The sequence below is a fragment of the Aplidium turbinatum genome, chromosome 17 (assembly GCF_918807975.1).
Source record: "Aplidium turbinatum chromosome 17, kaAplTurb1.1, whole genome shotgun sequence".
NCBI classification, from domain to species: Eukaryota; Metazoa; Chordata; class Ascidiacea; order Aplousobranchia; family Polyclinidae; genus Aplidium; species Aplidium turbinatum.
Genome location: NC_137488.1, coordinates 7,548,257 through 7,620,345, shown reverse-complemented (window position 1 = coordinate 7,620,345; position 72,089 = coordinate 7,548,257). Strand labels below are relative to the sequence as shown.

Below are 72,089 nucleotides of genomic sequence, written 5' to 3'. Positions count from 1 at the left end.
TGCGCCGTAAAGTTTTTGCGGTTTTTTAGCGCATAGCTTCAACGCATACTTTTTAACGTCTTTGCTGTTGTTTGCATTTTTTTTTTATCAAACTTTCCAAATTTTGAATAAGTTGAAAGAATGTTTTCAATGGGCAAAGACATATTGAACCAAAACGCAGCAAAATGTCAGATGAACACTTTCAGATGCTTGTGTTTCTTCGTGGAAATTCAAAATAAAACTTGTTTGTTTCGAGTGGTTTATACCTTGTGAATGTTTGGCACCTAGCAAACAACATGAGTTTACGTTAGTGTATGCGCTGACGCTGACGCTGCCAACTTTTTTTACAAGTTACGTTAACGCATACGGCGTATGGTTTTTCGAACGTTTGCGTTTACGCTGACGACGTCAATATTTTTTGTATGCGCGTACATCACTGGACAGGTAGATCTCATGCGTTGTGTCACTTGACTTGTGTTGTGTCACTATAGACGCCGGTTCTCGTGGTCTGTCAGTTTAATCAACTCAGCCAGCAAATCAGTTGTTTTTACATTGATTTAACGTCTGCAGATTTGCTGGCTGGAAATTGGTTGTTTAGAAGCAAACGTTGTTATCGGGAAGGTGACGATTGTTTAAAGCTATTACAAAATATCACCTTGATAATTTTCACGACGTTTGCAATTGGTCTGTTTTGCATGGGAAAGCTAGGCTACCTGCTGCCGGTTGCAGTCAGTAAAGAAGTCAAAAAACAAAAATGTCAAGCTTCCACATTCAAAACTTCTTCGGTAAATCTCCAAAAAAAGTAGAAAGGTTTCAAAATCACAGATTTTTCTTTATTTTTAGCGTCGCTTTTCAGTTTGCAATTTATTTTAAGCAATAAATCAAAAATATCATTAAAACGCTAACGACGTATAGCATTGAGTGTCAAATTTATCTTGTCAATGAAAATAGATGACTATCAAGATGATCAAAACGTAAATACATTCGACAAGGAAATATCTGGCAAATTTTCATTTAAACTGACGCAAGAAGATTGGCTGTTCGAAAACACAACCTTGCACAGATGCGTAAATCAAACGTGTAAAATTGAGTCTTGCCCAAAAATTTAATTTAGCAATTTGTTTCATCAATATAACTTCAGACATCAAAACAAGAAAACCATGTCCGGAAATTGAATTTTTATTTGATGTGGAGCCCAGAAAGATGTTACCCAAATATCACGTGACTTGTTTGCGTTTGTTCGTCAGTTGAGGAATCTTAATTAAGATGGATGTGAAGTCAAGATAACTGACTGATGATGGAATGAATAAGTGCACGTACATTTACCGAATCAAGCACTTTTTGCTGTAATTAGGCCAGTTTAACGATGTAGGACGCAAAAAGCAAGCAATGGATCCAAGCTTTGGATTAGGTTTTGTTTGATGTTTTATTTTCACCAAAAACTGTTCCAAAACATTTCATCTTCAGTTTAAGCGTAAAAAAACTGTACGTAAAAACGTTGCAAAAACTATACAGTACGGTACATACCTGTAGGGCTGTGCAAACTGTCCCATTACCTCTAGGCAGTGGAAGGGCTCACGACTGTTTCGGGGACCAAAAAAATATTGTTTTCCCTGGTTGTTGATCAATGATTTTAGATAATAACAGAGTTGATTTAAATACAACAGCTCAAGGTGATTGATGTTTTTTGAAATCGATACTTGCAACGACTCGCTGAACCACTGACGCAGTTTCCAGCCACCGAGATTAGCAATGTAAACTGTTGACTGGTTAAAATGTTGTTTGCCGTAAATTATTGCATCCACTAGATGTTGCTATTTGGAGAGGTGTTTGTCATACATGGATCAAATGCACACCCCAAGAGTTAAACCATCAATATATGTTCTTGACGTTTTTTCGTTGGCAAAACTGATTGTTTTTCCATTGGGCTATCTAGGCGAAGGAAGTTTCGTCAACATCTTGACTGGGTTTGTTTTGTGTGGCACCATTGCTCACAGGATTATTATAAACTGGTAAGTTTCGATCTCAATCTTCAATTCAAAAGAGCTCATGTTTTTAGTACATTAAACATTCAGGCCGTATGTAGCCTACTGAAGAGTCACAGTAATTGAAAGTTAACTTTTGAAAAAACCTGACAGCATGTAAAACTTATGACATCACATGCAGTGAACCTACGCTGCATAGGTTATTGTTGGCCTTAATCGAACAGTTTTTCCTCAACAGAGTCACGAATAATGTTGCCCAATACATCTCTTGCCTATGACGCCATTACAAAGCTAAACACGTTTGGAAACCATCTGTTTCAAATGGAATGAAGTTTGTAATGACATCTTGCCACAGTGTCATCGAAGAAATAAATCATTTAAAATGACGACACGCTTTATCCACTTACTATGCTAATCAGGTTGAGTGAATGACTTTTGTTAAGAAGGTTATACATGACCCATGTTCGTGAAAAGTACTGTTGTTTCTTTCAATATTTTATCTATTTCTGCATATTTTTGCAATTACTACACTTTCAATGCGGTGCAATAATTGAAATCTACCTAATCGCTGACATTGCACGATTCTCCTTTTGTTCTTTATTATCGTAATTTATGGATTTTTAATTACTGTTTGTATTTTAATGAGGTTGTAAGTTATGTTTTCATTTTTTGTAAAATGGTTGTTAAGTGCTTCAAATGACATAAAACAAAACAATAAAAGTCACATGTTTGTTCAAATACCAATGAGCATTAATCCAGATTAGGCTAGCACTGTCGTCTGCAAGTCGAGTGGTGAGAGCAAAAGGCAAGCCTCTCGAAAGGACATCGGTTCAACACCGCTCAAGAGCATGCGTAAACGTCTTTACCAGGACACTTGAAGGCTTGCTTAGTGCTTACTCTCAGTCTTTTTTTTGCTTTCTCGAACATTTAATCTAAACCTTCGACAATCGGGCAAAAGCTTGGCTAAGACAAAACATGAGATATTATGAGATTCTTTTTAGAGAATATGAGTTTAAACATTTTAAGTTTGAATACTTTGTTGAAAAAGATCCTTTTTTTTCTCAAACTGTTATTTTCATTCGCGCAAAATAAAATTTTGTTGGTTTAAATAACACTTTAGAATTACATCTTTGTATTTGTCTTGTTTTTTCTATGCTTTTCAAAAAAGAATTTGGGCTGACGAATTGGCCAATTCAGTAAAAAGTGACCACTTCATAAATACTTTAAAGTAATTTTCTATTTCGGCAAATGTTGTAGAGTTGTGGACAAAAATAAATATTAAATTCAACTGTTCTTCGAAACTCAATGCAAACGATACAATCTATATTTATATCAAAACTCGGAACATGCAATATTTTTTCAAATTATTTTAAGTTTTGGTACATAAACCATCATTGTTTTAGGTTTCGAAACTGGACAAACAGCAGTAAATTAAATTTAACTTTTTTCATCATTTCATCATCATAACGTAACATACAACAGGCCTACAATCCTGCTTGAAAAATGCAACGACTGCGTGAGCCTAATAGACGAAGGGCTGTTTCGATACTATGTAAACAATGCTTTTGGAAAGTGGATAACCTGAACTATGATATTGCGTTGTATAGACTATAAGGTTTGCGTTGTATAGACTATAAGGTTGACAACAACCGTCACGTTTAGTGTTACCAATAAGAAAAGAAGAAAAACAAAATAAACAAAATAAATTCATGTGACATTTGAATCGCCAGAAACTAGTAAAAGTCGTCAGTTCTACAGAAAGCTCTTTCCTGTGTCGTATTTTCATCCAGCCACTTAATCTTCAATTACAGGCAAAAGACGAAAACAAGTAGCAATGCAATTGCTATAGATTTTTATACATACAGGTAGGCTATACAGCAACCTACTAAAAAACCAGCCCATCGAACAACCATAAACATATTAAAGCTACAAGACTAGTTTCTGTTAGGGCCATGCGAGGTTGTAACTTTTTATAGGATGTGTTTTCTGAAAGGGTTCTGTCAAATTCACTGTTTATATTTTTAAAGAGAAAGCTAATGTGCCGAATGTAGCCTACAATTAAAGTAATTTTTAGTTCAGTGATCGGTTTGGTAAGGCTACTATTCTTTTTTGCTTGTTTTGAAATCAGCTAACATTCAAAGTTTCTTCTCTCAATGCATGTGGACACACTTCACCCACAATTCCAGAAAACGAGCTGTGCATCGTGAAGACATTTAGAAAGTTGGTGTCAACTCAAATGGCATTCTCCCAAAATATCGTTTTGACATTAGTAGTCCAGATAGTTTTTATTTGATGAGACTCCTTCATTGACTTCGATTAGCAGCTTTGCATCACTTTTCATTATAATATGTTCTATGAACTAATGTGTTTTTGCAGATTTTCTCTTTTTTTTAAAGTTTAAAATGTAACACGATGTTTTTTGGTTCAATAATTTTGCAATGTGTTTTATGCTTGATAAGTATTTCACGCTACACAATTTGCATGCTTATTAGCCTGGTTCGTTAGATGAAATGTAGGTTAGACAAAAATCGTGAATCACACCACACATCAATATTTTAATCACTTAGTCGTAACAGAGTAATCTTCTTCGTACAAGCTTTGGTCTAGTTAAAATTTTAAAGTCCCCATACAGTTCGTGTGAATTATTATCGTATTAGGTTAATGCGTTTTAGCAAAAACATTTTTGTCTAAGTAAGTTAATTTAGCACGTTCAAAGTAGGCTTATTTAAATAGAGGTATACACTACAGTATATCCCACCGAAATAAAACTCATCTTGCTATATTTCTTCCGGAAGAAAATCCACCCTAGTAAATATCGTTCCGAAAAAAAAACCTTAGGTAAGCCAAAATAATCTTTATGGTAAAAACTTGAAGCAATTTAGTGAAAGGGTAGTTTCCAAGGGATACCGATTGCCGGCTTATACTGCTTACTGTTTCAACAATAAAATTTAAAAGTACATTTTGTTAACGTAGAACAACTAGTTTTGATGAATGTTCATCATTTCTTTGACTGGTGAAAAATAAAATCAAACGCTTTAGAAAAGAAGAAAATTAGGAAATAACTTACTTTAACAGTTCAGTTAAAACTATGGTTACACAGCAATATAAAGCCAAAAATTAATCATGAACTGCCACACACAATTCTCTTTTAATTTACAGCTTGTGAAAAAAAATTCAAATAATTGTAGGCTACAAGTAACGTAGGATTGGAAATGCACAATACAGATAAAAATCTTTAACATACCTTAAAAAAAAAAAACATAATTTCACTAATTGTTAAAATCGTCAATGTGTATTGAGTTTGGGCTCTTTCTGCTAAGGGGGGTTTATTTATCCGCTCTGATAGCTCAGTTGGTTAGCACGTGATTTCCTGAACGAAGAAACTTCGAGAACAAGCGGTGCTGGTTCGACTCTAGGGTGTGCGCTTGAGCAACGCGTTCTAAAGACTGCTCTCCATTTAGCTTCACATAATAAATGACCAACAACACTTCAACAATCGGAAAACTTCACTACCGTATGTCAAGCTCAGTAACCGACCCTGCGTCAGAAGCACCTACAAGCATGCGAAACTATCAGGAATAACCTATCAAGGCTTTGTCAAGTCCGAGGATAAAGATTCAAAACCAAACAAACCTTGTAATTCTCTCAGACATTTTTGTGCAATAGATTGGTGTTATTCCAAACAACAATTGCTCTGTGCTTTCGCAACACGGCCAAAAATTGATCTTGCAGATTCCGCTAGCTGGAGCGCTAAAGTAGGGTTATCATCTGGTTTATTAAATTGCCCACTCTTATTACATATACAAAATTGTGTGGCCGGTTAATTTTTTACTAAAAGTAACCACTACATAGCCGATTTAAAATCATATTATAAGTCCACTTTATACTATTCCAGCATGAGTAGCCTACCTTGTTGCTGAACATTATTGACTAATGCAGTGCTTTTCAACCGGGCATATTGCATAGGCTACTCAAGTGTTGGCTATACCAGTCCATAAATGGGTTATACAACCCTTACGGAGGGTTTACAACTCAAGTTTCCAACATCAGTTTTCATACGTGAAAAACAAATAAAGTAGCCTATATATTTACACTACGGAACATCTGGAATCCACTCTTCAAAAGATATGCACCCATGTTAGATTTTCTTATTTTCCTATTGAGATACAAACGTTTTTGAGTTCAATAAAATCACACATTCAAAGGTATTGATCAAACATCCAATTAGATTACACATGTCTGCTCTGATAGCTCAGTTGGTTAAACGTCTAACTTTATGGGTGAAGAAACTTCTAAGTCAAGCGGAGCTGATTCTGTGCTCGGGGAGCAACCCATTTCAAGAACTGCTCTCCATTCAGCACCACCTAGTAGATAGAATAGTTCACATACAACAACACTTCAACAATAGGAAAATTCACTCTGTCAATCTCGGTGACGCGAATGCATCAGTGCTTGAAAGCCTCTACAAGTAGGGAATGGGATGGGGTGGAATGGAATGGAAGACAGATTTTGAGATGGAAGATGGAAAATGTCAAAGATGGAAAGGAATGGAAGATCTTGATGATGGGATGGAAGACAATCTTCCATCATTCCATCCCAATTCCATCATTAACTTTCTAACGCTTTATCAAGACATGCAAAATATTACGTTGCTTGCTGAAATAATTCGATTTTCGGTTCGTATTAAACCAACGGGACTGCTGCCTGACGTGTATTTGTCAAACCTACTGTCAGTGTCGTTAGGTAGAATTGACCAATCAGAAAGCAATAGACGATTCACACTTCTCCCAAGAAGAGGAAACTTCTTGACGTTTAACAGCATTCCATCATACCACACTTGTGTTCTATGTTAGGAGATTCTCATGGGTTTTGTTTCGAGAAGGCAGTTAAACGAAATAGATTTTTGTACATTTCGAAACGAAAAACTACAATAGCAAAGTTGATAGAAAACAGAAGGAAACGAAACAATACGTAATCCTTAGGAAAATTCTGTGTTAAATTTTTAGTTTAAATTTAGCCTATGGCTTTTAAGTTTATTTGTGGCATATTTAACGCGGAGATCACAAAATGTGAAAATGGAATGGAAGATGGAAGAGATTTCTGAGGTGGAATGGAAGATTTCTAAGATGGAATGGAAGAAAATCTCAGGATGGAAGATGGAAAAAACGTCTTCCATTCCATCCCATACCCTGTCTACAAGCATGCGAAACAATCAGGATTAAACTATCAAAGAAGCTTTCCCAGTCTAAGGATAAAGATTTTTCACAATCAATGTGCTCACTGGCACTGCTCACTGCATATAAGTACAAAGCGATTTTTGCCTTAGTGTGTTATCGAATGTATTCACATAAACAAATACAAAAATTGAATTTTTAAACTCCACTCTAAACAAATAATGATTTGTCAAGGAACTTCAGTGATATAAGAGTCTGCATGAGAATTTAAACTTTTTTTTCTGAAATTTATATATCGACCCTCATGGTTGGAATAATATTACTACAAATTTTTGTGAATATTAAAATACCGTCTGAGAGAAAACTCGTGAATTTGTGAAGGCCTAATGATGAGCAGTTGAGGATGTGGAATTCCAGACAGATGTGGAGCAAGTGAAGCAATTTTACTCCGTTAAATGGATGTCTAAGAGTTTTGGGTTCCTTTTCTTAGATGACCTGATTGACTTTTTTCAAAAAAGGCGATCAGGCTAAGCTTACTATTCTAGTTTCCTGTGGATGCCTACGTATAGGGACGTAAGGAAGAGTTTGCAGCTTATTTAATATGACCTCATGAAGTCAAAAAAGCTAAACTCTATTGAGCTATTTGACATTGATTCTTTAATACTGGAAGGGAACAATTAAGAAACCGCTCACTAGCAGGGCAGTTGGGAGAATAATTCGATGAGAGAATAATTCAATGAGATTCTCAGGCACTAAATCGAGAAACTATAAAAGAAGAACGCAATATAGTATATCCAAAGTATATGTGGTGGTTTCTACAAATTTCCGGGTCACTTGGCAAAGTTACGAGCCTCTAAAATTGTTCCTAGCCCAGGTCTAAAAGTACATCCTGGATACCCCTGTCAACGTTGTTGCTCGCTAGCTATTTAAGTTTTGGCTGGTGGTAAAGAGATACACCCTTAATATTATGGTTTCCTCTTTGAATTAGTTGTTTTTGGTTTTTCTTCTTAAATGACCCGATTAGAAATTTTTTCGAATTAGGTTTCTGTTCTAGGCTACTTGCTTAAACTGATGAAAACGTTTGATGACGCTTTTCTGAAAATGATGCAAATGGATCAAATGTATGCAAATAGATTGGGTTTCTCAGTCAAAAGTCTCAATTGTTCTCAGCTTGGCTTGGCAGTGAGTGCATCACTTCAAGAACGTGGTTTGGCTTGAACTCGTAACTGTATCGATCATTAAAGCAACGATGTTGCCTAGAAGTTTGATACGAAGATCGCTTTTCCGTCTATCCAATTTATATTTTTATCCACAACGCATGAACCCGTACGGCATAAAAAATTAAAAAATGCTTTAACTATCTTGTAACTTTTCTACACAAAACAAGGTGGTGAACATGACAGTCGCAATATCCAAATGAAGATAAAGGTGAGTGCAATACTTGATCCAAGCATCGAGGGATGAGAAGATAAGGTTGTCATTATACTAAGCCTTCGGCACTAACGAGAGTAGGATGGCCAGTTCCTTTCTCTCGGCTGCATTTCTTTCAGCAACTACGCCCACCCAATTTATTACACTCTGGGTAGAGGTGAGCGGTGTTTTTCAACAACCAGCTTAAGCCGGGAGTCAAACCAGGATTGCATGATTGGAAAGCGAGCGTCTTATCAGCTGTGCCATCCCACCGCTTCCCATATATATATCCAATATATCCTTTATATATAATCCTATAATCCTTCAAATATATCCTTTATATATAATATCCAAATACAAACTAAAAAGGGTAACGGTGGTCACATACTTGATTCAAGTGTCGGGTATGAAAAGATACGGTTCTCGTTAAACTGTCTTCGGTACTAAGGAGTGTAGGGTGGCTAATTCCTTTCTCTCGGGCGCTTTTCCTGCAGCACGAATGCCCACCCAATTTATTACACTCTAGGTAGAGGTGAGCGATGTTTTCAACAACCAGCTGAAGCCGGGAGTCGAACCAGGTTTGCATAATCGGTAAGCTCACGCCTTAACCGTTGCGCCATCCCACCGTCATATCACAAACTAGTAGGCTATAGCCTAATTATTTGAATCTGAGCCAATGTCAACTTAAAAATAAATTTTATACTTCATAGTTATAACGAATAACTTAAGTATAAAGTGAAAGTTTTCCCTAAATTTCTGAAATTCATCCCTGGGGAAAAATTTCTTCTTGGTTGAGAACCACTGCCACAAACCATGAACAACTACTTATTGCTGTTAGCTGAAAAATCCATGCAAAATTTACTGAATGCAGAGGGCTTTCAAGAAATTTGGCAGTAACAATGCCTGTTAGCCTATTCATCTCTAGTACCTAAAGAAAGTTTGTCTAGCTTTTTTGGCACGACCTCATGATAAGCCAAAACGAGAAACTTCATACTTTGCATTGATTTTTTGATACAGGAAGAAGGCAATCAAGATAGCGCTAACACCAGCACATAATGCACATTATATTCAAATTGCTTCTGGGGGTAAAAATATAGCTCACCCTGAGTGCCCCCAAAGGTTTAACAAACAGTGACAATCCAAATTATGCAAGTAAAATAAATCACCATTGTTAACTACAGTATGTTTTTAAACTTTAAGCTTTCTTTGTTTTCACGCTCTTGCATTGTAGGCTACTGTTGAGCCCAGCAAAGACAACTATTTTTACTTTTGAGTCTAACTACAATAAACATCACCAATTGTAAGATATACAAATTGTTTTAAAAGTTATACAAGGAGTACCAAAATGAAAAAAAAATTTGAAGAGCGCTGCCTAATGTATTAATTGCACTTTCAGAAAGTATACGAGATTAGGAAGCATAGCTTAGTATTTTCAACATTTAAAACGGTTTCGAGCCTTGTCTGGTACATACTGCAAAGATGTATTAGCTACTACTAAACACCCTTATTGCCCCATTTATTCCTCTCCCAATAAAATAGCTGGTCTCCGCCTGCCTGTTTGCAAGAAAAGTTTTCTCGATGACAAAGTTTTTCGACGCTGTAAAGAAAACACTTTCAATCATTGTGTACTGTGACACACCTATAAGGACCTATATCCTTGCCCAAAACTCGCAAATTCATGATGTGTCAAACTTATGTCGATACAAATATATCTGCTGCCAAAGTGAATGAGATCGTTCTGTAAGTCATCACGAACTTATTCTACTGGTGATCAAAATAGCTTTGTCATCGGCTCCAATTTTTGTTTCCAGTTTTCAAGAGTTTGTAAAAATGCATTTAAATCGTCGATGAAGTCAAGTAGAGTGTTTTTTCTTTGCAGATTGAAGCAGTTCAGTGGGTCAAAAATAATTTTCTAAGTGAAAGGCCACATATGTTTGACAAAAAGGGGTGACGTGGAGCTGGAAGAACTGGCCATCTTGTTATAGTTGGCCTCGTTAACTTATCTGCAGAGGCTTCTCAAAATCTGAATTGGGCTATGATTTAATCTTAAGCTAACACAAACACGCCTTGTAACCTAATAGAAAAGTCGTTTGTTTTGATTTATGAACATTTGCTACAGCAAAAGTATGCTTTTGCACTTTTGCAAGAAAATATTTTATTATCAGATGCCTGGTAAACAGTGTCATTCTGCATTTGACTGGTTTTTAGTTAGATGATTCTACAATCTACATGTTTCCAGAGAAAACAACTCAAACAACATTTAGCAAAGAAAACAAGACAAAGAAAAGTATTTCTGGTAAGTTCTAAGACGATTTAGTCTGATCCAAGCCGATAGGGAAATTGCTACCCAGAATGGGTTGTAAACTGCTTAGGGGAGAGACTTTGACTTACCTCCACTCAATATTCCAAAATGTTGTTATGTGGAACCGTGGATTTTAGAAAAAAATGGCACAGGAAAAAGTGGTACAGAAATAATGGCACAAGAAGAAATAGCGTCCAGCAATGTACAGTTAGTCTTCACTGAGGTTTTTCAGGCGTGGTTGTTGTTCAACCTAGACCCTCTTCCGCTTTTCTTAGGAGGTTGGCCTACAGCATCTTGTGCCAGCATGACTGAAACCGTAGCTTCTTCCTGCCTAAGTTCTTAATACACTTCCAGATAGAAAGGTGGTTGCGGCCAACGATATGGAAGAAACGGCAACTCTATCCATAACCGTAGGAAAGTAAAACATTTTGGGGGGCGAACAAATTCGCCCAAATTGTTTTTTTTAATTATATTTTTCAAAACGCAACATTATTCACAATCTCTAAGGTGGTGTATACTGTACAAGCGGGGTTGGGAACCTTTTTAGGTAAAAGAGCCATGGAAGCTACATTTTTGAAAATGTGTTTCCGTCTCTCTCTGTAGGTATCATATGGCTGATACAACCCTCGATGTACAATGATGTTCCAGTTTGATCGATCTCGTGCGTCTTGCCAAATTTGAGTAGGGTTTTTGATATGTGGTTGAAAACTGTGAATCTTTGAGCTTCTCTTGACCGTTTTCCTAGTATTTTGCGATAAATCTTCAAGTTTGCTTTTTCTTGTGATGTGACCCAAGAACTTCAGCTGCCGCATTTCTATAGAATTCATTATCTGCTGCTCCTGGCCCTGTGTTTCCGTAAAAACCATGTAATGCTTCAACACTTAATACAACTAACATGCAGTGGCAGGTGATGACTTGTAAAAGTGAAGCCATGTGTTTACTGAAGATGAGAAAAACAGCAGAGAGTTTGAGGGATTCCGCAGAAAATTTTGAAAAAATGCATTTAATTTGGTGCATTCTGAGCGTATTTTCAGCTTTAAATTGCCGTCACCAAGAGCCATATGGTTCGCGACCCATAGGTTCCCGACCCCTGATCTAATAACTCCAAAGTCACCAACTAGGCAGTATACGATTCGAAAACACAGGAAACAAAACGTTCAACTTAGATTGACCATTCCATGCGATCGATTTTAGGGCACCCGGTTGAAATGGGTTTTGAACGACTGACGCTGGCCCGGTTGCTCAGATTAACAGAGTAAAGTTTCCGTTTGCTCTTGAAGCTTGGTTTCCTATGATACTTTGAAGACAACATTTGGGTGCTGCTTTTACCATATTTTATATAAGCTACATTGCACGCGTGAATTGTGTGATGTGGGCGGTTGAAGAAGTTTAAATTTGAAAAATAATTGTTTTTATATTAAACGTGAATCCCCCCGCTAAACTTTTCACTCCACACTCCAATTATTTTGAGTGACTATGCACAAAATCTTAATATTACTCTGTTTACTGATGGCTTCCATAGAAGGCTATGTATTTATAGTACGTAATTTTACGCTTTGACGCAAACTGACAAGACGGAATTGCGTGAGCGCGAGATGTTGCTAACTTTGACACAAAGCCTGTGCACTGCATTGTCTCTTGCAGTGATTGGCGTGACAAACTTAGCTAAATTTAAGTCAGAGGAAATGGCTGGGAAATGCCATGGAGCATCACAAATACATTTAATACAATTATCGACAATAAAATCATTATAGCCTATGTTTGGTGAGAAAATGTGCTGTTTAAACATTTACTAAATATTTTCATCAAGTAACTCTTGTCCTGGGCATGACCGGTGGGAAAGGCTATGGTGCGAGAACTTTGTTCTGAAGTTATGGACAATACAGAGTTACCCCTTAGTTTTCTATGGGCCTACTCCCAGGTCTGCTCTAGCCCGTAGCAGTAGCACTTGGCCCCAGCTATGAGTCAAATAGCACTATTAGGTTTGTCACCTTATATAAGACCTGGGTGTGTGGCAGACTGTACGGAAGAAACTCATCATTGCATGTAGTACAACGGATAGGAAGGCATCCACCCAGTATCATAGTTGCAAGACGTGCCTAAGAGCATAACGTGACACACATGAAAGGTGTTATGTTCATCCTACTGCACCTCATGCTTCACCCAATCGTCCTCACCATGTCTTGCTATTGGATTCTAAAGCTTGAAGCGAGAGAGTGAGGCTGGAGTTTGCAGTCCAGCCCTCTGTCACATAAAACATAACTTAGTCACACCCAAGTCATGTTTCATCAACATCAAATAATGCATACAAATACAACTGATATAATTACAGTAGCCTACTAATGCATGCAAATCTATAATTTAAAACTTTTTTTGTAAGACGGATTACATTGCTATCCCAGGAAGGTAAAAGGATAGCCTACATCTTTCGTTCTCATAGGTTCAAGCGAAGGTTTCAAGTTTAACTACGACATCATATCGTAAATATGTTTGCATTTGCGCAAGACCACATAAATTATCAGAGTATCCTTCAGATGCACCTTAGTTGTAGTTGAGATTGTAAGAAACAAGAATAAGCGTACCAACTAGGAGCCCACTCATATTTAGTTCGTGCAGCGTTTTTCGGCTTGTAATTTTACAAATTTTGTTTCATTTTTTTTTCAAAAGAAAGAATAGTTAGGGATTAAGGGAGTGAAAAGTTTTTGTGTCTAAAAAAAAATAACAAAATGATGCAATATTTCGAAGTAAACACTGCTCACTCAAATAACCTAGTTAATGAATAATAATCAAATTGATACATATCAGTGTGAATCAAGATAGGTTATAAAGTGAAAATGTTATTTGTGAGGGTGGGGACACTTCATGTAAAATTTTCGAAGTTCTAGCCTGCTGAAAGGCTACAACACACCAGGCTATACAAATTTTCAGGAAATAAATTATTGAAATTTTTCTGTGGTTGTGAATAAAAAAAAATTTCAAATGGTAGGCTAGCTTAAATTTTAAACAAAACTTTATCCCAATCCAATTTTAATTTGATGAATTTGGTTACATACAAACTGTGCATCTTGATAAAAAAAATGCTCCTAAAAATTGATTGATTGATTGAATCTTTATCCTCGCACTGGGAACCCAGCAAACATTGTACCTCGGCCCAAGGTGTGACAGTTGGTAAAATAGTGCTCCTCTGTTGACCCAACGTATCTTGCACCATTCGTCGCAGTTGGGCCAACTTATTTTAAAATCTTTGGGCCAACTTATTTTAAAATCTTTGGGCCAACGTAAAAAAATTAAAGGGTTGCCATAGTTCGCCCGCAAATAATGATGTTGGCCCAACGTTCTGTACAACTGCACATCTTCTTCGTCGTATGAGCTGTTCTTCTGGACTATATGTTTGGGCATGATGTCATCAGCCACTCGACAGTCTCGTCATCCAGGGCCTTCAGTCCAGGCGCTCCATGTGGTGGTTGATGGATTGGGCAGTCATGGACGACATGATCTACTGTCTGGTCTGTGGCGCCACACTCGCATCCCGGTGAGGAAGCCAGGCCCCATTTGCACATGTCTGAACGAAAGCGACCGACGCCGGTTCGTAGGCGGTTAAGCCGGACCCACGCAAGTCTTGCGAGGGACATTCCCGGAGGGTGGGGATCGACGTCGGGTAGGAAATCACGGAGTCGGGAGGTGTTGTTTTGCCACTCCATGTTCCATGTGTAGTTCGTCCAGTGTGCCGCACTTATTCCAAGATCTTCAACGTTGTTCAGAAGCTGTCGTGCGGCGGGCACAAATGGGCGTCTTGATTTCAGTCGCTGCTGTCCTCCAGGTAGGCGCTGAAATGTACTGTGGAGGAGGTGGTCGGGGTCCAGTGCGCGACGAGCAAGGGACATCAACATTGGCAAGAACAACTTCCTAATTCTAAGTTTTTTTGCATTTCCATTGACCCATTACAATTGTTAAAGGAATACCATGAAGCAAACTTAAACAATTCTTCGAAGGTATCTTCAATTAAAATATTTCAAAAGTTAGCAAAACTACACTACGCTCAGCCAACCCGAACAACCGTCAGCCAACGTTGGGCTAAGGAAAAATGCTTACTGGGAAAGCTTCTTGCGGAGCTTAATCTTGGCAGTTTCGCATACTTGTAGAGGCTTTGAATCACTGATGCAAGCCCGGTCACCGAGATTGACAGAGTGAAAGTTTCCGATTGTTGAAGTCTTGTTGCCGGGGATTTACTGCAGGCCTATTAGTTAAAATTTTCTGGGGGGCAAGCTTCCTACATCCCCTTTCCGTTTCATTTATTTGGACATTAAGTTTTGCATTGCATTGTTCATTTGTGTTATAAATTTGAATTTGTTAAAACTCTGGTCCTTTCCCAAGTTTTTCTAGATCCCCTTCTGCATTGTCGGCATAGCCTGTATTAAGTTCTTTTTTTCTATAAAATCTTAAAAGTTGTTTACTTTTTTCAAAAATGATAAATGTTAATTTTTTCTCCACATTGAAAGAGTTTGTCGCCCTAACCGCTTTCTGGTCCTGTTTTTTGAGAGCAGTCACTAAACAAAGGGACCACTAGTGGATTTCGGGAGAAGGGGCGAGATGGTGCTCACACATCCCCAGGCCTACTTCAAAAATACTTCGTTTCATTTCGATGCAAAATTATTTGTCAAGGTATTGTCATGAGTTTGGAACAAAAGGAATTGTCAACAGAGTAGGGTTTTTGTTTTATTTTTTGTTTGATTCTGATTTACACCAAATCAAATATGAAAAAATAGAGTTTCAGATTTTTGACTGTCTAGGAAAGGGGCCAAAGTGGCTCAATTTTATTCTGCCGGCCAATTATATTTTTTGTCTGATGAATGTATTTTTTTGCTCATATTAGATGTTATTTTTACGGTATGGTAAGCTAATTTTTCAAATTTAAAATAATAAAGAATTTCTTACAAAAGATGAAGCTTTGGTATAGAGTTCAATTTGTTGTAGCTACCACAGACATATAAAACTGAGTAACGACAACGTTTAACATATTTTATACTTTTGTTTACACGAAAAAAATTGTGGACATAACATAATAAATTAAACTTTTAAACGTTTTCAACACAAAATTAAGTCCTCATCTGGAATAGCCTAATCTGTATTATGTATGTGAAAAAAAAAGTGACAATTAGAGATTCAACTTTCAATTTGATTACGCACTCACCAATAACAAACGACAGTTCTGAACCGATCAGCAGAAACTCAATAACTAGCACAAGAATAATAACAAGTAAACAACACAGCGAGAAACAAATCACACGAGGTGTGGTGAGATACAAGCACGTTACGCAAATTAGAAAATGCACCAAACGAAAGTTTAAAATAAAAACATTTCAACTTATTTCAAGATTTAGACGTAGCGTAGTTACCATTATTTATACTGACTCCTGTTCTATATTGTCATAAAATTCCACCACTTATTTTTTTCCATCGTTAGTCAAATTAATGAATTTTAAAGGATGTTCACATTTCAACGTTGCAGCATTACCGGAACTTGATCTAAAATTAACCTGCTAAAAAAATCTGACCTTTCTTTCAATAAATCAACGTTTTTTGACGTTTGAAGATGCTGAAACAAAGTAAAAAAGTTAAGTTTTGCTCGCTGGAAAACAATTTGTAAAAATGGCATGCAAGGAATTCATGACGTAATACAGAACAACTTTTTGCAAAGCGTGTGCACGACCATTGCATTGCATGGTCTGGCGATATATAGGAGAGCGACTGAAGCTATTTTTTTTTCATTTGCAAATAATACTTTGCCAACGAAGGACATAAATATCACTGCAAATAGGAATTTAAAAAGTGATAAAAAACTTGAACGAGTTAGAAAGTAGAACCATGTTATTTGATAATTCCACTTTCAGTGTACATGACGAGTTTGAAGCAGCATCTGAAGAAAAAGCCAAAAGAAGTCCGGTTTCTGAAGAACCTACTTTATTAGACAAGGCGGCTTTTTACCGAGTCAAAAACTCGAAAAAATGGAAAGTTCGTGAAAAAGACAGAGAAGCTGCTTATAGGGAATCGTTTGGGATTTATGAAGAAGACTCATTTTTGGATTCTTATTACCAAAAATTGGACGAAATAACCATTGAGAAAAAAAAACTTGAAGCGGAGCAAAAATTCAAGGTAAACAAAGATTGCAGTAAACACTTACCACTATAGGTGGTTAGCTCACAGCTACATGTACTAGCTATCACGTGTATTCACTTCAGATAATGCACAGTAAAGTTGTTTTGACATAAGCTAATACAGAAACAATTCCGTGTGCATAAATAGGCCTACTGTAGAAATTAAAGATGAAAAATTTTAAGTACTTACAGTAAAAAAAACAAATTAAAGTTAAATTCATCTTTCCTTAAACAGAGGGCAGGGATAACAGTGGCATACTTGAAGGACAACACTTTACACTCAGTAATTTAGTGCCTATATTTTTTACAGCCTCCTCAATTGACTGTGGAAATACAATACAATATCTCCGGAAAGCACACGATTTTAGGAGAGACTTCCGCTGATTCATATCCCGTAAGCACAAGAAGGTAAGCTTCGATCAAATGGCTTGTTTGCCTTACCAAAAAAATGGGTGTATCAAAAGCAGCTATTCTATTTTGTTAGTTTATAGAAATTATTTTTCCGCATTGCTTTCGAATGCCACACGTAGGTAAGCTTTTCTTATTTTTTAACGTCTTGTCTATCTTTCAAAAATAATTAATTTAACATTTTCATCAAAATTTATGCCTTTTGTCAACTATTTTATGTCAACTAACTGTTTAACAGTTTTCTCTTCTTTTGAAGCACCTTTTGCAAAAGTTGTCTCTAAAAGTTTTACTGCAAGCAATTTATTGTTTTATTGAATTTAAAAAAGTGATGAAAATGTAGGTGTTTTGTGAATTGTCAACACCGTGTCAATGTTTTACAGTTACTTAGGATAAGTCTAAAAGTTAGATTTAATGTCATGTCAAAAAGATACGATAAAAATGGGATATCGCGTCTTGATTGATTGATTCGAGAAGGGTTGCTAATTAATCAGATTGCTTCATAAAGCATTGAAAAATATATAAGTTGACGACAAACTCCATTTAGCTATGCCAATTCGTGACACAGCAGTATAGGCAAAAAACTGACAAAAAGTAAGACGTCTCCACGCAGTATGTATTTGAAGTCATGCAGAATCTTTTTACGTCACAAGAAGTAGCTACACAAATTGGCAGGTTCTTTGGTTCAGTGTTTTGTTATTTAGAAAAAGTTCCTTGTTAAGTTAAGAACCTAAAATTGCTAGTTTGCGAAAGTCAACAGCGATTTTTAATGTTCAAATGCAATCTGCGAGTTGTTCAAAAGTCATTGTTAGTAGCCTACTCGGTAGCTCCGGAAGCATCACCAGAAGGAAGGATGATGAGAATCATGACTCTCTCCTGTTTTCCCCATGCGTGATGTCTCAACAACTACCCAGACAGCAACTGCAGACGTTGAATCAATGCAAAAATGACCGATTGTGTTGTCTGGGAAGGTGTAGTAGGCTAACCCCACAAAACGCCAAGAAGGGCAAAAAGAATAGGCTGTTATTGCATACAAACTTTAAAATCCAAGATACTTGTATTCTAGTGACCAACCTGCAAATATTTTTGAGTATTTTTTGTTTGGTTCGATATTTGCAATGCCAATATCGGATATCGCAGGCCTTGTGTCAGCCATATGAACAATAATGGTCAATCTCTGTCTTTGAAACAAAATCTGATTAACTTTCAACCGGTGTCGATTGAAAGAGCGACATTTTCGAAGTAACTAAAAAAAATTGGGTGTATCAGAAAAATGAACATGTGTAACTGCTTTTTGTTGAGTATTTTTTTTTTCGGCAATTATACGCCAAAGTTATTGAAATTTTATACATAGGCCTAGTAAGCTTAGGATATTATCAGCACTTTTACAAAGTATTTGAAACATAAGTTCAAACATTGTTTTTCGTTTTGATGGTGAAAAATGAAACAAACTGAACTGCATCTTCAGTCAATAGGCAATTCCTGTCAGAGCACACACTATTAGTGTCATGCAAAGGTTGTGAAAAATTGCTCTGGGGAAAGCATTGTGAACTCAACCCCCTTAAATGTTCAATTCTTAAAGTGCTGATGGTGATTGTAAAAAACGTTTTGATCCTATTGGGTGCACATCAATGATTAGCAAAACTGGGCAACCACTAAATTGCAAACATGTTTTTTTTTTATCAAATGTTTTCTCAATTTTTTTTCTAGGGTTTTCAATGAATCGGCAACGACCAGTGAAAGTGACGCCAGCAGTGAAAATGAAATTGTTACAACGAGTCCAACTCACAGCAAGAACCAAAGTCGTGGAGAAGAGACAGAAATGTTGATTTCTGTAATCAATGGAAAATATTTAGTCAACTGGCTTGGAACTAAGAAAAAGAAATACAACACTTGCACAGTCACATGTTATATTCACGTTAAAAATAAACAAGCGAAAAAAAAGTTAAAAACAAGAGCTACTTATGTCAATATGGAAGGAACAGCTAGGTGCGTTGCATAACAAAATTTTAATTATTCAATCAAATTTAATGAAAAAATCAGAAGTCCAAAATGTAAACAGGCTACTAAACTTATTTGTATCTTTATTTTGGGCTCTTTTTTTAAAAATTAATCAGGCGTTTCAAACATTTTGCTCCTCAGTCACATTGAATATGCGCAGTACCGTTGACAAGGGGGTCCAGGGGGTACTTTTAGACCCGGGCCCGGGATAATATTAGTGGTTTGTAACCTTTTCAAGAGGCCAGGGAACTAAAATAAACCACCATCTTTTCTTTGGACATTGTGAGTTGTCGTGATTTGAGGCTTGACGATCTCATTGATACCTTGCCCACACTATCCCCTCAACCGTACCGAATATACCACAGGGCCTACAAAAACGTATAAAATGGGAACTCATGTCAATTCAACTATAACCTGCAATAGCCTACATTGAGTTTCGCTTTTAGCAGCATGATCGCTGCTTACTTCACTCTGTAGATATTAACCACTTGTTTTAGCCTGATGCTGCGAGTCCGCTGTATTAACAGCGAATTGCACTAACTTTGGCAACACAGTTCCCTAGTCAATGTAGTCAAGTGCCATGACTATGACGAATGGTGTTGAAGTCAGTGAGTCGTTGTTTTATGCATAAAACAACGACTCACTGACTTCATCAGAATTCTTCATAACTCATAACTAGGAACTGTGTTCCTAAAGGAACCTTCTGTAAATGCTGTTAACTAATTTGATTACAATTTGAAAAAAATCAATAGAAATCTTTTCATGCTAGGCTACATTAACTTTAGGCTAAACTTAAAATGACCGATTTGCATCAACAGATACCACCACGTTTTCAGAATGCCTGGGCTATCGACTGAAGAACTCTGTAAATCTTACGTGGTTTTAGAAGTATCTGGTAGAAACAGCGAAGAAAAGAATAAAATTGGAAAAGTCTTATTATCCGGACAAAAAGGTATTTTTGAATCATTTTTAGCCTGTTTCTTGTCGATAAAGGTAAATGGGTATTTTGTGACTAGTCGGAGAGTCTCAAATTTTTTTCGTGAAATAAGTGGCCGGGCGAATCATAAAAACTAGTATAGCCTACGTGCTTCTATGTGAAGTAGTGACTTTGTTTTGTACAACTTTTTGTTAGAAGTTGGTCAATTTTCATACTTATTTTCAGCTCAAATATTTGACGCTGACTCGGAACGAAGAGGACCTACTCTTTGTGAGTATACAGCTTGGGAAAAAGCTTTAAGTAATCCAGGGACTACTTTTAGCTCTGAGCTCATCATTCGTCGTATGAATGAAGGTGAAAAAGCAGTTTCAAATATTTATCAAAATTATATGCGCAGGTCTATATTTCTGTGTTTAGGTTCAGTGACCTAGCTGAAAAGAAAATTTTAGGGAGACAAAAGCAATTGTTGGGAGGGCAAATATTTTAATGCTTAAAATAAAGAGTTTGTTTGATGCAATAAATACTGAATACACCCAAACATTTATGAAAGGTCATTCAGCATGTAAAACAATATCATCAAAACGTTGTAAGTCTAATAATATTAAAATGGGGGCGAGATATAATCTAGGGGGTAGCGATTGCTCTCCCAAGTTCCCCCGTAGCTACGTCCCAGGATAGTTCAAGGCTATTGACCGTTATCACTTGGTGACTTTTCTTTATTTTGAAATTCAAATCCTGTTAGAAATAATTTCAGATTGTTGCTACAGAAGCCGAAAAATCTTTGTCGAATTTAGCAAAACTTTTTTTCGGAAAACTTTTTTTAGGCTTAACACTTTTTTCGGAAAACAGTCTTTCGTGTGTGATTTTTTTGCTTTTGTATAAGCAACTAGCATAGGGACAATCTTTTCCTGCACTACGGCAGTTAAAATATTTTAACAAAAGTAGCCTACGCTCAAAAAATTAAAAAGGGGTCTAGTTGAATGAAGTAATGAACAATTACTGTATAGGTCTAACCACTGCATTTTACGCAGATAAGTGTTTGGAGAACACGATTACTCCATTGTCAAGAAGCGATCTGGTAGCAAACAGTTACGAGAAGCAAACATGGAATCGTCGAAAAGCTGTCAAAAAACATAAATAGGCTAAATGTCATTGAGCAATTTGAATATTAGCCACTTTGCATTGCTGGAATGTGAGATCAAGATATTAACATTTTTTTCCTCATTGAAATGTTGATGTTTGTTTCTAATCTTGGCTTAAATTAAGCTAGTCTATTTTTGTGCACGATTGCTATTATTCACTGTATTGTAGCTAATTTGCATAATCATTGCAATAGTTATGGTTTTGTAGTTTTTACTTCATTATCTTGTTTTACTGTTGTGGAAAAGTCAATATCGGACTAATGTTTTTTGATGTAATCGCATTGTCACTGCACTACTTCTGTTCGACTGCAATTGTCATTGAAAACAATTAAATGCGCCATGAAAGGCTGTGGTATCGAAATTGACTACTGTAGCCTACTACTGTAGTCAGTGGCGCGGGAACTATTTTTCTCTAGGGGGGGCTGAAGCTGCCGTAGTGTTGTGAGCTTCTGGAGGGCTTCACCCCCCAGACCCCCCTTATGTGAGTGAACGTTGAAAACTGGTAGTACTTTTATAGGTCCCTTCTGTGTGTAAAACGACGCCAAAACACACACATTGTAAATAGTAAGAAACGAAGAGCGGCAACAACAAAGCAGCTGTTCAGGGAATTAAAAAAAAAACGAACATATTAGAAAGTGATATGAAAACGACAGTTTGTGGAAATGAGTTCTCACACGCTTCCGAAGATTGCTTTTCGCTCAGGTTTTTCTCTGTATGAACTCTGTCATGAGTTTTTTGACATTGACAGCGTTCAAAATGTTTTGGTGGACATACATCAACGCAAGATGAGTAAGTCTTTATTGTGTCATTGAGCTTCTCAACCACCTTTTCAGGCGTCTTAGAGCAGAAAAAGAACGTTCTGATGATGAAGCTGAAACCGGGAGGCAAAGGAAGAGCTCTACGAATTTTCACGTTTCTTTGAAAAGCTCTAGTGTTCGAGGGTTTTGTTGCGATAGTAGGCTATCTGAGCAACTTTTTGAACGGAGTTTGCGGTTTTTCCACTTACAACATCGCTGAGCAAGGTAGGCCTAAGTTTCGTTTTTAGGCGATCTTTTCTGATGGCATCGGGTAAGCTGATCTCAGTATCAGATCTTTCTTCACCGCTTGCATAGCTCAGAAGGGCCTTTTCTCTGTTGGCTGCTGTAAGCAGATCCGCCTGGTCGAATCTTCGATCAAGCTCAGCTTGAACCAAATCAAGGGCTTCGAAGTATTGCCGTTTCCACGCTCCTTCTCCCGCAGACGACAAAGCATCCGATTCCTCTGTGTTTCAAAATTTTACTGGAGTTTTGCTCACTCGGGGATCCTTTGGCGTCTTTAGGTTATTGGCAGACGCAAAGACGTTTGCTGCTTCCACAAGCTTGGAAACGGATTCATCTTTTCTGAGATGTTTGATCCGTTCGCGGTAAATGGTGATGGATCCAAAGCTGAAGAAGAGGAGATCTTCTTGTTTTGGAGCTGTTTAGCGACAGCTTCTGCAGGCTGAAAAGCTTCACCTCTGCAGGTAATCGCAAAATAAAGCCGCATCGTGCGTGCTTATTTTACCAAGCTGAATATGTTTGCACGTGCGTCTTCTTCCATTGCACTATCTTCTGTCATGTCGGTCAGGCATTGCAACAGGGTAGGGTAGCACTTAACAACACGAGCGAGGGCAAAAGCACGAACGCTCCAACGAGTAGGGCACAAACCCAGCAAATTGCAAGAAACTTCATCGGAACCAAAAAGCGACATGAATAAAGATTTACGTTTTGACGGTTCACGAATTACAACTGCAAAACTTTGAACGAAGTTTAAGGCATCGGCAATAAGCCTCACTTCCTTTACAACGCCTTGCAAAATCAAATCGAGAGCATGATTACTGCTGTGAATGTATAACGATCCAGGGCATAATGCTTTAAGTTTGGCCCGCACTCCGTTATAACAACCAGATCTCTTGCTGTTCTATGCTGTAAGTGTAAAGTGAATATTACAGAATGATGTCCAATAAACGATGGAACGCCGTGTCAGTAAGGAGGGTGGCTGGAACCGCGACTGCGAGGTATAGCTCCCTGTGATTGACGACTCTGTATTGCGAATGATGAGCGCGATCACAAGTAATAGGAACTCGATTCATCGTAGCAATTATTGCTCGAATAATTTTCTGAAAATATGTTAGGCTTATGTATACTTTAAATTATCAGAATTTCCTAGGGGGGCTGAAGCAATTATCGAAAATTCCAGGGGGGGCTGAATTAGCTCTAGGGGGGGCTGAAGCCCCTTGAGCACCCCTACTTCCCGCGCCCTTGACTGTAGTGTTGCGCGCAGTGAAAGAGACTGGTTCCAACGACAATTGTTGTGATGCGCTGTTAACGGGTTAAAAGTCACCGACAATATTGCTACAAGCAGACATTTCAAAATGCTGACTGCTGAGTCGTGCCCGCTTTGGCTTCAGCGAGGGATATGTAAAGAAGGGGATACGAAGGCTTTTATTACGTCTGACAATAGAAGGGCTTTTGTTTATCTTAAATAATCTGTGTTTATCGTAAAATGACAATTGCCACCGATAGTAAGCTAGTTTAATAAATCTTGTTATGATAACTTGCATTGCGCTATTAGCATCAGGCCTGGATGCTCACTGCATGGTCATGGTTACTTGTTAATTCAACTACCCATATAGTTGCTTTACATTCAATCAATCATTTTATTTTTCGTCATTAACGCGTCCGGGACGAAAAAGAGACTAACTACAAAAATCGATACAAACCTACCAGCACGTTAACGAACGGGAAAAGGTGGCAAAAGCTTCAAAGGTTTAAAACGTGCCTGAATGAAAAATTATGTAGTAGGCTATATATCAGTAGTTAGCACGGCCACAAAACCCCAAAAAACAAATAGCAAAAAATAAAACAAAAACAAAGAGAAGCACACATGTAGTAATGAATGACAGCCTAATGAAAAGTGTTGTGGATTGAATTTGTCAGTTCCAATATTGATGTGGATGAGCAGTCATAATAATAATAACAATAATAGGATGAAGAAAGAAAACCGGACATAACAGAAACCCATCCTCAGGCAAAATCCGGTTTCAATGTGGCTCAGAAGAGCAGGTGTTGAGCTCTTTCTATGGTTAGACTGCACATACATCACACAGTAGCCTACGACGATTGAGGTTTGATATCCAGTTTAAGTTATTGTTTCTTGTCCTGGTGGGTGATGGAATGGATGAGCTGGTAGATGATGATGTCCTGATGGTGTTGATGAAGCTCTCATCCCCTTTTGCGACGTGTCGTGTTGATTATGGAGTATTGCCTTTGCTGTTAATATCTACAAACATAAAAGTACAGCACATGCAATCGATATTATTGTTAGGTAAGCCTAATATCTTTTGTAAATATTTTCGGATTTCTACTAAAATCTTCACAAGAATGCAAGAAAGTCTTTCTACGTTGTCTTTCTATTGCGTGTTCATTTTGCTTAAATGTTGTTTTAGTTTGTGAATAAAAAGTGACTTTGTATCAGTCTTTCTAATTGAAGAAGGAAATTCGTTCCATGCTTTTGCACCTGTGAATTCTATTGAATGTTGAGTAAGCGTTTTTGAGAAGTATGGAATGTTTAGAGAATCATTATCATGGTTTCTTGTAGACAGGCTGTGAACCTCTTTGACATATTTAAAAAGGTTGGAGAAGCAATCTGGTAGTAAATTGTTGTGAAATTTAAACATGAAAACACCAATTTCCAGTTTGAACAATTGCTCAATTGATATCGGGATCTTGCTTCCATGAAAGATTTTCATTCAGAGTTAAGCCAAGGAAACTGATATTTTGTACTCTCTCAATTGGTTGATCATTTATACTTAAAATTTGCTTACACTTATTCGCACGTAAACTGTTAGTATCAAATACCATGTATTTTGTTTTGTTTACATTGAGTGATAATTTATTTGCTACAAGCCATTTGACAACTTCTTGCATTTCTGTATTGGCCGCTTCATGCAATTTATCCACACTCTTACCTGACATCAGAAGATTTGTGTCATCCGCAAAAATGATAGAATCAGTGCAATTTAAACAATTTGGGAAGTCGTTAATGTAAATTATGAATAATAGAGGGCCTAAGATAGAACCTTGGGGCACACCACACTTTGTCTCTAATGGAGTTGAAACGCTACCAGAAATTTCTACTGTCTGAAAGCGATTATTTAAGTAGCTTCGAAACCACTGGAGGGGTGTTCCTCTGATACCATAATGATCATAATGATAAAGTTTTGTCAGAAGTATTTCATGATTTACTGTGTCAAAAACCTTTGATAAATCTAGAAAGATGCTAAGGATTGCTTCTTTATTTTCCATTGCTTTGTAGATCTTGTTGGTTATTTTGGCCAGTGTAGTAGCCTGGTTCATTGAGTGGTTATGTCTACAACCAAACTGCTGGTTGAAAAAGAAATTTAGCCCACTGCAAAGGCTTTGTTAAAAAAACGGCTTACTGGCAACTTTTCAATTGTCTTTGTAAACAAGTATTCTTTAAATATGCTCTATGTAACATTTTCTAACCGTCTTCTGTAGCTCATTGTACCAGCTGCACTACAAAACTTTCTACGATTTAAAAAAAAAACACATGTTTAAAGCACTACAAACTACCGCCCTGGTAAGGTCATGAGAATAAGACAATCGCTGCGAGCCTTCATTATTATCCTGGCTTCAGCACGTCTTTACCGACGGAGAAAAGGCGGCACTGGGAAAGCTCAAGGACTTAATTTATTGTGTCTGAAAAAAGCCTCGTTGACCTTTCTTTCCGTGCCGACGTTTCATGCGATAGTAACAATATAACATATCAAAAAGTTCATTCTCTGAGTCGTGACTGCAGGTGTTAGTAGGCTTTCACTCTTGTCGATATCATTATCAATGTGGTATGTTTTTCGCAAATGTCGAACTATTCCTGCTTTGATTTTTTCAAGCATTGTTTCCATAAAGTATCTCCAAAAACGAGTCATTTTTTTCTTTTTAAATTAAAAAGTAGCGGGGAGCTGGAGTGCAACTGAAAAAATTTAGCAAACCACCGGAAAAAAATAGCGCCGCTACTTTAACAAAAATTTAGCGACGCTATTAAAAAATAGTCCGCTACTGCCCACCTCTGTTCATAAAGTAGTCAGCTCAAGGCAAAAGTTGAGCGTAGAAGTAGCTAGAGCTCACATTACTTTTGATTACTTTTTTAGTACCGGTACTGTAACTGTAACTTACATTACATTTTATGCACGGTCAGTTACGGAGATTAGCAGAGTGAAGTTTCCGATTGTTGAAGTGTTATTCCATCTTGCAGGGGAAGTTATTCCATCTACAAGTTGCCGCTGAATGGAGAGCAGTCCTGAAATGCGTTTCTCAAGCTCACACCCAGAGAAAATCAGCGCCAACCTTATTAACACGGCTTATGAATCAAATGATTTCAATGGACTTTAAGCACTTTAAAAAATTATTTCTTTTAGCTTATTTTTTTGGTCGAAAGTTTCAGACACAATGAAAAAAAATCCGCAATAATTATATTGCTCATAACCGTTTTTACTCTTGACTTTGAGGAATCGATATGTTGGAAGGAATCCATTGATTGATAGAGCAGCTAGCCGACAGCAAATACGGTAAGCTGGGCTGCTAGGCTATAAGTTTATAGCTATCATTAGCTAAATAAGCAGGCTTAGTGAAGTGTTTAGTTTAGTTGTTTTTATTTAACACTATCAAAGCAAAAACAATACACGTCAGTCGTCAACATAGAAAACGTCGAGAGAAAGTAGAAGCGGCAAAACGCAAACGTTTAAACGTGCTTGTGACCGAACTAAGTTGTTAAGTTGAAAGAAATGTGTAGATGCATAAAAGAAAAGTGTAGCCTAATCTGAAAGAGTTGTATGTGTTAATGAATAGTTTTCTTATCTAAACAGAATATATGGCGATAAGGCAAACCGGGGCGTGTTGTCACAGATTTGGGGTTTTTTGATTTGTGCTTTTGCGATATACAATGCGAGTGATTTGGTTATATCATTCGTACACTGTCCACTTACACTTCCTTTTGCCACTAGTTAAACTTTTTAACCGCAAAAGGATTTCAAGAAAATCAAATTTTTGTAAAAAAAAAAAAGGTAACAACACGCCCCAACACCAAACCTAACAGTTTAAAGTAGATGAATTAGTTGAAAGAATCAGTTGGCTCCACATAGGCTATACCTAAAGCAACTGGAGGGGTGACAGTTGATGAAGCCATGCGGGGACAGTGACGATCGGTGAGGGAAAGCAAGGAAAGCAGTGCTTACCTGAGCGAAAACTATGCAAAGTAGGTTATAATGACTGAATTCTAGGTTTAACTTCTTATTATTTTTATCATGTCTATTTTAACTTGAAAATTACTGTATTCGTGACTAGAATTACTCGTAACGCTTGTGAGTAGTCTAAATTCTCACCAAACCGCATGTCTTGCCTATAAATGCCAATTAACGCAAACGCTTCTGTCAGAAACAATCACTGAGGCTCTAGGTAAGCAACTATCAAAGTTGCTTAACCAGATTCAAAAATGTCAAAAAACGCCTTCGTTTTATCCAATCATCACTCGTTTTGCAAAACGTCACCAGCTGCTTAGCCAATCAGATGTGTTATGGTGAGACCAGGTGAGTCTTGCTTTCCCAGTGACGTCAATGCATACATTCGCTAGAGCGGCTATAAGACTAACTCGTCAGAATGGTGCTCGTCACGGTACACAGCACAAGCATCATAATGCCGAAATAATTGTTGCTGTTTTTTGATGTCTCCTCGCCATGTACTGTACTTTAGCCTACTAACTTTCATAGTCATGCCTTTGCCCTTTTTACAGCGTTGATATAACGTTACTTCGCCAATGAACGTTCAGGTGCGGCTGCAATATTTAGTTTGTTAAGCTTCTATACTCAGGAGGCAAACTTATCCAGCTTTTTGTACAAATTGCTTGCGGTTGTAATGTTTAGACCTAAGTGTTAGTTTTTGTAGTGTAGGCCTAACTGAATATCTGAGAATGAATGAACATTCATGACGAATTAAATATTTAGACAACTATTATTCCATGTTTAACACTGGATTTTGGTCCTGCAACGTTAAAATTAAGATTGTTCATGACTTTTAAACATTAAATGGATGTATGATCACGACATAGGCGAAGCACAATTTGACAGATTTTTATGTTTGATTTGTTTTGAAAATGCTCTCAGAGCGCACCAAATTGGAAGTGTTTTTCAAAAATTTCTGGGGGAGGCCCCCCAGACCCCCCGCTGGAAGTATTGCCTTCGGCAACACGCCTTCGGGCTTCGCCCGACGGTTACGCCCTTCGTGCCTAGGCCTACTACCTTGCTGCAGCATATTTACAAGTTGCTTTCCCAACGGTTTAAGCCACCGAACGTCACTGTGCGGGGACCACTGAACCTCACAACCAATACAAAAAAAGAAAAATCAAAAACACGAGCATTCAATAAACGTACGGTGAGCTTATTATACAATAAACTATTACAGTTTTTCGTTTGTAAATAAAATGAACAGTTCGCAGCAACGACAGTGGTGTAGTTTTAAAACAAGAATTGATAAATGATAGGCTAACTGATGGGTTTAGGAATATACACTATACCGTACGGTAATGTAATTATTATTTGAACATTATATTATAGTGATGATCAATGAAAATAGTCTTGATGACATGCGAGTGACTTCGGTATCGGAGAGGGATGGAGTTTCTTGGCGTTTTTCAAATGAATTTCCAACCAAACTGCTGGAGAGTGTTGCTTCATTATTGCAGTACCGTATTCTTTACAAACAAATCTATACAACAAAGTAACGAGAGTTAAAAGGTTCTTTGAACAAGTACAATATAGGCCTACGTAGTTCAGCTAATTAAAAGGCAAAAGGCGTATTGCGTTGGTAACATATTAGGCTACTGTTAGCATCTAATAGCAGTCTATTGAAATTGAATAATTTTAGGTGGTGGTGGCAGACGCACGACAGTGACTTTTGTAATAAGCTAAGCAGATAGGCTACATGGTGTCAAACAGTAGTAGCCTACTTGAAAGATTTAATATACAAAAGTTGACGCATGCTAATCAGCTTGAATTTCAGTCTCACAGTCAGTATGGGAACTTGTGCCACTTTTGCATTGTATAGGCTCTACAACTTGCATAATTCGACCATGTGCTGTTTGTTTCTGTCTCTGGAATATAAACCATTGATTGATTTTTGTTTGTCGTATCCAGGTTTACACCTGGGGGTTGACGATTTAGATTAAGTGGACGGGAAGGCAAGGAAGCCAATCTTCATGTCCATCTTCAGGCATGCCTTTAAGTGTCTTGCCAAAAACACAGTTGCATGCTCATGAGCGGTGTCGCACCGGCGGCCTTTCGATTGCCGTTCCAGCGCTCTCACCACTCGGCTATGCAGCCGGCATTGATTGATTGATAGATACTGTATTTGTTTGGCCATGGCAACTCTAAAATGAAACTTGCGCATTTTTTTTGTAACTTTGCAACTTACGCAGTGTTGCCAACCTTGCGGTTTTCCAACAAATTTAGGCTTTTTTGTGAGTTCGCATATTTTTTTTAGTTTGCCAAGTTTCTTGTTTTTTTGCTAATTTAACGTTTTGTTGAATTTGTTTTTGACACCAAAATTAAGATTTTTTTTAATGTATTCAACATTACATCCTTTCTTTTCAAACTAATATTGGCTAGAAACTAAAAACCGTAGTAGAATAGCTTAAATAAGTGTCATTCTTTAAATAAACGTGATGTATGAACTGCAAAAATTGTATTTAAATTTTTAAACTGTCCAACTCCCTGTTTGATTGGTATTGGATATAAATTATTTGTACCAATATTATTTACTGGTATCAGTTGCAATATATTGTTTTTGTGTTGATTTGCCTGTTTTAGGCTTGCTTGTTAGATTCCCTTGTTTGTTTTTAAAATTACCTGGCATCACTGCAACTGCGTGTCTTGCAGGTCTTGATGAATGGTGGGTGGACCGTGGGATGCTGGTTAGCTTTGTTTTGTTTTGTTTGTCATTCATCAATCATTTTATTTTTCGTCATTAACGCGTCCGGGACGAAAAAGATACTAACTACAAAAATCGATATAAACCTACCAGCACGTTAACGAACGGGAAAAGATGGCAAAACCTTGAAAGGTTTAAAACGTGCCTGAATGAAAAATTATGTAGTAGGCTATATGTCAGTAGTTAGCACGGCCACAAAACCCAAAAGTTTGTTTTTCATATCTTTATCCTGCATTGCGGGAAAGTGGACTTGAGCGCTATGCATCGGTGTACGCCTTCCGACGTACACCTGACCCACGCTGCAGCCGACGGCAATGTCTGTTTCCGGTTGTCTACTCTACTTATGACTTAAATTTGGTACGGTACTACCCATTACTCGAAATCGATCACTGGGTAGAGGCAATTATCGTAAAGTTTCTTGCCCAGAGAAACCAAAGCAAGTGCGGGTGGCTGGAGTCGAACATGCAGGCTCTCGACTGCGAGCCCAACGCGCTAACCACTCGGCCACTGCTGCTGGGATTGGAAGTTTGGAACAGTGCAAAGCAAATGAACAAAAGCGCGACAGAAAACGAAATATTCTGACAATATTAAGCAGATTGTTGGAATGAAAAGCATTCCGGAATTACTAAGAAAAGCAAAAAAAGAATTAAATGAAGGAAACTTACAGCTGATCAATCTGTAGAAGAAGCATTACTGTATCCCCAAGGGCCAACAAAAGATAGGCCTAAAAGTTAAGTTGGCGGTTAGCTGATTTTGTGAGGCGCTTCAGGCATTCTCTTGTAACTCATGATGCACGCTTATTGCTTATCACATCAAGGTCACCAGAAATATGTAACAGGCATTGTATACAATGAAGCACCCACTCATATAATTGTCACCAGCGCTAGGGCGATACCCAGAGCACATTGGTGGTAACATTTGATCCAAGTACACAGTCTTCTTTCACGTGTAACATTTATTGCAATAATAACCAGAAATTCAAATAGAAATTAATAAAGGGATAGCGTCGTTTGTGTCATTCGGACTGTGGCATATTAAAGTCGTGTATCCGTAGACCACACAAAACTTGGTGCAACACAATCGACTGCAGCTGACCTGTCACAGAGACAACGCACCACAACATTACTTGGTGCAAAGTTCATTTCATCCATCTACCGTGTGATGTCTTGTGTGGATAGTTTTGTTTACCAGTGTTAAATTCCTTTCAACATATTTTTCACTGGACACTAGGTACCAGTACTGTAGTTGTGATGCAAAAGTAATCTTATGTTTAAAACTACAAGCTACAAAGAAACAAAAAATCTTACCTACATTTGGAAGTTAGACATTGTAACAATGCTGTTAAAACTTTTTTATCAAATGGAAATTTCTCTGAAATATTTTGCTTCAAACAGTCCCAGCAAAATTTTGGGAGCTGGTATACAAGTCCCCCACCCCTGGCAACTCATGACAAAGACAGGACTCGACCAAACATATAGGGTGAAACTACTTTACCTTTGCTTTACTGTTCTCACATTTCAATCCACATGTTTTGGTCAATTCCTCTTTATCATGAGTTGCCAAGGGGGGGGGGGGGGGGGGGGGACTTGTATACCAGCTCCAAATTTTGTTATTTGAACAAGAACATTGATCTTTAAAATAATTTGATGTGCAATCACAAAATTTTAACTAGTCAGTCTATGAAGTTGCTTTAATTTAAAGTATCGTACCTACCATAAAGGTACAACATGATGTGTTAAGATGCAACCTATTTCGTCCCCTGAACAATTTGTACCCCGATTTTGTCCGCTGAAATTGGGCTACAAAGTGTTCTGGGGACGAAATAGGTTGAATCCTTGGCTTAAACATTTCTAACCCTGACATCATTGCATAGCACAAACAATAATTGCTGCGAGAATATAATTACCAGCGCATTCTAGCGCTCATCTAGAAAATATTAATACTGTATCAGTGTATCCCTTTGCACCTTTTATTTAAGCATAAAAGTTTTGAACTTTTTCGTTGCTTCAACATTTGATGACATTGAATCAGCATAACAAAAGTGAATTCTTCGCTAAGAATGGATGGGAGTGCCTACTTCTACACTAATCAGCAATTTAGTTCAAGTCTTACATCACAATGTCTGGCTTTGATCTCCGAGTAATATTGATAGGGCAAGGTTGGTTACAAAACTAGATTATACGAGTAGGCTAAGGTTTGGTATCACATTAAGAAAGAAAAGGCACAGGGGAAATTCTATAAGTGAGAATGAATATGATAAACCTACTTGCTCTTCATTACATTTGCTCACATGACATGCAAAAATGAACCTAAGGAAAAAAAACCAGTGAAACGTTTGACTCTTCAAGCGCAGGCCGTCGGTCTGATGAAAGCCTTTCAGAGGGACTTTGCTGAAATTTTAAAAAGTCTTCTAAACCAGGGGTGTGCAACGTGCGGCCCGCGGGCCAAATGCGGCCCGCGAAGAAAAATTGTGCGGCCCGCGAAGATGTGCCAATTTTGAAATGCCAATAAAATAGGTGTGACAATAAATTTGAATAGCAGTTTTCTTTAGAAAATTATGCGTCTTGACTTATTATGTCTGCCAAGAGATAACCCCTAATAATGCCATAAGAATAACATAAAAAAAACAACACATTTTTGTTCCTGCAACTACTAGAAACCATATGTTAAATAAACGTGCGGCCCGCGGTTTCACCCAGTTATTTATATATGGCCCTCCTGTAATAAAGGTTGCACACCCCTGTTCTAAACTGTAGATATAGTTCAAAATAAAGTAATTAAGCATGACGATCGATCTTAAAACTGGTGTGTCCGCCGTGAGACTTAATTTGTCAGCCGAGATAGCTGCTCAGACCGGACACGTTTGTCCGCTGTCAACAAAATCGAATTTGTGGCCTGCAACCTATTTCGTCCACTGAAAAGATCGAGAGAAATTTTGAATTGTTTGCGGCAACTCCGATCAGCGACTTCGGTTCTGTTGTATTTTTTTCTCGATCTTTTCAGGGTACAAGGTGTTCAGATGACGAAATAGGTTGCACCCATGTCTTGTAGCTTAATGGATATGGATACGTTAAATTAAAAACCAAAAAGTAATTTGTAGCTGATCAACATGAAAATTTTTTTTAACACAATCTTACCTATGTTTGATTTCGATATGAGAACCAATCAATTTTATTCAAATGTATTAGAATTATTGTGAGATCATAATCTTGCAGTTATATAGACTACGGTACGGTATTTTTTTTGTATGTAACTTATGTTTTCTTGTTTTAAAATTACAAAGATCACTTTTGCATCACAACAAGTGTCTTGTGGAATAAAATATGATAGGAATTCGAATTGGTAAACAAAAATATATATATGCACTAGGGTGGTCCTTATATGTAGTCAAAAATTTAAGTTGGAGGAAATTGTATGGGCGCCCCTTACATTGATTCCACTTGATGTAAAAACACTTACTGTGAAATATTTTCTATTCTAAACGAAAATTAAGGTATGCTCAATGCAAACGAAATTTCACGTGGCTGAATCCAATTAATATGATAACACAAAATGTTAGCGGTTATCAAATGTTCTACAAAAAAACAATATGACGAATGTCTCTTTACTCTTCTACAATAGTCTGTCTTTCTGATTCTCAACAAGAGCAGCTTTAGTTATGTGGGGCAGTTTCTTTCGGTGCTCAGCCACTACTTGGAGGCTAAATTGTGTTTGTTCCTGAGGCATTCCATTATAATTCAACAAATCCAAATAACCACTAAGTCTTCAATTTTGATGACTAAAGCATATGTTATAGTATGTGAAAAATGCATCTCGGCAAAAAAAAAATTTGAAAATTGGACAAGCGGTTGTCGAGATATTGCGTTCTGAAGTTTTGTGGCTGTCACCAGGTGGCGCTGTTGATGTGCCCAATGTTTTTTCATTTTAGGGTTATATTTGAGGTAGATAGTCGGTTGAAGTGTTTATTCCACCATTTTTCATGATGCAGAATTCAAAAATGATGTCAATTTTAGTCTACAAGAATTAGCTAAGGAGTTGTGTGGCATTTAAAAAAAATTGGGGGACCAAATGCCAACCCCCAAATTTCCATGTGGGCAACGAGATATCCTAAAAAAAATTTTTGTTCTTTAAAGTTTCTTGCGTATACTTCATGATAATATACTGTCATAGGCGCCGGGTTTTGAAAATCGCCGGGGGGGCAAACTTTCTAACCGACTGATTGCTTACATTCAAAATGCTGATGTTTGTTTGTCAGCATTAATGTTTTTTGCGTCTATATGCCATTGTATATCGCCAAGCTTTATAATGTAGGCTCAGGCCTCGAAATTCACGGCGGACACCGGACATGTCCGCCGTCACAGCATGTGATGGCCGCGGAAAGTACCATCTAGATCGGTCATATTTGTCCGCCGAGAAATAACACAGGAACTAGCGATACAAATCGTCATTGCATAGCACGAACGATTGTTACAATAATATATTTTCCAGCGCATTCTAGCGCGCATCTACAAAATGTGAATACTGTATCCCTTAGCTTCCATTCAAGGAGGAAAACTATCGATCTTTACATTGCTTTAACTATTGATGACATTGAATCAGCGTAACAAATTCTTCGCTCAGAATCGATAGGAGTACAGGTACTTCTACAGTCTACACCAGTGGTTCTCAAACTTTTTCAGCTTGTGGCACATTAGAAAAAATATAAAACGCACGCGGCACACTTGCAAAAAAATAAAAGTTGCTTTTAAAAAAATTATTTTCACGTGTCAATGCGATGGATGTGCTTCTTTATACCAATATAAGCTTTGACTGAAACGAGATTGCATTGTTGACAAACATATACCCGAATTTCATCGTCAATTTCAAGCAGTCTCTCTCGTTTACAGCTTTTAATTTCAGTCAAAACAGAAAAGCCATGTTCATTGTTCACATAGCCATGAAGATGCAAATGGCAATATAATTTTGATTGCTTTTGCACGGAGCATGAAACAGAATTTGGAAGCAGACAGCCAAAACATATCCAAGTTTTTTTGTGGAAACAGCGTTTGAAAAAATGGGTCGTTTCGTAAATCAATGAGCTGTTCTTCTTCTGCAGAAAGATTGCTTGATTCATTGCTTCCAAATGGTGGGAAGTAATGTTAGCAATAGCTAACATAGCAGCCCAATAGTGACGTGGCAATTACCCTGTTGTATCGGCAATGCCATAATTGGTTTCATCGTCACATGCTTATTTATCATCTATAGAAGGAGTTAAAGTGCTTTTAAGTCGCATGCTTGTCTGAATGGCTTATTTTAAATATTTATACAGTTCTTTTTCAAAATTTCAAAAAGTTTGCGGCACACTTGAGAATCTGTGGCGGCACACAGTTTGAGAATCACTGGTCTACACTAATCACGCGCAATTTAGTGCAAGTTTTACGTCACAATGTCTGGCTTTGATCTCCGAGTAATAATGATACGGAAAGGTTGGTTACTAAATTAGATTATACGAGTAGGCCATTACAGCAAGATGCAACAAAATTTGTTAAGTTTTGGTATTACAGTAAGAAAGAAAAGACCCAAGGAAAATTCCAGGGGTCCCACTCAAGGTTTTCCTATTTTTTTATGATTTTATGCCAAAAAAGCCAAAATTTTTATGATTTTTTTATGATATTTTTGGGCTATTTTATGATTTTTTTATGATTTTACATCAGAGCTCGATGTTTTGTTATATTTAATTTTTTAAAGTTTTTCTTATTAGCCTACATTTTAAGCATAAGAAGCGATTACGGAAAAAACAGTCAATGCAAGTCATCACGTCAAAGCAAACATACAGCTTTTGTGTAGAAGTAGAAAACATAATATAGGCCTAGGCCTTACTCGACTAGTGGCCAAAGTGACCCTTTGGAAAACTATAGCGGCCATTCACAGTATAAGTTAGAGCAACCCCTTCACAACACTGAATTGGAAAATGATAGGATGTAAACAAAATTTTCAGACATTTTCAATCGGATGAAACTGTACCATAAGATTCAAATAATCAGCCAGAATCGAAATATAATTATATAAGTACAAAAAACCTAAAAAAATCAAGTAAATCAAACAACCACAGTGAATCAAGAAAATGCAAACAAGTGAGAGAGAGAGAGATGCTGATTGCAAGTCAGCACAATTTCAGGATACTTCACACTCACAGCAAGGCAGTTGAAACATTTCACGAACAAAATAGAAATGAAAGAAATAAGACTGAAAATGGCAAGTTTGTTCAATTTCAAAGTCACCTTAAGTTGTTGAGACAAAGTTAATTGGTAAAGAATTCACTTTTACGATATTTTCTTTTTAATTTCAGTTTGGAGCCTAGCAAGTAATTTCTCACATTTTCTTTTGCGATCACGGCCGATGTCAATTCTTGCTTCAGCTGCTTGAAGAACTTTCCGGTCCAACGCTTTGTTTGACAATGCCTCCTGAAGCTTTGCATGCCCATCTCCAATAATTTTATCAGCAGCTTTAATGCTTTCTTCAGTTCTTCGAATTTCATCTTCAATTGTTTCGATTCTCTTTTGTTTTTCTGCCATATTGTTGGCTTCAACAGTAGCCTGAGCACTTTCTTTCTCTTTTCTCAATTTTTCTTTCAGAACTCTTGGCTGCTCAAGGTCAGCTACATACTTTGCACGAGCACCCTTCACTTCTGAAACTAGTGTTTTGTTAATGGGAAAGTTTACCTCGTCATCATACCGATTTAGTTCATCTTTCACCATTCTCAGTGCAACAATTGTGTTTTCTTTAAGAGTACAACCATGTGGATCAATCAAAAGTTTATTAATGGAGAAACCTCTTTCAGGACTGGCATTACAGTGACTTAATGTTAGAACACACTTTGCCAGACTAAACAGTTGGGCATATTTTTTTTATCCCAGCATCATCTAACAGGCCTCCAATTTTTGTCCAATAATAATTAATTATCTTGTAGGAAGACACTTTTGGTAGGGGTGTTAAACCACATTTGATTAGCGCTTGAGTCCAGTAAGAAGATTGAGAATTGGTGTTATTGCTACTTTCAAGATCAGTCTTCTTGTAAAACTCATCTGGAATGTCCTCAGATTGATACCGTAACCACTGCAGTCTTACCTTATCACAAAGCTCTTCTCTTGAAACAGATACATCAATTGCAAAAGCATTTGCAAGGCACTTTTCAAGGCAATTGGAGACTGTCCAAGTTAGATTGGCGATAGAAGTTGTAGCTCCAACATCATTTCTTTTTTCTGGGTGCAAAATTGTGCCTGCTTGATAACAGATGAATGTAATGGCAAATGATGTAAAAGATAACTTGTAGCAACCACAAAAAAGTTTATACACTCAGATTTAAATTTCTTCTTATCAGCTTCAGTAAGGACTGCAACATCACTGAGTAAAACTTTTGCTCGTGTTCCAGCATCAATCAAGTTCAACGGCTTCTGAAGTTCTTTGTTTGAGACATCAAGCAAAAGATTTTCTGACTCTGTGGATGATATGCTCTTTTTTTTGATGAATTTACTAAGCAAAGCCATGATCAGATAGCACATTGCTGAGTAAAGAATGTGAATCAGTGGCTCTTCACATTGGAATAGGACTAAAAACCGGTCAAAGTCACCAGAAGCAAACGATACAAATGAAATATAAGCTTCAGTCAATGGATCCTTTAATGCTTCTGAAATCCTTTTGTATCTCTGGGTGAATGCAATGTTTGACTTAAAGTTTTTTTGCTTAGGCAAAAACTGCAGGAAGTAATGTTTTAGATTTGGCCATTGCTCAACAATTCTGACAGCAACATATTTCATGGAGAGCCATCGAGTCTGAACATGTTGCATGGCATATTGAGCTGTAACTTTAGTTACCTCTTCCAATGATACATAATCTTCATGACGTGCACTTGAAAGTTTGAAAAAGAAATGCACTTCATGGAAAAACCCATCCACATCAAATGAAAGCTTTAATATTCCTTTACGAAAAGCTGTATGAACAGGATGCAGGGAACAATAAATAATTTAAAATAATTCTCACACATTGCAAGTATCTTTGCTTCAAGAACGCCATGATAGCACATTTTGCTGGCCTAGTTTTGTTTGAGTTCAACCGCTCACGTCAGAAGTTACAGTTTCTTCTTCGCACAACTGGACATGCTTTTTCGTCCGAGATAAACAATTGCTGGCGGACATTAGCATATTTTTAATATTGATTCAATGTCTACCAGCGCTGAATGTTCATTCGCTGACTGAGTTTTTGTCATAAATATGAAGTTAGGAGTTTTTTGCCATCGACCTATACTCGAGTATATAGTATACGTTACGCTCCTTATCTAATTCCAGCTCCACAGGCAACGCTGGACTTGATTACGCAACCACATGTTATCCTAATCAAGCGCATTCCACAGACGGCCATCACAATCGGTATTTTATGCTGTCATCATGGTTGGAACTTCACAACTATTACACATCACACTATTACAAAATTTTTGATTTTTACAAGCTCAGTTCTCCATCACCTAAATTTTATGATTTTTTATGATTGTGTCTAAATTTTATGCTATTTTATGATTTTTTCCAAATCAAGCCAAATTTTATGATTTTTTATGATTTTATGCCGAGTGGGAGTCCAGAAATTCACTTTCGCTCACATGACAAGCAAAAATAAACTTAAAGAAAAAAGCCTAGTGAAACTTTGCACAGCAGAAAATAGTAGCGTTAGTGTAGAAATTTTCCGACTTCTGCCCAGAGCATTGTGACGCAATAAGCCACACGACCTCGTTCGGTGGAAGTTAATTAGTTATGTGACGTATTGACCAGCTACACAACGCTTTGACTCTTCAAGCGCAAGTCGTTGGTCTGATGGAAGCCTTTCAGAGTGATTTTACTGAATTTTTAAAAGGCCTTCTAAAACCGTAGTTATAGTTCTGAAATGGAGAAGAATTATTATCAAGACAAAGTGATTAAGCATGACGATCGACGGCTAAAACTGGTGTGTCAGCCGTGAGACTTAATTTGTCCGCCGAGATAGCTGCTCAGACCGGACACGTTTGTCCGCCGTCAACAAAAACGAATTTCGAGGCCTGTAGGCTGCTTCGAATTATATGCTGGTCACTTTGAACTTTAGCTCTTAATACGCGTAGATACTAAACTGAGCAAACAGCAAACCGCACCTCGTTATTGACACACCCAAGAAAAAACAAAGCAGAAGAAATCAAGAAAAACGTTTTTCAATCATTGTTACTATGCTTCAACGGCACCTTGCTGGCGTTTATCAGCTACCATACTTCTGTTTCTTTTGTTATCTTAGGAGCAGCGCTCTTGTTGCAACAAGTAGATCTTTTAATTGAGATCGATCCGCAATGAAGGTCAAACTAACGCAAATGTGAACTTAGAAACATTTGATTTCGGATTTTTTTAAATAATTTGCGGAGGGCAGCCACCCCGAGCTAAATTCACGGGGGGGCGCCACCCCCCTGGAGTCGGCGCCTATGTATACTGTTTATTTATGAGACTTTTGTCCTTTTTTCACAATGCAACCTTTTATCAAAGACTTGCATGAGAAGTTATATGATCTATTAATGCAATATTTGAATGATGCGTGCTTATGATGTCACAATAACAAATTACAGATTTCCCCAAAAAACTTTTTTTGTTGTGAAAATTGCCCGGGAAAACCAGCCCTTGTTTCAAAATTGCAGTCAAATTTTGTTTTCCCGGGCAATTTTCACAATGAAAAAAAGTTTTTTTGGGAAATCTGTAATTTGTTATTGTGACATCATAAGCAAGCATTATTCAAATATTGCATTAATAGATCTTTGATATAAGGTTGCATTGTGCAAAAAGGACAAAAGTCTCATAAAAAAATGTTATACTATCATGAAGTATATGCAAGAAACTTTGAAGAACAGAAATTTTTTTTGGGATATCTCGTTGCCCACATGACAATTTGAGGGTTGGCATTTGGTCCCCCAAATTTTTTAAAATGCCCCATAACTCCTTAGCTAATGCTTTTAGACTAAAATGGAGACCATTTTTGAAATCTGCCTCATGAAAAATGGTGGAATAAACACTTCAACCAACTTTCTACCCTAAATATAGCCCTAAAATCAAAAAACACTGGGAACATCAACAGCGCCACCTAGTGACAACAACAAAATTTCAAAACGCGATATCTCAAAAACCGCTTGTCCAATTTTCAAAAAAATTTTTTTGCCCAAGTTCAAATTTTTAAAACAACAAAATATATCAAAACCAACATTTTCTGAAACCTAGTGGTTACATTTCTTTCTAAAATTTGTTGAATTATAATGGAATGCCTCTCCTCTGATTTTGTCCGCAACCCATTATATTCCTAAATGAGGGCTACACCCCTCTCTGCTGTGTCATTCGTAACACGAAGTGTTCCAACAGTTTTCTGGGCCTCAATGAATGCTGGCAAACTGGACCATAAATTAGGATCTTCTTCTAGAAATGAAGTTAAAATACTCAAAGTCTCAAAGAAATTCTTCGTGTTTTTTGTGACGAAGTCAGGGATCTCCTACGTTCGTATGTCTTGGTCTGACAAACTGACTTGCTTGGCTGGATGTTCCGCTCCTTGTTCAACCAATGCCTGAACCATCTTTCTCTTGTCTTCTAAGGAAATGGAGGCATCAAAGAATGAAAATCCAATAGTTTCTTCAGACAGGTACCATAAGTGTCGTTTCAGTTTCTTTAGGGCAGCGAGTGATACTTGGTCACCAGATGCCAACAATTCTTTAGCTAGTTGGTCATTCTTTGGAACTGAAATTCCAAGAGGAGAAGAAAACCAGCTTTTAATATAGAACTTCACTGCAAAGATACATAGGTCTTTGAGACCCTTTAGCTCACGCTTAGTCAGGCAAAATCCACTGTTTCGGAAGATGAATATCTTCATGGTGTAAATGAGACGAGGCATAAATCTTGCTCGGTGCATGGCTCCAGGCTTCATGAATCTTATCCCTTCAGGTGGAAATCCCCCTAAGAAGATAATCGTGATTTCGAGAAGTTTTCTGTAATCATCTCTGGGATGTTTGCTGTCTAGCTGCTCCTTGGCATAGGACAGCACCCTCTGCTGAGTTTCAGTATCCAATTCATCCAGTACAACTTCATCCTGAATTCCAGGAGTGTAGTCATGATGCTTAACCTTAGGCCAGAAGTGCTTAAACCTCTTGAATGGCTGTATTTTTAGGGCAGATGAAGGGCCAAAGCAAGACGAAAACACCTCCTCAAGTATAATCTCATGAATATGGTGGCGGCATGCCAGATACAGAGTATCATGTTCAAGCTTTGCTTCAAGAAGTGCACAAGCTCCTTTAAGTCGTCCAGTGTTGGCTGCTGTGGTGTCAAAGCTGAAGGCCTTAATGTCTTCCCTGATATTCCACTCATCAACAGTCTGGATTATGGCATCACATATGGCCTGTCCTGTGCCAAATGGAAGTTTAGGTACCGCTAGAAGCTGATCAACGCCATCAGAAGAAACTATAATGGGCAGTTTATCAACTTTCTCATCTCCTGTCAAATCAAGCATCAGCTTTCCATCCCAGTGAATCGTTAGTGGTTTTTCATAACTCTGAAACGCTGCTTTCAGGTCCCTTGACCTATCTTCACGATACTTTCTGCGATATCATCGAAGAGAAGAGCGGTTAATAGCAAATTCTGAAAGATTCAAACCTGTTGCAGATAGCACAGATGCTACAGTGTGAACTGCATGCCTATCACTGATCCTACCTCTGTCAAGAGAAGCAAGGACATCTGGTTTGAAAAATTTCTTTCTGCCACGTTTTTAAAGAGGTGAAGGTCTGAAGTCAGATGATGAAGGTCGTATGAAATCTTTGTCTCCTTGTGAATCCTCTTCACTTGATGAAGAGCTGCTCTCTAGAACAACTTTATCAAACAGTTCCTTCCTGGCTTTGTCACTAGCAATTTTCCGTTTCTTCATTTGTTTCACTCTTGTTGCCTTTTCATTCTCTCTTTTCTTCAGCTTCTTGTCCAATCCTGCCATATACCCTCTCCTGCCAGGTTCCCGTTGAGCAACCAAAAATTCTATGTCCTCTTGAATGTCAATCATTTCGAGAGCATTGCCATGAGCAACATCAAACAAATTTGGATATTCTGCAGTGAAGATTTTTTCATTCATTTTCTGCGTGTCGGTCTTTCTATTCTTATTCTTTTTAGGTTCTCCCATGCTGTGATAAGACCATCCAACTTCTTAATTGCTCTTCTTTCATCCCGTACTGGAATCTTTGCTCGGCTTCAGTATGCGAAAAGTTTCTGGATAGTATGCTTGGCTGCCTCCCTTTTTGTTTCCTTCATGATCTTTAGCCGGTAAAAGTACACGGCGAGAGCATCATGCACAGATGGCAATTTTGAGCCAGTAAACTCATCCTTCACTGGCCCAACTAAGTATATCTCAGACTGTTTTCTTGTAGATTCTGCCATTAACGCTTACAGTACCTGAAAAAACAAGACTATTATATTATTATTAATCAGGCTGCTACAATATTCAGTAGCATACTCAGCAGGCAAAACACGGCGCAGAGTGCAGACATAGCATTGTGACATCACTCAGTACGATTTGGCTGCACATGTGTTCGGCGTGTCTATCTCGTGATCACGGCGTGGAAAAGAAATGCTAAAATTTTTTATAGTTTGAAAGATTTGAAATAAGGATCCCCCTATAATAACTATCGTTATTAACTTCTCATTTGATGCGAGCCCCCAGTAGAATGAAAGTGCAGTAACACATGTGCACCCACTGCACCCATGCCTCAATGCTATTACCGGCTTAAGCCGTTACGCGTAGAAAGTTTAAGCTCTTTGAGCACACCTTAGACGTCGATGATTTTGTTTTTTAATTAGAGGTTTTCCATTTTAACCAAATTGGAACAGCTTGAGAGGGCGCCCGCTTAAAAATTCAAAAGTTGACAAATAAGGACCACCCTAATATGCACAAGATATGCTCAATAGGTGAAACATTGTATCGTGTTTTGTCAAGTCAGTCGTGCCAGAATATCCAGATTCCCTACCCTTTACTATGACAAGCTACATGCAGAATTCACATTGTACAGTACAACACTTGTAATACATAGTTAGAAAATGCAAACTTCTGACTCTGTTAACCTTGGTAACTATATTTTAATTTTTTTTGATTTTTAGGATAAGTTAACTTTGGATTGCTCTTTCTGCTAAAATGACAGATATTTCAGAAAAAGAAAGGTTTTTGAAGGTTGACAAGTGGCTCCAAAATGTGCTTGGGTGTGAAGAGATTCCATCATATGAAGTCAACGATGAAACACTTTCAATTTTTGAAAAAATGATGACTGATCATCAGGCTCATATAAATTATCACGATACATTGAAAGAACAAATCATTCGAGAAAAGTTGGAATTCAATGCAGAAAAAGAAGTAACCAGTGAGATCTTATCAGCTGTTGATATGGAACCGAATCGGAGTTTAAATCCTAAAGCAACCAAGTTCCTAAAATGTTTTTGCACCTGTATGGAAGTGGTGGATACAGTCTTGCCAACTTTAGAATCAGTGATTGTTGCTGTTACTGAGTTACATGATGATTTAAATCAAACAAAAATCAGCATCTCAGCTGCAGAAACTGCTTGCCAGCAACTTGACAGTGACTTTGATGACAGTAAAGAACTTAAAATGAGATTGGAAAAGCAGTATGCAGATCTGGAAGCAAAGTTATATTTGGAACAGAAAAATGTTGAAGCGCTCAAAAAGTCAATGAAATTTCACTCTCTAAAGAAGAAAGATTATGAAAAGAAAATTGTAGAGTGTGGAGAAGCTTTAAAGTCAGTGGGTTTTTCAAGCCATTTTGCCCATTCCGAAGTTGTTCAGTTAGGTGAACAGTTCCATGATAAAGAAACCAGTTTAAAACCACATAAACTGCAACTGGAGTCCTACCGGAGTTTACCACCTGACATCAATTTGGCAAGACTAAAGCTTCATCAAAAAGTAGAAGAATTAAAGGGAATTGAAGAAGAACTTCACCAGATATTTCAGACCATTTCCTTTTCCTAAAATTATTGTTCACAGTATTTTTGTATGTTTTTGCTGTGAAGTTGTTTGTTAGAGATAAATGCGTCTGTTCATCTAATTTCACCATGCATATGTAGTCAAAATAGGAAAGCACTATTTATCAGAGGCATGTCTCTTAAATTGTTTAACTGGTGCTACACCCGAAATATCATACTTGCCTTTGTGGGGTAGGTACTGTTCAAAAATTTATAGTGTCATTTTTATCGCTTAAGTTGCATAAAACAGTAGATTTTTTTTAATTAAAAAAAAGAGTTTATGTCATTTCATGGAGTGAAAAGCAATTCTTGGTGTATTATTGTGTGTAGGACTGTAGGTATTCTGTTCTACTTGAAAGCATAGAATTTATTTGCTGTGTGGCAATTTGTTTTTAGTCATTGCAGTATGAAATTAAAGAAAGTTCTAATTAGTGAATCTCAGTGATTTGATAGCCAATTATTGATTGCTGTTGTAGGTGAATAGCCTATCCTTTGTATGTTTGGTTTTTCTTTGTCAAAGTCTTAATATGCCTGCTCTATTTGTTTTTAAGTAAGCTTTTTACAGATACTGACGCTTAAAAATGGCATTTTGAGTTGTTAGACAGGTTCACATCTTTTAGATGCAGACAGTTGGGTGCCTGCTAAATTGGTGCGCACACTGTGGCATCAGAATATTTGAATATGGCGCACTGTGGCGCCTGGTCATTTAGGTGCTCAATTTAAACTCATTAGCATTTATCAGAAATGCTTGATTATACGACAGTCATCTCCCCGCTGTGTTACAAAGTGAATTTCACTTTGAAACATATCAGTGTGCACTGGCTGACTAATCTATGCAAGTTAGGGCGTGACAGCTGCCCCATGATTTTTGAAACTTGGTTTCACAGAGCCTACCTTTTTTTTGTTGGTGAGTAGGGTGGTCCTTAGTTGTACACTAAAAATTTTTTTTTTGGAAGTTTGTTGGTCTGACCCTGCCAAAATGTTCCTTTTGGTTAAAAAACACCATGTGTAAAATTTCATTGATATTCATTAATGTTTAGAGGTGGCTCAATGGATCCGAAATTCCTCCCAGACGAGGTATAGAATGCATAAGTAGTAAGCACTTCCATAGTTGCTCTTTGCCTTTGCCCAACACTCACATGCCTGGGTCCCCCACTGTGTTCCTTAACAGTGGGTATTAGCTGCTCAATGCTCATCAGAAGGGGTGTCATGATGACCAATATCACTTGTTGTTGCCCAGTAAGGTCTGCTTCAAGGTGTTAGCAAACTTTTTTGCGGTGGTCAGCAACTACTCTCAATGCAAACTGCAGTTGCTCCTCGACCTTTGTGAGAGGGCTAGAGAAATCCTCAACTAAGGCAGCGCCACGTTCAGCGTGGTCGTTAGTGACAGCCAATGTGCTGATGAAGCTTTTTGCAGCAATGAAGCTAGGCTGATCCTTCCACGGAGCTGCCGGATATTCAAGGAAACCAACCGAAAGATGCAAGTTCTTAGAAGGAAGTGTTCCTCATCGTAAAGTCGATTACAGTCTTCTCTTGAATGAGGTTTAAGTCGATGGTTGCATGCTTCAATGGCTCTTCTTCCCCTTCTTTCTCTTTCTTAGCCACAACCATCTTGTCCTTGGTGCCATTGTCCATAACGCCATCTTCTTCGCTGTAGCGTTAAATTGCCTAAACAGTAAACACAATGTTAGTGTTCAGTTTCTATGCTTCTAACAAAGCAAAACATGAGGTAACTTAGGTTTAAACTTTGAAGAGTTACAGCTTCTGTACTTTTCCAGGTGTTCCTAAGAAGAAAAAAAGTGAAAAAGATAAAACATTCAATTCATATGTAACAATTTTTCACAAATTTTTTACAAAAAACGGGTTTTTCTCAAATAACTTGAAAAGTACACATTTTAGGCAAATATTTTCTTCACAAGTCTAATACAAATTAGCTTATTCTGCATCGATTGAGCTATAGCACGACCTTCCATCATGTCTAGGAGCCGAGATATAGCAAATGCATCGCTCACCCCCCAAAAACTTTAGTGGCCACGGGCCACCTCTAAACCTTGACCAATTTTTTTGAAGCTTTACAGGAATCTTATACAGGTAAAACCTCACCACCAAAAAAAAGGTAGGCAAATTCTGAAAAGGTCGGGGCGGCTGTCACACCCTAATGCAAGTACAGCCAAGAACCCACTTAGGTCGTATGGCGAGTACCGTAGGTGTAAGAGTTGTAAGACAACGCTCTACTACTGTTGATTATAAACGCATCTCTACAGGACATATACAGTACACCCTGGCTACAAATTGCAAGCATAGTTGTGCAACTTTGCTTAATTGGTACTGTTTTGCAGTTCTGCTTTGTTGCAAATGACTAGCTGGTAATGCAATTGCTAAATTTTTCACTTGCTTTAGGGTATACTATGTTTTATTGTTTTTAAACCTAGTCTGGGTTTTTGACAGAAAACTAAGTTACTCTTCACTTAAGCTTACCACTCTCTTAAATATACGGTATGTTTTTTACTGATGTTTAGTGAACTCAGCCATGTTCAGAAACTTGAATAGTTAATTAATGAAACTTTTGCTGACGCAAACCTGGACTACCAACAAACAAATAAATGTTGGAAACGCGCATTAACCAGAGCATACATTTTTCTGTTCAATATAATATTTTGTGTGAAAAGCATTGCCTTACCTGCCAACTGATATAATCTGTCGTATTACCATGGAATAGCACCTAAATGACCGGGCGGCGGGCGCGTACTTAAATCTCGGCGCCACAGTGTGCACACCTATTTGGCAGGCACCTAACTGTCTGCACCTAAAAGACGTACTCTGGTAAGACATGATTACATTTACACAACCAAGTTTTCTTTCAAATGCACAATTGCACATGGAGTCATCATAGCTAGACATAGTCTTTCAGAATGTTTTATTCTTTTTCTTACACAACATGTCTAATTGCTATTTTGCTTTCAATTTTTACACGAATGTATCTAAACAGTAACATCTGTTATTTTTAGAAAACTTTCTGAGCAATTTTGAGTAACTTCTTTTCATTTACATAAGAAAATCGTGTTAATAAAGTGAAAATTACTGCATGCAATGGCCAAAAAGGCGGGGTCACAGAAGTCACAAAAAGCAAAGAAAGGAACAAAAAGAAAACATGCTTCCACCACAGAAACAGCTCAACTTTTACCGGATTCTGACCCAGCTGCATTTAAAGCAATGTTAATGAATGACTGTATGGGTGAATCTGATGCCACAAGGAAGACAAACAATATGGGAACTTTGCAGCCCAGTGCTGATGTAAACGTAGAAAGTGAAAATACTCTTGATTTAGGTATTATTCCAAAGAAGAAACGAAACACAAAGAGGTCCTTACCATCAGTTCCAAATTTACAAATGGACAACTATGCTACATTGTTGCCAGAAAGCCTACCAGATATTCAAGAAAAAAGTGAGCAAAAAACTTTAGAACAGGTTACTGTGCCTAATAAAGTTGAGAAAAAGAAAAGAGGAAAAAAACACAAAATAAAAGAAGCCACAGTTGAAAATGATAAGGAGGAAAAGTCCAATAAAGAAGGTGAATGTTTACAATATTTAAATACATGGAAAAATGATAAAGCAAGTTGGAAGTTCAACAAAAGATTACAAGTTTGGTTGCTGAAGAACTTATATGATGCAAATGCCATCCCTGATAAGCACTTTTCTATTTTACTTGAATATTTACAAGGAGCCAAAGGAGCAGCAAAGACTGCAACTATAAAGACTGCAGAAGCATATTTTTCTGAAAATGACAAGCAATCAGATGCAAATGAACATAAGTTAAAAAGAGCTCGTGAAATTGTTCAGTTTCTTTCGGAATAAGTTAAAATACATGAAGTGGCGCAATTTGTTCAACTTGTATTTTAATGATTTCCAAAAGCTAACTCGAAATGGAATTGTGCTCTGTTTTATATTTCGGTGACTCTTTTTGCATACAATTAATCACAATAAAGCTTTAATATGTGGCTTACTTTTTATGAGTCGTGTTTCAGCATATTTTTTTTACAATATGGAATTTTGGCAAGCATGTGAAAGCTTTTTTCCTATTTCCAATTAGCTTATGTTAAACTGAATTTTCTCTATCATTCTGTGGCATGTCTGCATTATCTGGCCAAGTCCAGGGATATCTGAGATATATTTGACACTAAGTTTAAATATAAACAGTGGGGTTTTGTCAATTAAGCACTCTGTTGCTGCGAAAGTTTTTGCCACTGTGAAGATAGCTCTTTCAGCAGATAGTCTTAATCCAATTTAATTCATTCTTAGATTCTATTGAATGAGAATGTTCTTAGTTTGCTGATGCTGAAGGTCTCATCAGGTTCATAATTGATCATTTTGATAACAACTATATTGATTTTATGTAATTTCTTCTGCTTAACAGTATGTTGGCACTGAACACTTTTTAACAATGCAAATGGTTTCAAAAACAGACAAAAATCATTCCATTAAGATTACTGAAAAAGTCAGCTTTGTGTTGGTAAAAACTTTTATCACAAGCCCCCTATTTTACTTTTTGCTTTAAACATGTTTCCTTATCGGCCATGTATTTTGGGAGCAAATCTTTTAGGCGCAGACAGTTAGGCGCCGGTCAAATAGGTGCGCACACTGTGGCGTCTGGATATTTAGGTGCGGAGCACTGTGGCGCCCATTCATTTAGGTGCTATTCCTAGTAAAGTCTGCAGATTGTATCAGCTTTGGCAGGTAGGGCAATGCTTTTCACACAAAATGTTACATTGAACAGAAAAATATGTTGTTTTGTTAATGCGCGTGCATTTATTTGTTGTTAGTCATGGCTTCAGTGAGTGAAGCTGCTTTATCTGGCAATGCTTTTCACACAAAACGTTGTATTGAACAGAAAAATATGTCATGGCTTAGGTGAGTGAAGCTGCTTAAACCGGCAATGCTTTTCACACAAAATCTTATATTGAACAGAAAAATATGTTGTTTATTTAATGGGCGTGTTCGGCATTTATTTGTTGTTAGTCCCGGTTTGCGTTGGCGAAAGCTTTATCAATAAATTATTCAAATTTCCGAACATGACTGAGTTCACTTTTAGTTATATAAGTCAAATAATAACTACACTAAACATCAGTAAAAAATATACTGTAGCCTATATTCAAGCGGGTGGTAGGCTTCGCTTGAGTGAAGAGTAACTTAGTTTTCCATCAAAACCCCGACTAGGTTTTGCCAAAGCTGAGCTAATACAATCTGCAGACTTTACTAGGAGTAGCACCTAAATGAACAGGCGCCACAGTGCTCCGCACCTAAATATCCAGACGCAACGGTGTGCGCGCCTATTTGACCAGCACCTAACTGTCTGCGCCTAATAGACGTGGACCCTGTATTTTTGGGTGAAAATTTTCTATTTTTATTACTGTGTCAAGAATTTAAGTAATTGTAAGTTTTTTTTTTATATACTGTACATTATAAGCTGAAATGATGAGCAAAAAAGAAGATAGTGTACCGGAATGCACATTATAGAATATGCAATTCAAATATACATTTCATCTCTCTAAATAGTCAAATATTACATTGATTACGATTGCATACTTATGATATATATTTATGATTACGATCATACCACAGTTATAATTGCAGGAAAGTTTGTTGTGTTGAACTACCACCAGACATTTACAACTTTAGTCGAACTAGTTGATTGTACAGTAAATTTATCGAATGGCGTAATATGATTAGGCTACCCACTGCCAATGGATCTTTTTTTTTTCAAAAAGCATTTGCCTTAAACTGCAAGTTGAGCTTCCACATTGTATTGTTTCCAAAAATAGGTTGAAGCAAATGTCATACATAGCTTTGATTAGTTACAAACACATCTCTATTTATGCTAATGGAACAACAACGCATTCGAGAAGCTCTTAGTCTGGATGTGTTTTTCCAAAGCTTACTTCAAATAGCTGGAGATGTCGAAAGGTATGTGTTCCATTGTACAAATATAATAACTTACAGTTACAGGACGGTTAATGTGATGTTTATTAACTAATTTTTTGTTTCTATTTCCTTGAAATTATTTTCCACAGTGATGAAGATGATGATGAAGAAGAATGTGTGAGCTCTTACCTTTCCTCACAACAACGATTGCCTCCATTTTGTTTTGCTGAGGTCGATAAGTCAAGACAATGGATCAAGGTAACATATTGTCATCAGTTTATATGTCTACTTTGTGCATGTCATGCCCATTTTAAGACCACTTATGTTATCTTTGTCCTCCAAAGAATACGAAGAAGGATTTTACCGGAAATATCTGCTTGCCAATACGAATTCATGCCTGACAGAGGAACCAGAAGTGCAATTTTTGTAGTTTGTATGCTGTGTGAACCATAGGCGCCTAAGCCGTGGGGGCCAGGCCCCCACGCATATTTCTGCGTGGGAGCAACTTTTTATGCTGCATTGATAGATAAAACAATAGATGAACTAGCGATCGGCAGCAGGAAAACATTTTTAAATCCAAACCGCAACAGCTTCGCGATATATAATCACTAGAACGAGTAGCGATGCTACAATCCCACCCCAGACAAAACAATCTCTCATTTTTACATTGATTTAACGTCTGCAGACGTTGCTCTGCTTTTGCTGCCTGAGACATAGCAAAAATCTACCATTTTGCGTCGATTCAATGTCATCAGATGTTGAATGCACCCAAAAACAACATAATTTGCTACGTTGACGCAGCATGCGTTTAGCTGCGCTTGCAAACAGACTCAAGGTCGCTTTCGAAAGTCGAAACCTCTGCAGAGAATTGTCGCGGCAGTGAATCGCTTGCTGTGAAAATGAACTTGAAGTCTCGGCCCGAGGTAACCACTAACCAACGCAACAAGGGCTGGTACAAACCGCATTGTGCACACGCGGCATAATCAACACAACAACGGACTCGCGCAAACTGCATGGCGCACACACGACCGTTGCCATGGAAACCCGATCAAAGGCGGGGAATATGCGCATCTTTTTTTTCTTCTGCAATACGAAAACGGGCGTTTTACCACGAATTAAAAGCAGGTCAGTCATAAGTTGCGATATTGTAGTGAAAAGGGAGCAATGTCAAGTCGAAAACTTAATCAAACGTCTCTCCGTAACTATCTTCCAAGGGCTGTTTACGGATGTCAGCAACTTTTAAATTTATTCAAGGTGACGTGCTGTTGAATTGATGTAAACATGAATTGTTGCTAGTTCGTTGCTAAACTTTATGTTGTGCTTAGCTTAAAGAGTCGCAGTCCATCAACCGCTAGCCAACGCAGACGCATGGCATGTGTTTTGGTCGAGTTTTGTTTATAATAATTAACGGTAGGTGGAACGTAGCGATAACTCCGAGTGTGGAAATAAAAGCAATCCTAGTGTGACGACATAATTACGTCATCCATCTGCGTGACATTTTGCTGAATTTACGTTGCTGCTGATGAAACACACTTTCGCCCCCACGGCCAAAAAAATAGTTAGGCGCCTATGGTGTGAACGTTCAATTCAACACCAACAAGATGTATTTCTGTGATTCATTATTATCAGAAAGCTTTCGATAAAGTACGCCATTTCCAGCTTCTTTCATCACTAAAACGAATTGGGATTGATGATAAAGATTTCCGTATGTTACACAATCTATACTACAAGCAGCAAGCCGCTGTCATGCTTCCCGATGGAATCACTGAATGGATGGAAATATCAAGAGGTGTTCGACAGGACTGTGTCATGAGCCCAGATCTCTTCAATTTGTACAGTGAACTCATCCTTAGAGAACTGGAAGAAATTGATGAAGGAATTAATATAAACAGAAAACTTATAAATAACATTCGATATGCAGATGACACAGTCCTGCTTGCAACGTCACAATGGGGTTTGCAAATTTTACTAGATGCAGTTCAAACATCTAGTGAAAAATATGGACTAAAAATAAACATTAACAAAACCAAAACTCTGGCAGTCTCGAAACGTCTTCCTGAACCAACAATTTGCGTGTACTGCAGTGATAACAAAATTGAACAGGTTCAAAAATTCAATTATTTGGGCTCAATACTGAATTCAAGCACTCAATGTGAAGAAGAAATTAGACGACGCATTGCATTATCAAAGTCAAGTTTCAATACCATGGCAAAAAAATTTAAGATCGAAAGCTCTCCAAAACCTTAAAAATTCGTTTGTTAAAATGCTTTGTTTGGTCAATTTTGATATACGGATGTGAAACCTGGACGCTAACGGCAAAAACCCGAAAAAAGCTTGAAGCTGCAGAAATGTGGTTTTACCGAAGAATTCTTAAAATTTCATGGACACTGAACAGATTTTCGAACCAACAGAGCAGTTTTCCAACAGATGGTCCGGGAGCAGCAGATAATGAGATCTTTAGAAATGCGGCAGCTGGAGTTCTTGGGTCACATCATAAGGAACTTAGGCGAACTTGAAGATTTATCTTTAAGTGGAAAAATACTAGGAAAACGGTTGAGGAGCTCAAAGATTCACATTTTTGTACAATTTTCAGCCACATATCAAAAACCCTATTAAAATTTGACAAGACGCACGAGATCGATCAAACGTGAACATCATTGTACAATGTACATCGAGGGCTGTATCAGCTATGATACCTACAGAGAGAGATGTTATCTTTGCGTCACTTTTTTCACATTTTTTCTCTTATTCAAGAAAATGCAGGTATGCTATAAGGTTCTTTGAAATTTTTTTTTTGGACCACTGGCTTTCATGGTTGAGCAGGTTCTACATACATACTTAAACATAAAATGCAGCCAATGCTAAGCACTTCACTTTTGCACATCAATAAACAAAGGATACCACCAACATTTTTTCCAGGAATCTTTTGGCTTTAGGTTAAGTTGACCTGGCAAACTTCCCAAAATTTGAGAAACATAACTAGCTGACAAAACTCGTTCTTTAAGACTTGAGATGACTTGTCAGTCGTGGTGTTTTATCAAACAGACTATTTACCTCTAATTGTATTGCTTTTCAGTAAACGACTTTATGGCACAAAAGTATTGCTTGTGAATGTCTAGCCATGAATTCATCAATATGCTGCTTCTACTTTTAGGATCTTCTTCTGGAGGATTCCTCCGAGTCGGAGGAGGAGGATATCAATGAGATGTTAAAACTTCACAAAGCCACGTTACACTATCGAGACCAGTTTCATTCGGATCCAATGTTATCCAAGTTCATGCACTATAGGTAGTCTTACTTAGTCCGGGATATCAACGTTTGGTTTTGAAAATGAATATAAAATATGTTTCCCCACTTAAAATTCGACAACCTCCGACTCTGGCTCGGCCACGTTTTTCAGCTCCGGCCGGAGGTGTGTGTGTGGCTGTGGTCAATTTCATGACTTTGGATAAATCTGTTTAATACAAAGGTGTGCATACAAAACTAAGGAAAATGTCAGAACGCTGAAAGTCGCATAAAGTTTTAGTGCGCAAATTTCGCTACTGTATATGATTAATTAATTTTTTACCAAATTTTGTTTTGATAGACGTTGCAACAGCTATCGGTAGTAGCATTGGCCAAACTTTGTCGATGTCGATATATCAGTACATCTTTTATATGTAATTTGCATCATAAACTGCAATTGTCGCAAATTGCGACTAATGGTAGCTTTTGTTGGATCCAAAGTGGAAAACAATGTATATTGTATAAAGATTCAATTTTTTAAAGTGTCTTAAAAAAAGACAAAGAGCACAAAAAAGTGCACTAAATTGATGAAAACAAGTTTATTTTTCGAGCTTTCGCTTCACAAGTGTAGCTTCCTCACTTCTCAGTGCATTCCTCGACTTCAAATATATTTTTTTCTTCATTTTTGTCACACTATGTATCCTGTTTGATCATTTGTGAATTCAAATGAAGATTTTTAATGAAACGTTTAATGACAAAAGTTTTATGTTGAAACGTAATTTTAATGTTTAGTTTTTCCAATATTTTTCAGTTCAGATCTTATCACTGGAAAGAATAAATGGCCGGCCCATCGACTTGCTGTGAAAAAGAAATGCATGAAGCGAAAAAGTAAACAATTCCAAAATAAAGTTATATCACATTTTTATAATTCACATTTGCTATGATGCTGGAACAGCATGGTTATTTAGCTTCATACATAGAACTTGGTTTCCTACAGCGCTGCTGTTTGTGAGTGTTAACATGAAAGGAAATATGTTTTGAGAATTTCCATGCAGCCAATTAACCAGCCCTATATGCCTTTTTGCAACGCACATTTCAAAGAATGGGTTATCAATCTTTCACAATTAGTCGGTAACTGTTCACCGATGTTGACAATTAAATCTCAAAGATGCTACAACACGATGACGGTGTTTATGCAGCTTTTTGCGTCGAGTTAAACGCTTTTTTGAAGCCTTGTTGAACAATGTAGGGAAAAGCAAGCAATCGTCCCCCCAAGATCAGCAGACATCTTCCAATGCATCGTCCGCAGTTGCTCTCAGAAATTTATCTCACTTCAACGGGAAAATGCTTGGCGACGGTGCAAAAAAGCGAGCTCTGTCGTTGTCAAGGAAACGCAGCACGAGTGCCGCTGCTGTCCGTAAACACGTTTGGAAAATTATAATAAAAAAAGAAATTCCGAAGGTAAAAATTTTGTTTTATGCTCGCACAGTTGTGTAACGCATCAATGTTTGGATGCATAAGTTTAATACAAAGTTACCCGGACTACGTAACGAATACGCACTCAAGAGTGCTAATTTCGGTTTTTCTTTTGCAGGCTTATCGCCAACACATGCAAAACCAATCTACCAAGTTAGCATTGCTAAAGAAGGTAAAGCATTCATTAATAGCTTGTCACGTGTCTGAGCCAGATAAAAGCCATTGTGCCTTGTCACTCATTACTGTTCGTTAATTCCCAACATGATCGTTAGCGAATCGCAACTGTTCGCTGTACTAAGTAGTGAGTGCTCAGCCTTGTGCTGATAGCCGGGAAGAACACTCCTTCACAATGGTCGTTTTTCTTCATTCATCCATCTCAATCTTCTGCTTTTACCACTTGCTTTATTCTTTTATTTTGCATAACAAAACGAGAGAAATAAAGAACCATAGTATGTTTATTGTTTACTATTTATTGTTACCGAATGCCTTTCACTGAGAATGATTTCACTGAGAATTGAACGATTTACACGTTGCAGTCAGCGCAAGAAAGTAGCTTCGCACAGAATCAGACTTACTTGCGCTGGATGCAACAGCAGTTCTTTCAACGTATTATTGCAAATACAGTATTCCAACACCTCCTACGTAAGTTCAATAATACAGAGAAACATTGTACCACAATTAACACATTTTACCAGGCAAGTTAAGGCCAACTCTGGTCTTCGACAAAGTGATTCCATTTCTTAACCTGTTGGCGTGGTCTAGCTGACAAGTCCACAAACTCCACATTGATACTAGGGATAGGTCTAACGTCATCTGGGAGGGGGCTGCTACTATTCGGTGAGTCCGATTCGGTGAGTTTCTATCCTCTAACCCCTAACCCTAAAACGGCAATGATAATTAGGCTACAGTACCCAATAATTTAAAAAAAAAATTGAAAAAATCCCCCGTTAAGGGATCGAACTCACCGAATCGGACTCACCGAATCGGACTCACCGAAACGGGCCATTCCGATCTGGGAGAGTGACGAATCAGTGCACATATATTCTCTGTTGTATGAACCTGCGGTTTCTCACCAACCCTCCACCGCTTGCCCTTTTTATCAGTTCTCTCCCTCGTTTGCAAAAGAGGTTTCTCATTCTTAGAATCTCTCATTCTGAAGAGTATGCTCGTTACATTGGGTCATTGATGTTGCCTTTAATGATAAGTTTCATACTTGGTTTGGTGTTGCTTCTGCAAATGACAAATTTACGGTATATATTTACATTAGGGTATACCAACTTTTTGTAGCAGCTTATTCATAGACTGCACTATGCACGTGTTAGCGCTTATGCAGAGACATGTTTCTAAGGGTCATCGACTAACTGATAAGTCCGCTTAATAAAATACTGGAAATATCCCCAACCTCAATCATCCTTCTTAATGTGGTTTGATGAACATTGTAACAATGTTACATCACGTTATCAGAAACAAAACAGTCACTGCTCAGTAAGTGATGAGCATAGTTTGTTGTAGGCCAGCAAAGATGCATCGAAAAAAGTGAGAGCGAAGGCCCATGATTCTCGTTTTCGGGCAAAGAAAGAGACCATCATAGGCCGAGCTCGGCGCATGACAAGAGAGGCCCAGCTATTTTGGAAAAAGTATGTCCGAGTTGAGAAGACTCAGCGAAAACACGCCGAGAAACAAGCTCTTGTACAGCAGCGAATCGACGACGCAATGAGAGAGGTTTGCTCTTCACTTGATGTATATTTATTTAGATTACATTGTATCATAAAAAATATGGCATGTCGGGATCTGAGATATGAATATCCATCCCAGATGTAATTTTAGGCGCTGTTTCCGAATTTGAACTCAGTTTTGCTCTATCACGTCAGGGTTTTGAGTTAATTACGTTTTTTCATACTAAATTTAGCAAAATATGCTATAAATCGTCAAATTTTGTTTTGTCCAAAAGCCCCCAGATTGCTGTGATAGCAATCTAGTTGAGCAAAGCAGGCATTAGCAAAAAGTTTTAAAGATACTACCTAAAAAACATCTATTTGTTGACAAAATCATGCTGAAGAAATCAAAAGTTCCTTATTTTGTTTCTACAATGGGCATTGGATATGGAACCTGAATTATCGCACCATAAAGAACGATTACGTTAGTCAAGATGCAGTTTGTGTTAGTTTAGAAGCGTGATCAAAATTATTTATGCTTTAACAGCTAGATTTATATCAATGATATCTTTAATTTGATACATGAGCTTAACACTAAGGCGTGATGCTGATGACTTTAAGGCCGTAATGCTGAAACAAAATTTGACGATTTATAGCATATTTCTCTATGGTTCAACAAAGCAAACTCTCTACCAAAGCTTTATAGCATATTTTTGCTAAATTTGGAATAAAAAAATGTAAACAACTCAAAACCCTGACGTGATAGAGCAAAACTGCGGAATGGCCCGTTTCGGTGAGTCCGATTCGGTGAGTTCGATGCCTTAACGGGGGATTTTTTCATTTTTTTTTTTAAATTATCGGGTACTGTAGCCTAATTATCATTGCCGTTTTAGGGTTAGGGGTTAGAGGATAGAAACTCACCGAATCGGACTCACCGAATCGGACTCACCGAATAGTAGCAGACCCGCAAAACTGAGTTCAAATTGGGTATCAGCACCTAAAATTACATTTGGAATGGTTATTTATATCTCAGTTTCCGATATGCCTTTTTTGTGACAGTATATATTATTTTATCACTACTTCATAATCTCCGGACTAACCAGTGAAAAAGTTTAGTTGAAGCATACTTTTGCTTGGAATTAATAAGATTAATATTTTAAGTTTTACTTCTAAAGGATTCCGTTTAGTAACTCACGACCTGATACAGATCTTAAACTTTTCTGTTTTTTTTACCTTAGAAAATTACTTGGAAAATTAACAAATTGTTCAGTTCTTACCAAAGCCACTCCCAAAGTGTGTGCTAAAAAAAACAAAAAGTGGAATTTGCACTTGGTTTTTCATCTGTTTCCTTAGAATTAGATGATTATCTGTGACTTTGAACTCTTTTCACTTTCAGACTCTCAAACAACAGCAGAAGTTGAAATTTCTTATCACGCAAACCGAACTCTACGCACATTTCGTCAGCGGAAATTTGACTTTACAAGAAGGTGATCTATATGCGACTACAATGTTTTCCTAGAGATGTTGCCTCCTGTGAATTTTAATCAAAGCAACGTCTGGTGAAACATCGCAGCTTTCGAGCTGATAAATGGATAAAAATAATATCACTCTGGTTAGGTAACTGATAACGCTTTGATTCCTATCTTGTCATGTGGTGATTAACAGGACTTGTATCAGACAGTATTTTGCCTTGTTTTGTTGGGACTTTTTTTTGCATATTAAGATAAGAAAGTGTGTTCTCCCATTTGCTCGTCATTTATTGTACAAAGTACATTGTTTTCACCGGCAGCTAGCAAAGTAACCACACTGGACACAAGTGTTGTTGAAGATCCGATGAAAGAAGAAATCCTATCTCATTTGGATCATACTACTGATGCAGATGATCTTTTAGGTAAAGTGAGTTTTAGCAGCTATTTTAAGAAGAAAAAAATGGAAGCTTATCCTTAAAAATTGAGGGGATTTCAACTACAAGTCACTTTTTATCTGTGGTTCTTAAATTTTGTCTCATTTTCTTAGCTGTTTTTCTAAATATAAATTCATCTCAACTAGCTATTTACTCTCGTTTGGAAAAACCATCTCCCGTTGAAAACCCCTGCTTAATCGTTTTTTTTTTTTCTTTTAATTTATTACCTCGTACCAACAAATGTTTACAGTAGTTAACGCGTTTGTTAATGTTCCGTCCCGTTAATATCATTTTTGCAACGACAGAAAAGTTTGTCTTTGATCTTCTTGGAAGCATGAACAATATTAAGTGAGCTTAAATATGCTGATCTTCATTAGGTTCCCTTTCTAGTGGTAATCATACTGGCGTACATCACCTGGCCAGGGTGTCAGCATAATAGCCACACCATTAACTATTACAACAGCCCCCTCTGGTGGAGCAATGAGCATAAGCAAGAGGACAATTTGTAATGTCATTGACGTTTTTTCGCACCGTCAGTTCGTCATGTTCACGATCTCGCCACTTGATTGAATGTGACAAATTATTCAGATCTGCAAACTTTGAATCATTATAAAAATGAGGGATTTTGCTGTGTGAGATGATTTATGTGGGCTTCTTGCGCTGACGTTTTACGGTTACCATGCAGACAGCGGGTACACCAGGGAAAAAGCTTTGGGGAACGCTAACATCGCCTTTCAACGCCACAAGTCAAAGATGGACATGTTCTCCAACGCTGAAAGTCTTTTTAAGGATCAAAGTAATTGAGCAGAAGAAGTTATTTTAAGGATTTCATTTGTTGGGTGGTTTAGCTAACTGCTTTATGTTAACATTCCATGGTGTTAGATACATGCAATTTGCATTAGATAACACTTTAAAATATCCCAAAGTTTACACAGTTTTTGTTAAACTGTTGTTCCCTTGCATGTTTGCGTTGTTTAAATGGTGAGGTTGAATTTAGCGAGTAGAAGAAGTTCACAGCTCGAAGCGGCAGTTTTTCGTCACTTTCTTCAGTAGCTGTGGTCAATAAAATAAACCTAAACGTGGTGAAATGTTTGTAGCATAAAAAGGGAAGAAAAACCAAATGTAAAACTTACTTTTCTTTTTTCTTCTTTCCATCTGTTTTAAATATTTCATCACATTTAAGTTTATTTTATTCTGACCACAGCTCCTGAAGAGATTCAGACGAAAACTACAGCTTCGAGCTATGAACAACCTTTTACTTGCTATATTGAAGTTCTGTACCTCCAATCATCTCTTCGAGGTTAAATTTCTCTGACAACACTTAATTTTCCTTTTAAATAATTTTCCTTTTATATTTCTATGTAAAGGTCATTAATCACTTCCTGTGCTTTTCATGTTTAGCTATCAGCGCAGAAAAGTTTCTTGATAGTGTTCAGCATGAAATAATTGTTAATCCTTCCACTTGTTTTGTGATGCAAAACTACAATCGGCCAAAATTTATTTTTTGGACTACTTCAGCGCCGGACGTCAATCAAAGCGCTGCCCAGCCAAAGATGTTGCAAGGTCAATTGACTGGCTATCAACTTGTCGGAGTCAACTGGATGTTCAATCTGTATCTTCACGGGCTGAACGGAATTCTCGCTGATGACATGGGACTGGGAAAGACAGTCCAGACAATCGCCTTTCTGGCAGGTTTGGCTGAGGTGGGAATCTTCAGTATGGGATCATTGCAAATTATTATTAACGATGCACCAGGGTTTTTTTCGCTGAGACTTTTCGGTCATTTCTCCGAAATGACTTGAAAAAATTCGGTCATTTTTTATTTGTTTCGGTCATTTTTTTGATGAAAATATTTCCTTTCAAGTAGCTGATACAAACCAAAATTTGCACTTTCTAACCAGCTACAACATTAAGTTTCTCTGAGAAACGTCGTGTATATTTTTTCGGACGTTTTGACCAAATTGAATATTTTTTTTTCGGACATTTTGCTAAAAAATCAGTCAATGACCGATAAATGACCGAAAAAAAGCCCCAGCGATGCACAGGAGCCTACCTGATCCATACTTAAGCGTACGCTCAGAATCTTAATATTTAGCGTACGCTCAGAATCTAAGCGTACGCTCAGAATCTTTACGTCCAATAACAGGGAAAAAAGAAACAAGTTTTTGGGAACATGCGTCACTGAATAATCTTTTACATCCGAAACCAAAAGGTTTTATGTTAAACTATTTGCTACCTGCAGTATTTGTTTTTTGCAGCGGTATGATGTGTGGGGTCCATTTTTAGTGATCGCACCAGCATCCACACTGAACAACTGGCACCAGGAGTTCTCAAGGTTCTTGCCATCTTTCAAGATATTGCCCTACTGGGGAAGCACTTCGGAGCGAAAAGTGTTGCGGTTGTTTTGGAATCAAGTACGTTTCTTGAGTTGAAACATTTTTACAATTCTTTTGATTTTGTTAGAATGTGATCAGCGGGTAGATCGCTCTTAAACATTTAAAGACTTGCGAAGTGGCTTTTGCTGCGTGTTTCTGTGTCTTCATGTTTTTAAGTTTCTTTTGGATTTAGTGATTTGTAAAAATTTTCCACCTAATTATTTTCCACCACCGTTTTTCAAACTGACTGTGATCTAGTTGGTTTAGTGGGGAAAGCGATTATCCGACACTTTAAAGGACGCCGGGTCACTGCCTGTCCTGAACACATGGTTATGCCATGGTATAACATGCTTGTAGGTTATACGATAATGGATTAACTTTCTTGTCTTACCGTTCACTTAATGTAAATCATCATCAACAGACGACATGAGCCTTGAAGAGAAAAGTACGCTGTATATGACTCGATTGTACCAAAACTATCGAAGATGTCATCACCCACCAGTTCCAACCTCACTGGCATGCTGTTGTATTTTCAGAAAGGCGAAGTGAAGCCCGACGCGTCTGCTCCCTTCCACGTCTTGATCACGAGTTACCAACTAGCCACCACTGACGTGCGCTACTTTCAAAGGATCCAATGGCATTACATTGTCTTCGATGAAGCTCATGCATTGAAAAGCTCAAACAGGTCTCTATTTTATACCTGTTGTAAACAAAATGTAAAATTAGAATTTTTTTTTAATAAACCGTGTCAGTTAGGTGAGTTGTCATCTCTTGGTCTTGAACAGATACAGTGAAAATTTATGTAATCAGAACCATGTCATGGTTTTTACAAATGCTTGTCTTCAAATCTTTTGACCGCTTATCTTCTGCTTTCACTGAGTGTAACAAACCTATTTACTTAAATCTTTCAGCATCCGCTGGCGCACATTACTCGACTTCAACTGTAGGAACCGTTTGTTGTTGACTGGTACACCCATACAGAACACAATGGCTGAGGTAGGGCAGGTTTTCGTAAAGCTTTAAAGTAGTTTGTGATCCTATGATTGATGTCAGATGGAGCTTGCCATCGTTTCTATTGATTTGTAAATTTACATATGTTTTGACGTCTACTTTTCAACGTGTTCCTTTTCGGACTATGGAAAACACCATTAAAACACCATTTTATTGGAAAACACCATAAAATGTTTTCTTGCAATTTTTTTCGGGTTGGTGAGCATAATGACCCTACTACTAAGGTTTCATGGTTTAAATCGGTTTAATATCACGTGACCAGTCGTCGACCTTCGGCGAGATATTACCATGAAACTAATTGACGCTCATGCATGTCTACAGTTATGGGCTTTGCTCCACTTCATAATGCCGACCTTATTTGACAACCACGCTGAGTTCAACGAGTGGTTTTCAAAGAACATAGAAAACTATATTGAAAGCAAGTCTTCCATTGATCAAAGTAAGAGCTCAATACATGTGAATTTTGAAGAAGGTGTCTTTGATGTGATAGTGTCGCTTTCAAATCAAATCTACATCTCGTGAGCTTCATGTATTTCTCAGCTTCGAAAGTTGACACTGTAAATAACGGCAAATTATGGTTTTAAACCTTTTAGAAAGGGCAACTTTGTTAGCTTGTAAAAACAGAGAGAGACTGTTCACCAGGCATTTTATAATAAAAGTAATTTGCGTTCTTCTGGTGACTATTTACTAGGTTACCTCCTGATGTTAAAGATGATAACTAGCTTTTGTATTTCCGACGTTTCGTCAGTCAGCACGACTGACTTTATCAAGGTGGCTAAAACAGGTTAACACAACCTGTTCAGCAACGATGGCACAACACAAAAACGTACTGATAAAATGAATAAAGTAAGCAGCAAGAATCAGAATAAAACACGCAACAAGACACCTAGAGGTTAAACTGAATGCAGTGAATGCCTACTTTTACGCTGTTGGAAAGCAGCCTACTGGTTTTAGGCATTCACTGCATTGAGTTTAACCTCTAGGTGTCTTGTTGCGTGTTTTAATTCTGATTCTTGCTGCTTACTTTATTCATTTTATCAGTACGTTTTTGTGTTGTGCCATCGTTGCTGAACAGGTTGTGTTAACCTGTTTTAGCCACCTTGATAAAGTCAGTCGTGCTGACTGACGAAACGTCGGAAATACAAAAGCTAGTTATCATCTTTAACATCAGGAGGTAACCTAGTAAATAGTCACCAGAAGAACGCAAATTACTTTTGTTAGCTTGGTTGTAGAAGTGTCATGGGCGCAAATCTGGCTTCTACTGCGGCATGTATAAACGTTGAAAGCTGGAATTATTGACTCAATGCTAATATTCCTATTCAGCATCTTTGACTGTATATTGCACGAAATTGATATCATGTAACATGCAGATTACCAACAGGTGACCTGTCGCGTCTTCACATGATTTTGAAACCCTTTATTCTTCGTCGTTTGAAGTGTGACGTGGAACATGAGCTAACTGAGAAGGTTGAAGTCCGCGTCCTTTGCCAACTTTCCCCTCGCCAGAAGATTCTTTACGACGCCTTGCAAAGAAATGTCTTGATAAAGGAGCTTTTAAGGTATCAGTTTGCTTCCTTTCAACCACAACGGTTTTTGTTAACCCTAAAGTTTTTAAAATTTTAGGATTTTTTTTTTAAATTTGTTTTATTAGGTTAAGTAGACGGGTGTTTTCAAGTTGTTTAACAGTTTATTATTTCCCCAGACAAAACTCGACTGGTCAGTCAACAAATAACATTGTGCTGATGAATTTGGTGATGCAGTTTCGAAAGGTGAGAGCGGATTAAACTTGCCTGTAAAACAATGATTTTAAGTTTTGCTGTTCATTTTTTTGTGATTAGCTTTTTAAACCACCCTGTGAGTATTGAAAATTCTTACAACCTCCCATCCGCAGGTCTGCAATCATCCCGACATCTTCCATTCTCGCGACATTTCGTCTTCTTATTGTTTTAAAACTTCTCCTTACTTGTTGCCACGTCTCATCTATGATTCCTTCTTCTCTCCAACTTCCACCAGAAAGAAGAGCTGCAAGTTTTTCTACTCGGACCTCAACATCCACTCTCCTCACAATGTACAAAGGTAAACGGATAGCAAAGTTTCCCAAAGTCGATTTTTTCTTGGTCTTTTATTGAAGTAAAACGTAACTTCAGTGCAAGAACGTTGAGAGTGAAACTTCGAAGCTGATGACGGTACCAGACCCATGTTCATGACCTTTCTTCCTATTAATACGGATCAAAGTGGTCGCTGATTTTGTTTGAAACTCTTGGTCACGCTATTTGGAGACATGCGTTACAGATTGATAGTAATGTGACACTTGTTGGTATTTCGTGCAAACTCCAAAAGCCAAGTCTGGTAACTCGGGTTTTCAAATGAAATACTATGTTCTCACACAACATGGCTCTTTACCTCTATAAGCTTAACCCAGCGGTGAGAATGTCAGGCTGACGGTCGAAAGGACGCCGGTTCGACATTCACTGAAAACAGTTTGATGTATTGGTATGCCATGCTCTAATGGTCAAAAAGATTTACTTACTTCCGTCTGCTTATTCTAAATCCTCAATCACTAAGCGTAAGTTTGGATACGACTAGCCACTGGAGAAGATCTCTGTGTTTGTGTGAGACATGCATAAGTTAATAAGTTATATCAGGTCTGTGGTATCAGTTCAATAGCATACCATCTACCTTGGGATGCAATGTGCTTAGTTTTTCCAAAACCTGTTAAGTTTCCTGATGTTATCACAACTGGTTAGTTTTAATAATCATAAACTATTATGTTAGATCCTTGGCAAAATCAGGCACTGAAGTATCTTCGTTTTCTTTTCTTCCTTTCATGAACTTGAGTCCTGGAGAATACTGGAGGGTGTTTGTTGGCAACATTGGCGAGCGGTAAAGTGTTGTGTTCTTATATGTTTTCATGCCACTCTTTTCTAATCGGTTGTGTATTGTGCTTGCAAGTCAAATCAGTTTTGTTGCTTGCAAGCGCTTGATAGAACTTCTTGAGCATGTTGTTAGTGACATGAAGTATGGTAATATAATTACGTCGATAAATCCACCATCTGAAATGCTGATTTCTGATAAAGGTCATAAACAGATTACAAGCTTCGGCAGGTGTATGTTTCAACGCCACGTATTAACGTTTTACCAAAGTTCAAAATGTTTGCTCTCCGGCAAAGCAGTCTGAATCTGAAATATAGATTACAGTTTCACAGGTTTATCGTTCGATCCCATTCACAAGACTCATCAAAGCACGAAGAGGCTTTTTACCCCAAAACAACAACACCCAGGCTTGGTGAATCGGGATGCATAAGAACCTAAAATGACGGTGTGACAAAACATTATCGATTCCTTTTCAAACAAGTCCTTGATGTTGCTACTGCATAAGTTAAACCCAACCTTGTGCGAAGCAGGGTGGCATATTATGTTAATCCTTAAGCTGATGTGCTAAACTTTTCGTTGTTTACGTTTAGTCTAAATTAGTAATTGTTGTTGATTTTTATATTAAACAGGTGCCAGCAAATTGCGAAGATCGCCGATGGTCGGCGACAGCGAATCCATTCTTTGCTATTCAGAAACATCCAGTCCGCGCACTGTCATTTCAAAACCCGGCAAACTTACACGAAGCATCAGCATGCTGAAAAAAGCAATCGATTTGACGATAATTCAAGATTGAATTTTTTACTTTCAACATTTCTCGATTTGAACAAGTACTCAAGTCGTCAGCCTTCTGTATTGTCTCCTTTGCTGTTTGTTGAATGTTTTCCTAACGTGATTGGACATTTCAACCACACGATCACCTGCGTATCTGAAACCAAAAACGTCATGACGTGTCACATAACTTCAACCAATGACGAGCAGCATCAGAGTGACGTCCCTGCCTCAACAACTACAACGAAAAAGTCTCCAGTAAGTTTATTTTTGCTGATTTTGTGTTGTATTTTTGTTTTTGCGACCTAAGCGGCTAACATTCCATTTCATTTTAGGTTGGCTCTAACCGACATAGAATCACTGTTGCTGTAAAAACAAACGAGGTGACGGAAATGGCTTCAGCTTTCAAGGGTCTTTATTTTCCAAAGGTAATTTTGAGCTTTAAATGCAAATCGGTTGAAATACTTATCTGAATAGAATAAGAATATTATTGCAAAAAAATTGTAAATTTCCTGTTTTGCATTTTGACGTTGAAACCAGGCAGCTTCACCGTTAACCATATCTGGCCAAAAAGATTTGCGAAAAGTGGTTTAATTAAGCGAGCCCCCTTTGTATGTGGTTTACATTAGACTTGGCTGTTTTTCTTGAAAATGCTGTTTGTCGTTGACCTCCTTCAGCAGCAAACTTTCATTTTGAAAAAGCTTGTCGCTTTATGAACAAATAAAGCCCACGGCGGCGCTTCGTTTAAACAATTTTATGAAAATTCCCTCCCATCAAATCCGTGATTTTTTCACATTAATTCAACATGTGCAAAAAAACGTAAACATTTATTTTTTTGCTCACCTCAGGCTTACATCGGACTACCCAGACAGCAAATCCGTCATTTTTACATTGATTCAACGTCTGAAAAATGACAGATTGTGCTGTCTGGGCTGAAGTCAATCAGATGTGTTTACATCACGACAGTATCAAAAATATCTGTCCACGTTTTTTGACGTTGAATCAACGTCACCGGCAAGTATCACTTTTGTCCTCAGGCTTTTTCCATTCCACACGAAATCTACTGCAACGACCAATCCGCGTTGCATCAATTCACACGCGAAGGGCGTGACCTGAAAGAGCGTGTCCAGTTTGATCAGAACATCCGCTTTCCTGTTCCAGTTTTTGTTCCAGGTTTTAATTTTGTTAATGGAAAATTATAAATCAATGGAGACAAAAAAGTAATACTCGAATTCAAAGTAGATTTTGCACTCAAAAATCATCTTTTTTGCATTGATTAAACGTTTGCAGTTTGCAGACAAAAATTAATGTAAAAACGACAGCTGGCGAGGTAACATTATTCGGTTAACGATTGGAGCCCACTCTGTTTTGCATCTTTGAAAAAATAACTTAGTTTGGTCATATACAAAACCGGATATTGATTCATCATTATGCTGTAGATCGGGAACGACTGGTGAGCGACAGCGGGAAATTGCAAGCACTCGATATGTTGCTGCGGCGTCTCAAAGATGGCGGCCATCGGGTTCTTATTTATTCTCAGATGACTAAAATGATTGACATTTTAGAGGTGGGTTTCTTACGAGATGTTTTTTTCGCAATAGTTTTTTTGAAAATAAAGGTTTTTTGACGTTAACTGATGACACACTTACGGTGATTGCAAGATAGAGTTTTGGTTTTCTTACGTTTTGGTGATGTTGCTTAGCATTGCTTTCAATCTTCACCACTTAAAGCACCAGCAATTGATTGCTGATAGTGTCATCTTTTGAAGACCATTCTAACTCGCCAAGTTTGTTTGATATGTATTTACGATATCTTGTGGCCCAGCGTTATGTAAATTAATCAGTTTCTAATGAGAAAATCAGTCCCTTTTTAGATTAATTCAATATTTGTAGCCTCTGGTATTCCAGCTTACAGTTTTTTTATCACGAACATGCCATCTTCAGTAGGGTTGCTTCTTTAACATTTCTCGTGCTTTAACACTGATCCACTGTTTTCCATAGGCGTACCGCACTAGCAATGTTTTTTGTATTGTTATTTATTTGTAGGAGTACATGTTAATGCGGCGGCATATGTACGTACGTCTGGATGGGTCAAGCAGGATATCCTCTCGTCGTGACACCGTGGCAGGGTTTCAATCTTGTGAAAGCATATTTGCCTTCCTTCTCAGCACAAGAGCCGGTGGACTTGGTATCAACTTGACTGCAGCCGACACAGTGAGCAACAAATTTTACTAATTCTCGAACCCTTTTTGCTTTCACTGATACATTTTACAGTTTTGTGATTGATTACTTCTGCCGCTTTTAATTTCATATACACGTCATCGCGCAGGTGATCTTCTACGACAGCGATTGGAACCCCACAGTGGATCAGCAAGCAATGGATCGCGCCCATAGACTTGGCCAAACCAAGCAAGTCACCGTCTACAGACTTGTTTGTAAGGGAACTGTGGATGAGAGAATGCTAGCTAGAGCTGAAGCGAAAAGCGTCGTACGTATTTCAAGCTGAAATTAGTTGACCTATATACCTAGCACCTAGTTGATCTATAATAATACATACCCCGTTGTTTATTTGTACCACTCTTGTTGATCCAACATATTGTGACAAAGTTTAACTTTCTTTGGCCAAGTCAACAGCAAATATTATTGATGCATTATGTTTACCAGTATAGATCGTGCGGAACAAGTTCAATTGTTGTTGTTGAAATTAAGTTTTGATGAGATGCTACATCCGATCCGGTTGGAACTGGTATTGTCCAGTAATCTGTCTAAGACTTGGCTTTTGTGTTGCCTCTGTGCGACGGGTGACATGATTTTTTTAAGTCAGTACTAACAATGTGTACTTAACTTGATTAACAACCTTGTGCCAAAGCAAATTTTATATATTACGACTCATGTTTTAAGTAGGAAATGCAAAGAAATTTATTCTCACACGAGTCAGTTCAATCATATATTGCTAAAAATCGATTTCGATCAGCTAGAAGCTAGATCATCTTCAGTTAAGCTAAGCTGGAAGCAAACAGCACAAAATTCAAATGATGAAAGTGCAAAGAAATGAAAAAACGTTTTACTCTAGCTACATTAAAGAAGTAATGGAAAAAACTAACAATCAAAGACGAAATAAAAGGAAAATGGCACGAAAGAGTATGGTATACAATTGTAAGGTCTACCATCATAAGCCTAACCAGAAACACATTGTTCAACAATACGAAAAATATTGATTAAAAAGACAAATTGTTTAAAGACTGGGCTTAAACCGATAATGACGAAAAGAATTAACTACCGTACATCAAATTACCTAGAACTGTATCTACAGAACTAACTACATCAAGCGATATCGAAGTGGTAACCTGACAGCTCCCTGCACAAAAATTTTTTTACTGACTAAATTTACTGATTGACTAAAATTGACTAAATATAGACTATTGAAAAAATTGATTAAATTACTTACTGACTAAAATTACTAACCAAATGAACTAATGTTTAGACTAAGATAAATTCAAAATGCAGAACTGTAAAAACTAGAAAATTAAAAATGACACCTGTCAGAAGATACTTCATTTTCTTGATGTTTTAAGTAGGTGTTCACTCTTTTATGCTTTTGATTTTCCCATTTTTCAGATTCAGCGAATGGTAATACAAGATGGTTATTTCAAAACGGATTCACTAAATCAAACAGAAATGGTTTCTTTGCTCTTAGATGATGACCAAATAGCTAATGCTGGTGATTATGCAACTAATCTATTGACATCTTTGTTGATTGTTCTACGGACTTGGTTGTAGATTTATAATAATAAGTGTAGGCCTATGTAATGTATCACTGTTGTCTGAAAATTTGCCTTTCATACACACGTCTTGGTGCTTATATTTTTTACGCTTGTACTTACAGCTCAAAAGGATGTCAATTTGAAGAATTCTTTTGAAACAGCAAAGCTGACCGGAAAAATAAAATACAGAAGAAACCTTAGTAAAGTAAGCGTTTGAAGATTGCCATCTTCGTATGCTAAACTTCATTTAGAAAGCCAAATTTACATAAATTTGCAATAATTGTTGAAAAACACGGAAATACCGACATCAGTGCCATTCACCTGTGGCTTGTGGTTGTCGGCTGCATAGTGGTGAAAGCACTGGTACGGTGCTCGAAAGGGTGTTGGTTCGACACTGCTCAAGAGCATGCTGAAGGGCCTGCTCGAAGGTGGACACGATGATTGGCTTCCTTGCCTTCCCGTCCACTAAACCATCAACCACCGGGCATAAGCCTGGATACGACAAACAAAACTTTTGGTTCTACAGGTTTGTCACGATATCTTTTGAAAACGCTTTTGTGTTTGGTCAGGACGGCAGAGGGCGGAAAAGAGTAAAGAAACGTGTTGTGGAAGGGAATATTTCAAAAACAGAATTGAAAGCTTTGAAGTTGACCCCTCAGGTCATAAACATATCCTCAAAATGTAGTTCTGCGAGTTCTGATGCTTCGTCATCGGCAAACGTAAGTGATAATGTCAACATCTCTTTTACTGAACAAACCTTCCTACTTTTTTGAAAAATTTAATATCTAACCAAAATCGCCCCCAGTGAGATTGCACTATACAAATTAGTCCTCTTCTGTCATACCATATCATCTATAGTATTTTGTACTTTTAATGGTTGTGATGTTGAAATGATAAGTACGGCAACGCTTCATGTTCATTATTTAAGATGCGATATATTTGTATTGTGGCATTGCTTGGGACAATACTTTACTTTTTGCAGACAAGCGATTCAAAAAACAGTCAGTCTGTGGACGAGCAAGTTATTGTAGTGGATGACAGCAACTCCGAACCTGTTCAATCGGGTAAGTACTGGTTGAGCATGATGACGTGCATATAGCTGAGTAGTGCAGGGTTTGCAAGGAAGTAAAACTTCGCTCTAAGCAAGGTTAAAATTCCAGGTTTGCGATATGCACTTTTGATTAATCCAACTAATTAAAAAGAGGGTTGCCTTCATTTTTGTTAAAGTTTATGGAGTCTGTTATAATGACTTCATCAGAGATTTTCGTTTATAATTCTCCCACACAGAATCCACAGTTGTTCGAGGGCGTAGAAAACGAGGAAGACCAAGAATCCGACCCATCTTGGAGGGTAGATCTCGCCTCTTGTCACGAACTCCCATACAAAGACGTTGGCCAGGTAGGAACAGTTGGTTCCACACCATATGACAGTAAAAGCAGATGTAGTTCAAACGTGACAACATATTTTACGAAGCTTCGATCGCACAGGTGTCAGCCGCCGCGGACGCGGAGCGAGGGCCGGAAGAAGAGGACGCCCTTTTTCTGGGCGCGCTGCAGCAATGGCCGGAGCTAGGGCTGGCGCAATGGCTGCATCTGTTGCCACTTTCCTTTCCCATGCTGACTCGTCATCCAATACCAATACATAGCAAGACCAGGAAACCAAGTAACACTGTGAATTTTGCGATCATTGATTGCTGAAGCGGGAAGTCGTTTCTTACATGTATACTAGCATGTGTTGGAGAGGAGTGAGTCACAATGGGATGAATTGCACTTTTTTTTAAAACGAATGATCACTATGCGAATTCCACTAACTAATACCATACTTTCAGTGAGTAATGATTCATTTAAGAAGTGTTGCTAGACGTTGAAATGATGTGAAAATGGCAAAGAAAGAGGCTAATAACATTTGATGTAGCTTCATACGATAGTAGCAAAGATTTTGAACAATTGGAGTTGCAGAATTGAGTTGCAGAAAAAAAAAAAAAAAAAAGAGTTGCAGAATTGTGAAATGTTCAACTAACATACAGCTCATCAACAAAACTTCTACTAATCTAAAAATAATATCTGACCAATCAGAATTGTGATGGTTTGTAATATTCCATTGTGCCACACTCTCCCCTACATACTAAATAAAACACAATTTCAACATTCTGCCATTGCGGTATTCTTTTCTTTACTAACATAGATTAAAACTGCATGTTTCTATTGTGTTTTTCTTGAAAAAGTGCTTTACCATTGTTTTTTTTTGCTTTTTATGTTTTTTGATCACTGTACTCCAAGCACAGCTTTTAATTTACGTTGTGCTCAACGTTTGCAAGAATGATTGGGTAAATTGTTTTATTATGCTACTAAATGACGTCTTTGAAGTAACAAAATTTATGTTTAACTTCAAAGAAATCAGATAATATGGTATGTGTGTTTAAAATACGTTTGATGAATACCATTAGGTGCACAAAATGGACCCTCCGAGCTTAACCATTTCTATGTGGTTGTAACTAGATTTGATTTCATAGACTATAAAGCGCAAGCCACTTTAAAGCTTGTGTTTACTTTTTTTAAATTTTACTTGCCTATTTGGCCTCAG

The 72,089-nt window shown here is 37.6% G+C and overlaps 4 protein-coding genes across 5 annotated transcripts; all 4 read left to right on the top strand.

Annotated features, from left to right (window-relative positions):
• Positions 1–16,680: 16,680 nt before the first annotated feature.
• LOC145786991 (uncharacterized) lies at positions 16,681–21,821 on the top strand. Of its 2 annotated transcripts, XM_082598740.1 has the most exons (6): positions 16,681–17,003; positions 17,316–17,413; positions 19,121–19,399; positions 20,230–20,363; positions 20,574–20,702; positions 21,380–21,821. In XM_082598740.1, exons 1-6 carry the CDS (start codon positions 16,716–16,718, stop codon positions 21,487–21,489), a joined length of 1,038 nt encoding a protein of 345 aa, XP_082454866.1. In that variant the 5' UTR covers positions 16,681–16,715; the 3' UTR covers positions 21,490–21,821. The 2 variants fall into 2 exon arrangements, with proteins under 2 accessions (XP_082454866.1, XP_082454867.1); XM_082598741.1 differs by lacking the exon at positions 19,121–19,399.
• Positions 21,822–43,669: 21,848 nt separating this feature from the next.
• Positions 43,670–46,086, top strand: LOC145786527 (HAUS augmin-like complex subunit 1). The gene has a single exon (XM_082598196.1). The coding sequence runs from the start codon at positions 43,699–43,701 to the stop codon at positions 44,542–44,544; it is 846 nt and encodes a 281-aa protein (XP_082454322.1). The 5' UTR covers positions 43,670–43,698; the 3' UTR covers positions 44,545–46,086.
• Positions 46,087–46,274: 188 nt separating this feature from the next.
• LOC145786528 (uncharacterized) lies at positions 46,275–50,345 on the top strand. Its single transcript, XM_082598197.1, has one exon. It carries the CDS (start codon positions 47,628–47,630, stop codon positions 48,390–48,392), a length of 765 nt encoding a protein of 254 aa, XP_082454323.1. The 5' UTR covers positions 46,275–47,627; the 3' UTR covers positions 48,393–50,345.
• A 70-nt stretch (positions 50,346–50,415) lies between these two features.
• On the top strand, positions 50,416–71,201 carry LOC145786143 (chromatin-remodeling ATPase INO80-like). The gene is made up of 32 exons (XM_082597795.1): positions 50,416–50,498; positions 50,606–50,714; positions 53,611–53,744; positions 54,493–54,569; positions 54,931–55,142; positions 55,276–55,329; positions 56,670–56,879; positions 58,209–58,299; positions 58,602–58,703; positions 59,401–59,511; positions 59,920–60,015; positions 60,234–60,418; positions 60,974–61,129; positions 61,627–61,775; positions 62,002–62,086; positions 62,423–62,540; positions 63,483–63,660; positions 63,804–63,870; positions 63,993–64,177; positions 64,877–64,984; positions 65,605–66,001; positions 66,079–66,171; positions 66,781–66,916; positions 67,183–67,310; positions 67,789–67,956; positions 68,072–68,230; positions 69,361–69,463; positions 69,629–69,711; positions 70,076–70,225; positions 70,489–70,570; positions 70,794–70,895; positions 70,994–71,201. Exons 1-32 carry the CDS (start codon positions 50,416–50,418, stop codon positions 71,149–71,151), a joined length of 4,269 nt encoding a protein of 1,422 aa, XP_082453921.1. The 3' UTR covers positions 71,152–71,201.
• The last annotated feature ends 888 nt before the right edge of the window (positions 71,202–72,089 follow it).

Bases quoted from the DNA above. Each gene is read 5' to 3' on its own strand.
- LOC145786991 (XM_082598740.1), top strand. From the start codon at position 16,716: ATGTTATTTGATAATTCCACTTTCAGTGTACATGACGAGTTTGAAGCA. The intron at 17,004-17,315 runs GTAAACAAAGAT...TATTTTTTACAG, and splicing joins AAGCGGAGCAAAAATTCAAG to CCTCCTCAATTGACTGTGGA. The intron at 20,364-20,573 runs GTATTTTTGAAT...ACTTATTTTCAG, and splicing joins CTTATTATCCGGACAAAAAG to CTCAAATATTTGACGCTGAC.
- LOC145786143 (XM_082597795.1), top strand. From the start codon at position 50,416: ATGGAACAACAACGCATTCGAGAAGCTCTTAGTCTGGATGTGTTTTTC. The intron at 66,002-66,078 runs GTAAGTTTATTT...ATTTCATTTTAG, and splicing joins CTACAACGAAAAAGTCTCCA to GTTGGCTCTAACCGACATAG. The intron at 66,172-66,780 runs GTAATTTTGAGC...TTTTGTCCTCAG, and splicing joins AGGGTCTTTATTTTCCAAAG to GCTTTTTCCATTCCACACGA.
- LOC145786528 (XM_082598197.1), top strand. From the start codon at position 47,628: ATGGCCAAAAAGGCGGGGTCACAGAAGTCACAAAAAGCAAAGAAAGGA.
- LOC145786527 (XM_082598196.1), top strand. From the start codon at position 43,699: ATGACAGATATTTCAGAAAAAGAAAGGTTTTTGAAGGTTGACAAGTGG.